The sequence below is a fragment of the Brassica napus genome, chromosome C8, assembly GCF_020379485.1.
Source record: "Brassica napus cultivar Da-Ae chromosome C8, Da-Ae, whole genome shotgun sequence".
Classification (NCBI taxonomy): Eukaryota; Viridiplantae; Streptophyta; class Magnoliopsida; order Brassicales; family Brassicaceae; genus Brassica; species Brassica napus.
The window spans coordinates 25,766,323-25,827,270 of NC_063451.1; the positions used below are offsets into that span (position 1 = coordinate 25,766,323).

General features: G+C 37.2%; 9 protein-coding genes and 1 long non-coding RNA gene across 19 annotated transcripts; 5 read left to right on the top strand and 5 right to left on the bottom strand.

The window, feature by feature from the left end:
- Positions 1–1,410: 1,410 nt before the first annotated feature.
- Positions 1,411–2,223, top strand: LOC106408346 (glutathione S-transferase T3-like). The gene has a single exon (XM_048766870.1). It carries the CDS (start codon positions 1,411–1,413, stop codon positions 2,221–2,223), a length of 813 nt encoding a protein of 270 aa, XP_048622827.1.
- A 2,339-nt stretch (positions 2,224–4,562) lies between these two features.
- Positions 4,563–6,529, bottom strand: LOC106407419 (importin beta-like SAD2 homolog). Of its 3 annotated transcripts, none has more exons than XM_013895375.3 (5): positions 5,865–6,529; positions 5,636–5,782; positions 5,432–5,543; positions 5,164–5,344; positions 4,563–4,775 (listed from the first exon to the last, which is right to left on the bottom strand). In XM_013895375.3, the coding sequence occupies exons 1-5, from the start codon at positions 5,950–5,952 to the stop codon at positions 4,710–4,712; spliced, it is 594 nt and encodes a 197-aa protein (XP_013750829.1). In that variant the 5' UTR covers positions 5,953–6,529; the 3' UTR covers positions 4,563–4,709. The 3 variants fall into 3 exon arrangements, 2 of the variants coding, with proteins under 2 accessions (XP_013750829.1, XP_013750827.1); XM_013895373.3 differs by having other exon boundaries at positions 5,432–5,555; XR_001281750.3 differs by lacking the exon at positions 4,563–4,775 and having other exon boundaries at positions 4,946–5,344; positions 5,432–5,533.
- Positions 6,530–9,761: 3,232 nt separating this feature from the next.
- On the top strand, positions 9,762–13,086 carry LOC106453123 (receptor-like protein kinase 7). Its single transcript, XM_013895372.3, has 2 exons — positions 9,762–12,433; positions 12,522–13,086. Exons 1-2 carry the CDS (start codon positions 9,886–9,888, stop codon positions 12,872–12,874), a joined length of 2,901 nt encoding a protein of 966 aa, XP_013750826.2. The 5' UTR covers positions 9,762–9,885; the 3' UTR covers positions 12,875–13,086.
- Positions 13,087–21,829: 8,743 nt separating this feature from the next.
- On the bottom strand, positions 21,830–25,380 carry LOC106407229. The gene is made up of 2 exons (XM_013848062.3): positions 24,348–25,380; positions 21,830–24,149 (listed from the first exon to the last, which is right to left on the bottom strand). Exons 1-2 carry the CDS (start codon positions 24,980–24,982, stop codon positions 23,441–23,443), a joined length of 1,344 nt encoding a protein of 447 aa, XP_013703516.1. The 5' UTR covers positions 24,983–25,380; the 3' UTR covers positions 21,830–23,440.
- Positions 25,381–29,028: 3,648 nt separating this feature from the next.
- Positions 29,029–31,118, top strand: LOC106407575 (ergosterol biosynthetic protein 28-like). The gene is made up of 3 exons (XM_048766308.1): positions 29,029–29,223; positions 30,630–30,836; positions 30,947–31,118. The coding sequence occupies exons 1-3, from the start codon at positions 29,109–29,111 to the stop codon at positions 31,012–31,014; spliced, it is 390 nt and encodes a 129-aa protein (XP_048622265.1). The 5' UTR covers positions 29,029–29,108; the 3' UTR covers positions 31,015–31,118.
- Positions 31,119–32,624: 1,506 nt separating this feature from the next.
- On the bottom strand, positions 32,625–35,040 carry LOC106407307 (lipid droplet phospholipase 1-like). 3 transcript variants are annotated; one of them, XM_013848148.3, is made up of 10 exons: positions 34,610–35,038; positions 34,473–34,540; positions 34,210–34,280; positions 33,919–34,134; positions 33,669–33,832; positions 33,522–33,577; positions 33,388–33,440; positions 33,181–33,310; positions 33,016–33,113; positions 32,625–32,932 (listed from the first exon to the last, which is right to left on the bottom strand). In XM_013848148.3, the coding sequence occupies exons 1-10, from the start codon at positions 34,831–34,833 to the stop codon at positions 32,861–32,863; spliced, it is 1,152 nt and encodes a 383-aa protein (XP_013703602.2). In that variant the 5' UTR covers positions 34,834–35,038; the 3' UTR covers positions 32,625–32,860. The 3 variants fall into 3 exon arrangements, with proteins under 3 accessions (XP_013703602.2, XP_048622266.1, XP_013703603.2); XM_013848149.3 differs by having other exon boundaries at positions 32,877–32,932; positions 33,012–33,113; positions 34,610–35,040; XM_048766309.1 differs by having other exon boundaries at positions 33,388–33,577; positions 34,610–35,040.
- A 14,201-nt stretch (positions 35,041–49,241) lies between these two features.
- Positions 49,242–50,659, bottom strand: LOC125591687. The gene is made up of 3 exons (XR_007327788.1): positions 50,510–50,659; positions 50,196–50,415; positions 49,242–49,773 (listed from the first exon to the last, which is right to left on the bottom strand). It is a non-coding gene; the product is annotated as an uncharacterized LOC125591687 (long non-coding RNA).
- LOC106453118 (branched-chain-amino-acid aminotransferase 1, mitochondrial-like) lies at positions 49,338–52,156 on the top strand. 2 transcript variants are annotated; one of them, XM_013895368.3, is made up of 10 exons: positions 49,338–49,564; positions 49,681–49,763; positions 50,227–50,401; positions 50,483–50,659; positions 50,960–51,091; positions 51,171–51,269; positions 51,374–51,490; positions 51,575–51,670; positions 51,778–51,890; positions 51,975–52,156. In XM_013895368.3, exons 1-10 carry the CDS (start codon positions 49,511–49,513, stop codon positions 52,087–52,089), a joined length of 1,161 nt encoding a protein of 386 aa, XP_013750822.2. In that variant the 5' UTR covers positions 49,338–49,510; the 3' UTR covers positions 52,090–52,156. The 2 variants fall into 2 exon arrangements, with proteins under 2 accessions (XP_013750822.2, XP_022563331.2); XM_022707610.2 differs by having other exon boundaries at positions 49,681–49,754.
- A 2,208-nt stretch (positions 52,157–54,364) lies between these two features.
- LOC106453117 (branched-chain-amino-acid aminotransferase 2, chloroplastic) lies at positions 54,365–56,516 on the top strand. The gene is made up of 10 exons (XM_048766312.1): positions 54,365–54,590; positions 54,684–54,757; positions 54,855–55,026; positions 55,108–55,284; positions 55,384–55,515; positions 55,596–55,694; positions 55,769–55,885; positions 55,942–56,037; positions 56,110–56,222; positions 56,316–56,516. Exons 1-10 carry the CDS (start codon positions 54,525–54,527, stop codon positions 56,428–56,430), a joined length of 1,161 nt encoding a protein of 386 aa, XP_048622269.1. The 5' UTR covers positions 54,365–54,524; the 3' UTR covers positions 56,431–56,516.
- LOC106453116 (CSC1-like protein At1g10090) lies at positions 56,492–60,656 on the bottom strand. Of its 5 annotated transcripts, none has more exons than XM_013895363.3 (10): positions 60,500–60,656; positions 59,504–60,033; positions 59,165–59,228; positions 58,872–59,081; positions 58,452–58,640; positions 58,075–58,373; positions 57,729–58,005; positions 57,384–57,659; positions 57,078–57,311; positions 56,492–56,995 (listed from the first exon to the last, which is right to left on the bottom strand). In XM_013895363.3, the coding sequence occupies exons 2-10, from the start codon at positions 59,929–59,931 to the stop codon at positions 56,687–56,689; spliced, it is 2,286 nt and encodes a 761-aa protein (XP_013750817.2). In that variant the 5' UTR covers positions 59,932–60,033; positions 60,500–60,656; the 3' UTR covers positions 56,492–56,686. The 5 variants fall into 5 exon arrangements, with proteins under 5 accessions (XP_013750817.2, XP_013750820.2, XP_013750818.2 ...); XM_013895366.3 differs by having other exon boundaries at positions 59,504–59,964; positions 60,500–60,642; XM_013895364.3 differs by having other exon boundaries at positions 60,454–60,550.
- Positions 60,657–60,948: the final 292 nt, after the last annotated feature.

Genomic DNA, 60,948 nt, shown 5'->3' on the forward strand with positions numbered 1-60,948 from the left:
GAACCCGCGAACAGTGCAAGAAACAAGTGAAGGTCGGTCCTTATATCACAACCTTAGGGACCCGGTTTTTAAAAATTAGTGGGACCCACCCAATATTTTATTATTTTTTGCTAAGGACCCTATTGCTAAGACCCCCATTAATGATGGTCTAAGAGCAAGTCCATTGGTTAGAGACCTTAGAGCATCCGCATCGCGGTTAATTTGGGCCGTCTCTTTATTTTTTTTTGATTAAAAAAATATAAAAAAGGAAGAAAGGGAGGAGACGAGTGCTACGTTGGCTCGTGAAGAAACGTCTGTTGGTGGACGCGTGTCAACAAGGGAGTAGGTGGAAGTTCGGTTTCGCGTTAAACGCGTTTGAAACTTGACTCTCTCTCTCTCTCTCTCTCTCGATCGAATCCTCTCGGCTTGGCGATTTCTATGGCAAATCTGTCTCTCTCTCTCTCTCAAATCCTCGCGACTCGTTCTGATCGGTTGTTATGTGTTGGTTCTCGTCGAATCTGGGGCACGATGGGTCTCCTCGACGGCGAAGGAGCTTTCCCGCGGTGGCTCGGCTCTAATCGAAAGGTAGTGATAGGAGATCATATTGTTTTTGATCATGCATGTGATCGATTATTGTTTAACTTGTTCTGATCGGCTTATTTACTTTATATTTTATTTGTTCGGTTCGAATTGGCGAGTTATGTGGCGACGGAGCTCTCCTCGACAAGGCCGTCTCTGTCCTCGTCAGCGACAGAGCTCTCCTCGACGGCACCGTCTCTGTCCTCGACGGTGATGAAGCTGTCTCTCGGTGGTGACATAGCTCTCTCACTTTTCTTCTCCTCGAATCAAAGGTCAAGTTTCTGTTGTTCCTCAAAGTCTTAAATATTTTAAATTTTCATGGATCAAATTGAATTTATTAGTAAGACTGATTCAATATAGATGGATTGATCTAACTTGATTTGTTAAAAGTTACTGATGAAATCGTTTTTAATAAGTTCTGAGTAGTACTTTGCTTGTTTGTGTTCCTCAAAGTCATTGATGAAGTTTTTACGTCTTCTTTGTGTGTTTGTGTCAGAGTGCGTGGCTCGAAGGTACAAGAAGAAGGAACCGCGAACTAGAGGAGTGCAAAGCAGAGCAATACAGGTAAATGTCTACTCCTTTCGAATTTATTGAGTGCTTTAATGTTGAGTTAGGTAGTTAATGGTTGGGTTAGTAATAAATAGGTGTAATGGCTAGGTTGATGGTTAGATAGAAAACGTGATGAAGTGTGATGAATGTGTTTGGTTGATGTCAAGTCCATTTAATAGTTTCTTCCCTTTAAAATAGCGTTCTTTGCTTTCTCTCTTCTGGCATCAACATTGCTTCTTCTTGTCTTCCTTCTATCTGTTGTACTCTCTTCTTTTTTCCTTTCTTTCTGTGACATTCTTGGGGATGGATTCCAATCCATACCGGCATGGTAGTAACTTTGTTGATCTCCTTACGAGTCAACAAAGCGTCTTTAGTTTAGTTGAAGAAACTGTCCCTGAAGACACTCCTGCTGAGCGTAAGGAACGCCGGATGTGGACGCCTATAGAAGATATGGTGCTCATCAGCTCCTGGCTCAACACAAGCAAGGATCCAGTAGTGGGAAATGAGCAACGGTCTGGGGCATTCTGGAATAGGATCGCCGCTTACTTTGCGGCAAGTCCCAATGTTGCAGCCACTGAACACCGAGAATCAACTCATTGCAAGCAGCGTTGGCACAAGATCAATGATCAAGTCAACAAGTTCTGTGGGGCTTTCGAAGCAGCAACCAGAGAGAAGACAAGTGGGAAAAATGAGAATGATGTTCTCAACAGAGCTCATGAAATCTTCTTCACCAACCACCGAAAAAAATTTATTCTTAAGCACGCTTGGAAGGAGCTTCGGAATGATCAAAAATGCTGTGCCACTGCTACATCTAAAAACGAAGGAAGCGGTAAAAGGAGGAAGTTAGACGAGGGTTCACAGTCTGAGACTTCACACGCTGTTGAGGAGGAGCGCCCCTCGGGTGTTAAGGCAGCAAAAGGGAAGAACAAGAATGTCAAGTGGGAGGAAAGGCTGTCACAGTTTCAGACTATGTGGGAAATAAAACAAAAAGACTTGGTCTCCAAGGACAGGCTATCAAGAAATCGGATACTTGACCGTTTACTTGCAAAGCAAGAGCCCTTAGATGAGGTCGAAAATGCTGTTGTGAAAAAGCTCCTAGCTGAGTTGTTGAACTAGTTTAAGTATGAGTTTAAGAGTTTGTGTTGAACTAGCTTAGTTGAACTAGTTTAAGTATGGGTTTAAGTCTTTGTTCACGTTGATTTTATCTTGTTGTTGTTCCTCTGTTGTATGTTGGTAATGTGATAATATAAAAACGTGTTGTTCCTCTGTTGTATGTTGGTAACGTGATAATATAAAAACGTGTTGTTGTTTCACTTGTTGTTGTTGTTTCACGTGAATTTATGATGTTCTTTCTTTCTTGGCAGATTAGAGCATGGAGTCACGGAGGGTGAGTGAAGAGAAGACAAGAGAGATAGTGAGTCACGGACACACATAGTGAGTCACGGACACACATGTGAAGACAAGAGAGTTCGTAGAGAGTTGTATCACATTTTGTCTTGTATTATTTTGTAGCATAACTCATGTCACGGACACAAGTTTTCAAAGGGTGTATAAATGAAACTTTATAAACACAAGTTCTCAAGTTATTTCAAACTTCCATATCAAGTCCACTTATCTCTCTCAAGTTATTTCAAACTTCTTCTATCTCTTTTATAAACACTTAATCACTTTCTTCCTTCACAAGTTCTTCTAAATCTCTCACTTTATAAACACTTCAACACTTAATCAATTTCTTCCTTCACGTTAAACTCTTAATCACTCTCTATATAAACTCTTTTTAATCACATTAATGGCTTCTTCTTCTTCTCACAACACTTTCGATGACGCTTTTGATGATACATTTGATGATACATTTGATGAGCTATTTGATCAACATTTTGATCAAGCATTTGAGGATTTTACCATTCAAGAAAATCAAGAAGAACGAAGAAAAAAAAGAAAAAAACGAGCTTATATTGAAAGACATCGTGAAGAAGGGCATAATCGTTTATGGAACGATTATTTCAGTCAAACTCCAACGTATCCTCCTTTATTATTCCGGCGACGTTTTAGAATGAACAAGCCATTGTTCATGAACATTGTGGATCGACTCTCCAACGAAGTTCAATATTTTCGGGAAACAAAAGATGGTCTCGGAAGGAACAGTCTCTCTCCACTTCAAAAGTGTACCGCCGCCATTCGTGTCTTGGCATATGGTTCTACAGCTGATACCGTCGACGAATACCTCTGGCTCGGTGAAACAACAACTCGGTTATGTGTAGAAAATTTTGTGGAAGGAATAATAAATTTGTTCGGCGAAGAATACCTAAGAAAACCAACACCAGCTGATCTTCAACGTCTACTTGATATTGGAGAGTATCGTGGCTTTCCCGGGATGATAGGAAGCATCGATTGCATGCATTGGGAGTGGAAGAATTGTCCCACCGCTTGGAAAGGGCAATATGCTCGTGGTTCGGGTAAACCAACAATCGTTTTAGAGGCGGTTGCTTCATATGATCTCTGGATATGGCATGCGTTTTTTGGACCTCCAGGTACATTAAATGATATCAATGTTCTTGATCGTTCACCAGTTTTTGATGACATAATAAATGGTCAAGCTCCGAAAGTCACTTTCTCTGTCAACGGACATCAGTATAATATGGCTTACTATCTCACTGATGGTATTTATCCGAAATGGTCAACTTTTATCCAATCTATTCGTATACCACAAGGGCCGCAAGCAGTTTTATTTGCTCAGCATCAAGAAGCTGCCCGAAAAGATGCAGAGCGGGCTTTTGGAGTCTTGCAAGCTCGCTTTGGCATTGTTAAAAATCCAGCGAGGAGTTGGGATAAAGTCAAAATTGGGAAGATTATGAGAGCATGTATCATACTCCATAATATGATCGTCGAAAACGAAAGAGACGGTTACACTCAATTTGATGTTCGAGGGTTCCAACAAGGAGAAGACCAAGGAAGTTCACATGTTGATCTCACGTATTCTACAGATATCCCTTCAAATATCGCAAATATGATGGGTGTTCGAACAAGAATTCGTGATACACAAAAGCATCAACAACTGAAAGATGATTTGGTTGAACACATATGGCGTAGATTTGGAGGTGGTGAATACAACAATTGATCTCTGATGCTTATTTCAAATAATTCTCGTTCATTTTAATAATCTTTGTTTTCATGTTTTTAATTTAAAATCTATGTTTAATATGTTGTCTTTTATTTACTAATAAATATAAGTTTTTAAATAAATATTCAATATTATTTAATTTTCGAGAACTCCAAAGCAAGAGACTTGCAATGCAGACATTAAAATCTCAAGGTTCTTGACAAAGTTTCTTTAACACCTTTATGTCTTAAATATTATTAATTTTATCTCAAAAGACCCTTAATAGGGTTATGGGATAAAAATGCTCTTAATGGGTTCTAATGAATAAATTAGTAGTTAATTTTGTGATTTGAAAAGTTTAGAATATTTGTTACTCTAATTAATTTTCTGATCTTCCAATGGGAAAACCTCATTGAGGTTCTTAAATTTTTTTTTTTTAGCTGATAAGAAGAAGGAAGAAGAAAGAGGTCCACGAGAGAGAGAGGGGACATGAAGCTCTCTTCTATACATCAAAGCTGGTTTGGTCTGAAAAATTAATGTTGGCGTACTGCCCTGCAGCCCACGCAGCCTACACAGAAGATAGAATATGTTTCAAAATAAGCTTGACAAGTTACGACATCCATGTGATGAAACCAATATCTCACAGCCACCTAGAAAGGTAAGGATGACAAAAAATAGTTAACAACATCTAAACAGGCATATCCTACCCCCCAAAAGGCATCCATCAAGAAACATAAGAGGATAGTGATTCAGTCACAGTGATCACGAAGTAGTAGTAGAGAAATTCAAGCATTTAGAGACAAAGATGAATCAATTGACAAGGTATGATTTTCATAACAGAAACGAATGAGAAGGGGGACTAAACAAATGCATAAATAAAAATGAATAGAGGTATTATTTTCTTAACAGAAACGAATGAGAAGGGGGTCTGAACAACCAAAAGCAGTAACTAAAACCTTGGCTCTAAGATGACCAGCTGGGCTGCTGAATTCAGGAAAAACATGTTGCACTAGCATATTCTCCAGCTCGGATTTGTAGGGTTCAGTTTGCCTAAGTTTATCACAAAGTGTCCCAAAAGCAAGCAGAGCAACATCCTTTTGGCGATAGGGCTTCTGTTCTAGAGGTGCTTCACCATATCTAAACCACAGAAACAAAGTAATTATATCATGTCGCAATTGTATAATTAGATCCTTCTCTATATTTGTAGTTACAGCTTGAGGGTACCTATTAAATATGCCCACGATGAACTGTATGAATTTGGGGAAGTTGCCTTTTCCACGCTTTCTGACCAGCTCAGTCACAAAGTCCATAGATGCAGTCTTGGAACTGTACAGATCTTCAATTATATCTTTAGAGCAAGTAATGTTACTATTTAAAAACATGTTTTATGATCATCAAAATTAGACAACGAAGACTTCAAAGACATACCATAACCCTTCCTCACATACTCATGCGGGTCTTCATCCCAAAGTACTTGGTCATCATTATTGAAGCACATTAGAGGGAAAATGATCTCAAATAGTAGAACATCTAAGGTGGGGCTGCAGTAAGGTGTACATGCTATTCTTCGGGTTACTGCATAGAGACACAACAAGTCAATAAGAAACAGATAAAGCCTTTATCAGTTTTCAATAGAAACTGCAACTAGAAATTTTACCCAAGCCTCTATCTGTGGCTGTGATTACGGTTGTGAGAAGAGGTATATATAGATCATCTTCTCCAATTGAATGAGAGATCGAGATCATCTCCACAAAGTCGCGCTTTCTCTCTCTCTCTCTCTTTCTCTCTCTCTGCTCTGTTCTTCAATCTTCAACGGGAGGAGATCAAAGATGGAGTACGAACAGGACCAGCCTTACATTGATCACGACGAGGAGATTACACAGGAGGACGCATGGACCGTTATATCAGCCTACTTCGTAGAGAAAGGTCTAGTTCGTCAGCAGATCGATTCGTTCGATATCGTCGACGAGTCGTCTGATATCGAGATCCAACCTGAGTCCCAGCACAATCCTAGCCACCAATCTGATTTCGCCGAGGTTCTCTAGCTGCTACGGATTTGGAGAAGGAGAGCAAGACGAAAGATTTCTCAGACAGAAAAGAAAAGCATCGAGGACGAGGGAGAAAAGAGAGAAAAGAGAGACGACCAATACCAACATGACACACGTATGGAGTTTTTTAGCAGTTCCAAAACCTCTTTGCTAAGAAGCGGTTCTATAGTTTTATCTCTTTTTATGTTTTTTTTTTTTTTAATTTTTTTTTTAAGAACCCTTTACTAAAGCTTCTCCACAAAGGTGGTCTAAGAATCTCCAATAAACATGGCCTCAAGCCAACTCTTAAAGTCGGATCTTTGAGTAATTCTTAAGAAGACAAATGGGCTTTCGTGTGTATTGGCTTAGCATACGTTTTTGGTTATTTAAGCTCATCGGCAAAGCCCAGTATAGTGTTCAAATGTTATTGGGCCTCAGTTGCATACTAACGTAAAGCTAATAATACAAACAGTCAGGATAAGAAGATGATGCTACTTCAGAGTGCGATAAGGTTAAATGTTGGCACCCTCTTGGTATTTACTTTAGTGCAGGGGTGGCTCTTGCGGATATTAAGCACCTATAGGAATGCTAGCAAATCCAATATTTTTGAGATGCAATGATACTTTCGAATTATCAGTAATTATTTTATGGTGTTGTCAAATCTGCAAAATAATTGAATTTTTTCCTCGAATTTTTTTGTTTGTTTTTGACACATCAATTTAAAAACAGACACCGTTAATCCATTCACAAGTTCATAACTAAAATTTGAGGTGGATAGAATTGTAAAATTAAATAATATAATTTATTATTGATTTATTGTGTTTTTTAATGGCTCATAAAAAATTATACTACACTTAAATTGATCTCAAATATAAATATATTCTATCTAAATTTTATGATATGTATATAAATTAACTAATTTTTATAGCAATAAAATTATAGAAAATATCTTTTAGTTTGGACTTTATAAACTTTATGGATTTCACTTCAGATTTTAGCAGTGCCTAATAGCTAGTTCGCAAGATAAAAAAAGCTTCTCTATCTCTTCTTCGTTTTCTCCTCAAAATCTTTCACGAAAAAGAAGAAGAGATGAAGCTTTTGTCTGTCGCCGTTCTTCTTCGGTGACTGGTGACTCCGGTATATCTTGGTCGGTTTGACAAGTATATCCGGCCTCTGTTTCTGGCGGCTCGCGTTCACCTTGACAGAGCTGTCCGGCTTTGTTTCCGCGTTGCGCTCTTCTCGATGGCGACGGCGGCTTCTCACCGGGATTCCCGGTTATCGTTGATTGACGCTTCCGTTTGTTACTCGATCAACCGTCTCTCTTCTCACATCTCTGTTTGATGTTGGGTGGATTGTAGATGACTGAATTATCTTTGAAGTGTCGATCTGGTGTGCGGCTAGGATATTTGGGAAGATAGCTCTGAGTGAGGTTTTCTTCATCATCCGTTTGATAGATTTCCGGTGGTTTACCGGAATCAGTTGAAAGACTTCCCCGTCGGTGGAGATTGGTGGTGGGTTCTCCGTAAAGCAACACGTGTCTTCGGCAGTTCGAGTTTTGACGCGTGAATCGTCTCCGGTGAATGGAAAGCTCCGGCTTGAATCTCACGGCGGTGGTTTGGAGGAGGTGTTTGCTGTTCTTGACGCGTGTCGATTCTATTTTTTCTTCTCAATACACGTGGATAAGAAAATGGCGGTGCTGGAACCACTTTCTTACTTGGGTGGTTTAGTTGTTGGACCATGTATAGGTCTAGGGTTGTTATGTTGCCTTGTCTACGGGCCTTTCGTTTTCCCAAAAACTTGTTTTGGGCTGTTGTAACTTTTTTGGTCTTGTAATAAAATACCAGACGGAAAAGAAAAAAAAAGCTAGTTCACAAGATACCCTTTTTGTTTTCTTAGTTATTTTCAGTAAAAAAATATTACAACACTTTCGGTGTAATGCCAAAACCACAAAAGAAGTGAAAAACATATAAACAGTTATTACACGTGTGGCGACGTCAAAATCTCTTGGATCTGGGGATTATCTTTTGATATAAAGAAGTACAAAAAACGTGGTGTTACCGACTCACCAGTGAAAGGCTTCTCATTCAAAGTCAACTAGGGCGGCTTTCACACCTCCCTCCCTTCTAGACGGATAACAAAATTTAGCATCTCCGTTTCGTTAATTAACTAATTAGAGATAAGAGTATCTAGCTGCACTACATATATGAGTTTAATAGTACGAAAAATATTTATATACCTAAACTGCTGTCGATTTTTTTACCTGAGAACCATTTTATTTTATATATGTTTTTGGTGGTAGAGAAAAGCAAATAGAAAGATGAAAACCTTGAAAATTAGGTTATAGTAATGTAAAATCAAAATAGAAAGATAAATATCCAGTTTATGTCATATTTACATTGCATTTCTTCAAATAAGAATTGGGTTGTTGTAAGCATTCGCTATAAACCATTTGCTTCTCCTCTTGTCACCTTCCGATTACATGAGTGGAGAGTTTTTCTTAAAGTAACTTGCTAGCTTTAGCTAAAAAAAATAAAGTAATTACCTTATTGTATGAAAAAAGAAAATAGCATTATTTCAAGATTTTAAAACAAAAAAAAAAGTATTTGAAGGCTTTTATATTACAAAAAGAGCTAAGTGAAAGTCCAACCTGTATTTGTTGATAAGTACATTTTCTCGTCATGTGCATGCACTTGTTGAAAAATAAAAGTAAAATCTTTTCTAAAAAAGGATTTTGTCTTTTCTTTGGCTTTAATTATAGAAGAAATTATTTCCTCTAAAAGTGTTTTGTTCTTTTTGTTTAACTCTTCTCTTTTCCCATGAAGCTTCGAACGCTTTTTGACGAGTCAAATGTGAAAACGCATGAATATTCGAAGAAAATTCGTTGATCTCGATCAAACCCAAAACAAATCGACAAACCAAAGTATTGGGGCCCACTGGCCCATTGACGAAGTTGTCTCCATACAATACGTATAAGAGAATGTTGAAAGTAATTTTTTTTTTATAACCGAATGTACCACCCTATCGAAATGGTCCAAATTAAAAACCAAAACGACTAATTAAAGATCTAGCATACACTGATCACCATATAAATTACCGTGAATGGTTTTCGGTCTCGCATACTGAGATCCCACATATGAATTTTTCAATCGCCGGGATTTAAATCCGTGTAACAGAACTCACAACCGTAAATTTTTTACCACCAGAACTAAAAGCCCCGGTTGTAATATTCTTTTTAGTTAAGTTTTCTTTACGTTAACATATTGTAGATTAGTTTTGTTCAGCTGACGTTACTACTATATCAAAATTGGACTCCATGGTCTTTAAACTATACCATAATAATGTTTCCATGGTCAATACTCTATTAAGTAGAATGTGGTTCTATTCCAATGGACATGGTTTCAGTTTTGTAAATGCATTTCTGTAATAAAAGAAGAGTGACGCCATTGTCTATGTGTATTAAAAGAAAAGAAAAATGATTTTAAAATAAACTAGGTGAAGCCAAAATTTGAATATTTAATGGTTACCACTAGTAGATAAGAACTTTGCTTCAAAGCAGCAAAGCAAAGTTTTTTTTTTCGCGCCCGCCAATATCAAAACCTCTCTCTCCGCGGTCCGATGTGATAAAACACCGCCGCACCAAAACTCACCGACATGTCTCCGGCGACTAGGAATATAGTCTTCTTCTCCTTCCTCGTCTTCTCTCTGTTCTCCATCGTTTCCTCCGACGAGCTCCAAATCCTACTCAACATCAAATCCTCCCTCCTAACCTCAAACCCGGGCGTTTTAGATTCATGGAAGCTGAACTCCAATCACTGCGGCTTCACCGGAGTAACCTGCGACTCCACAAACTCCGTTACAGAGATCGACCTCTCTCGTCAAGGCTTATCCGGAACCTTCCCGTTCCATTCCCTCTGCGATCTCAAGAGTCTTCGAAAACTCTCTCTCGGATTCAACTCGCTCTCGGGAACCATCCCAACCGATATGAACAACTGCACGAATCTCACCTACTTAGATCTCGGCAACAACCTCTTCTCGGGATCCTTCCCTGACTTCTCCTCTCTAAGTCAGTTACAGTATCTGTACCTAAACAACAGCGCGTTCTCGGGAGTTTTCCCGTGGAAATCGTTACGAAACGCAACGAAGCTCGTCGTTTTGAGCCTCGGTGATAATCCGTTTAATACGACGCCGTTTCCGGAAGAGGTTGTTACGCTGAGGAGTCTCTCGTGGCTCTACTTGTCAAACTGCAGCATCACGGGGAACATCCCTCCATCGATCGGGGACTTGACGGAGCTTCGGAATCTGGAGATCTCCGATAGCGGCCTCACCGGAGAGATTCCGCCGGAGATAGTGAAACTCACCAAACTCCGGCAGATCGAGGTTTACAACAATAGCTTGACCGGGAAGCTTCCTCCCGGATTCGGAAGCTTGACGAATCTGACGCTCTTGGATGCTTCCACGAACTATCTAGAAGGCGATTTATCGGAGTTAAGAACTCTGATCAACCTCGTTTCTCTACAGCTCTTCGAAAACAGATTCTCCGGGGAGATTCCGGTTGAGCTCGGCGAATTTAAAGATCTGGTCAATCTTTCTCTGTACAAGAACAACTTAACCGGCTCTCTCCCTCCGAAACTCGGTTCTCTATCTGATTTTGATTTCATCGATGCGTCGGAGAATCATCTAACCGGACCGATCCCTCCTGACATGTGCAAGAGAGGGACGATGAAAGCTCTTCTCCTCCTTCAAAACAATCTCACAGGCTCCATACCTAAATCCTACGGGAACTGTTCGACTCTTGAGAGTTTCAGAGTTAACCATAACTCCCTCGAGGGAGCAGTTCCCGCAGGACTTTGGGGCTTACCGAAGGTTGAGATCATCGACTTAGCCAACAACAACTTCGAAGGTTCAATCACCGCCGATATAAAGAACGCGAAAACGCTCGGAGCGTTGTATCTTGGGTTCAACAAGTTCTCTGATGAGCTGCCTGAGGAGATTGGTCAGACTGAAGCTCTGACTAAAATCGAGCTTAACGATAATCGGTTTTCCGGGAGGATTCCGAGCTCCATCGGGAAGCTCAAGGGGCTTAGCAGTTTGAAGATGCAGAGCAATGGCTTCTCCGGTATGTTACCGGACTCTATAGGGTCGTGTTCAATGCTCAGCGAGCTGGACATGGCTCAAAATGAGTTATCAGGAGAGATCCCGCACACGCTGGGATCACTCCCGACGCTCAACGCTTTGAATCTTTCGGACAACAAGCTCTCTGGGAAAATTCCAGAGAGCTTGTCGTCTCTGAAGCTTAGCCTTCTTGATCTTTCGAACAACGGATTATCAGGTCGTGTCCCTCTGAGTTTGTCGTCGTATATTGGTAGCTTCGACGGCAATCCTGGACTCTGCAGCACAACGATCAAGTCCTTTAACCGGTGCACGAGTTCTTCGGGATCGCATCGAGACACTCGCGTATTCGTGCTGTGTATAGTTTTCGGTTTACTGATCTTGATTGCGTCTCTAGTGCTTTTCTTGTACTTCAAGAAAACCGAGAAGAAGGATAAACAAACCCTGAGACGTGAATCTTGGAGCATAAAGTCATTCCGAAGGATGAGTTTCACTGAAGATGATATCGTCGGTTCGATCAAAGAAGAGAACTTGATCGGTAGAGGAGGTTCCGGCGATGTGTACAGAGTTGTACTCGGTGATGGTAAAGAGCTAGCTGTCAAATACATTCGCCGTAGTAGTACAGACACGTTTACTCAGAAGAACTTCAGCAGCACGATGCCGATCCTCAAGGAAAACGAAAGAAGATCGAAGGAGTTTGAAAGAGAGGTGCAAACACTAAGCTCGATACGGCACTTAAACGTGGTGAAACTCTATTGTAGCATCACTAGCGATGACTCGAGCTTGCTGGTGTATGAGTACTTGCCTAAGGGGAGCTTATGGGACATCCTTCACTCGTGTGAGAAGTCGAATCTCGGTTGGGAAACTAGGTATGATATTGCTCTTGGTGCAGCGAAAGGACTCGAGTACTTGCATCATGGATACGAGAGACCGGTGATTCACCGTGATGTTAAGTCAAGTAACATATTACTAGATGAGTCCTTCAAGCCTAGGATTGCTGATTTTGGTCTTGCCAAGATTCTTCAAGACAAAAATGGTGGTCTAGATTCGACTCATGTAGTTGCGGGAACATATGGTTACATGGCTCCAGGTAAAGAGATTTATTAACTTCTTGTTTATCAGTTTGTTATGGTCTTATTACATTACATTTTTTAGCATCAAATCCCTTCTTGTTGCAGAGTATGGATACTCGTCGAAAGTGAATGAGAAATGCGATGTGTATAGCTTTGGAGTTGTGTTAATTGAACTAGTCACGGGGAGAAAACCGATAGAGGCGGAGTTTGGAGAGAGCAAAGACATACTGAATTGGGTTAGTAACAATCTGAATAGCAAAGAGAGTGTTATGGAAATTGTGGACAAGAACATAGGAGAAATGTATAGAGAAGATGCAGTCAAGATGCTGAGGGTTGCAATCCTCTGCACGGCAAGACAACCTGGACGAAGGCCGACGATGAGGAGTGTGGTGCAGATGATTGAGGACGCGGAACCGTGTAGATTGATGGGCATTGTGATTAGCAAAGAGGTAATGTGAGGATCAAAGAAATAAGTTGATGAAGGACCAAGTCTCACTCACTCTTTTGGGTCACTATGAAACTTAGAAGGTTTAGATGGAGAATGTGATTCTAGTCCTGGTTATGAAAATCTTAGGTAACGTTATGATCTCGGATGTAAACTATTTCTTGTAATGATAGAGATTTTTGTATGATGTTTTGGACTTAGTTAATGAAGGTCAACAAACAACTACAATTACTTGGCAAAGAGAAATGCATATTCAAACTGATAAAAGTAACGACTGCCAGACACTATGACTTCTCAAAACGAAACCAAATCCAAATTGAGTTACTTGTCGTGATGATGAAATTGTAAATTATTATCGTATAGAATAATCAAAGAATAAATTTCTTAAAGTCTCAGTACTTATAGCTGCCGAATTTGACCAACAAAAAAAAAAAGGAATGAACGAATAAATCTATCCCCTTCACTATAAGACAATAATGCATTTGAATTTTCTTATTAGATGGAAGATATAACGTATTCTAAAAACAAGTGTTCACACATGCATTTACATAGAACAACCTTGATGCAGACAAACATGATAATTGCATTAGCTACAATATTTTGATACGTAACTAATTCATCATACCAAACACACAGCCACAAAACTAATCTTACTTAAGGCGTCACAACTCACAACAATCATTAACAATAACGATAAAGAGAGATTCTAGAAGCTAGACAGTATTACAGAGACCAGAGTTCTGGTAACATACAAATAATAGCTTCTGCTGCAAAGTACATCCGATTACCTTAGTGTACACAAAGCTAACCAAAGAAAGAATTGCCCTACAAATATACACAGTTTTTGAATCTTTCTCTATCTCAATTCTCAAAAATGTAATTCTCCAGTAACCATGATTTTGTCAACGGAAAAGATTTTGGAATGACCACATTATGAATCTTGCAAAGATATCAGACTCAAGGAACTCAATGTGAGCAGCTCGACCAATGAACGAGTTACGACCATACAAGGTCGTGTCAAAATTGACGTCGCAGCGCATGAACATTCTCTGGTGGTGAGGACCTTCTGGGGATTATGGCCCACGTATTTGGTCCATACAGTTATCAAGCATCTCCAGGAAAGCCACACCTCTTTTTGAGTTGTCAAGAGAAGCTGGTTGGCACGACTCAATCCTAGTCGAGTGCAGTGCCGTGCGAAGGTTTTCGGAGGTCCGAGGCGAGTTCAAAAATACATTTTACATGATATCTTTTTAATAATATATATATATATATATATAACACTCAAAAGTTTTGAATTATTATATAAATGTTTTCTAAATTTTCATTCACCAAAATTTTATAATCTAAAATTTTTAAATCATGAACAAAAAGTATGAATTTGTAATAGAAATACAAAGATACAAATTTTTGATTGAAATGTTGGTAGCTGTCAAAAAGGTAAATCTTAGCATTTAAATTAACTATAGTAAACTATATATTGAAAATATTATAAATTTTTATCAAATTCTCAATGTGGATCAAAATATTTGCAGTTTTTTAGAAGTATAATCTTTATAGTTTTATTTAAAATATAGCAAAAATGATCACAAACCTAGTTACTTTAAACATAAGTCCAATTCAAAATCAAATAAAAATAAAAATCTAACTAAAAGAATATGTTAACTATCATGTAAAATTATTTTTTTCGTAATTAGAAGCCCTGAAATTTCTACAAAATTTGGGGGTCCTAGGCAAATGCCTTTTTCGAAAACTCCAGTGATATGTGTAACATAACCATCCTGAACAAAAAGATATTGTAACTAGTTTCAACTGGAGTTATTCTTGGGTTCACCCCCTAGGGTGAACCTTTAGGTTCACCAACCAATAGAAAATTATTATTTTAAATCTAGTATCTTTTAATTAAGGAAACCAAATAACTTGGCAAATTATATTATTTTTTCAAAATAAAATTTAAAAATAAATAAAAATAATATATAAAAAACGAATTCAAAAAAAAAAAAATGTTGTCAACAAAACACTAAACCCTAAACTCTAATACTAAACCCTAAACTCAAATCCTAAACCCTAAATCCTTGGGTAAACCCTAAATCCTTGGGTAAACCCCTAAACCCTTGGAAAAACACTAAACATGTTGTCAACAAAACACTAAACCCTAAACTCTAATCCTAAACCCTAAACCCTTGGGAAAACCTTAAACCCTTGGGTAAACCCTAAACCCTTGGGTAAACCCTAAACCCTTAGGTAAACCCTAAACCCTTGGAAAAACACTAAACATTTGGATAAATTCTAAATTATAAATCTTAAACACTAAACTCTAAATCTTAAAAATAAATATTTTTTTTAAATAATCTTTTTTAAGAACTATTGTTATTTTTATTTATTTAATTTTTTATTTTTTTATTTTAAAAGCATAATATAATTTGGCAAGTTATTTTGTTTCCTTAATTAAAAGATACTAGATCTAAAATGACAACTTTCTATTGGTTGGTGAACCTAAAGGTTCACCCTAGGGGGTGAACCCAAGAAAAAGTCTTTCAACTGACCCGCCATTTTACTCGGCCTAAATTGAGTTAGCAGCCGGGTTTTGTTTTGCTAGTTTATAAGGCCCATGCAGGAGTATACTGCATATTCTTAATTTAAGCAAAAGGCCCAAAACGACGCAGCAACTAGTTTAGCTTTTTTTGGCGAAAGGTTTACGACTAGAACCTGAAAACATAACAGAATTAGAATCATGTTGTAAAAGAACGGGGAATTGTCTGTGTATTATTAATGAACAATAGAGGTTCTTTTTATATGGATTACAAAGTATAAGTAAAAAAGAAATTATCCAAAGCCTAATCCAGAGAAAAGGAAAAACATCCTAAGTCTAAGTCGGCCAAAGGATAGGCCGACTCTCTCTCCTCGGACGTCCGTCTCTCTCTCCTCCATTGGCCACGGATTGGGCCTTGTCTTGGTCATTGGTTATGGACCATCCACTTAATGATTTATAACACTCCCCCTTGTATGCCATAACCAATATGGGTTTGTATCATGCACGACGTTGCCTCATTAAAACCTCTCTAAGAAAACCAAAAACCCAAGGTGGGAAAAAATAGAAACCGTAGATAGGAAAAAGAGTACAACACATGACACTCCCCCTGATGAAGGCATCACTGAAGATCCTTCAACTGGTGCATTCCTATCTGATGAACCAGCTTCATGAACGTTGAGGTTGGCAGAGATTTAGTGAAAAGATCGGCCGAATTGTCACTGGACCGAACTTGAACCACTTGAACTTCTTTAGCCTTCTGCAGGTCGTGGGTGAAGAAGAACTTAGGCAAGATGTGTTTCGTTCTATCTCCCTTAACGTATCCATCTTTGAGCTGAGCTATGCAAGCTGCATTGTCCTCATAGATGATCGTTGGCTCTTCCTTTTCCTTTCCCACGGCGAGACCACTCTCTTTAAGAATATGGCCGGTCATGTTCCTCAACCACACAAGCTCTCGGCTTGCTTCATACATGGCTATGATCTCGGCATGATTAGATGATGTTGCCACTAAGGTTTGTTTTGTGGACCGCCAACTTACTGCAGCCCCACCGTGTATAAACACATAACCTGTCTGAGATCTAGCATTGTGTGGGTCAGATAAGTACCCAGCATCTGCATACCCGGCCAAGCTATCTCCTGGTCGGCTCATATAGAACAATCCGAGGTCGGTTGTTCCTTGCAGATATCTGAACAAATGTTTTATTCCGTTTCAGTGCCTAAGTGTCGGACATGAACTGAATCTAGACAGTAAACTCACGACAAAACTGATGTCCGGTCTAGTATGACTAGCCAAGTACATTAAGGCTCCAATGGCACTTAGGTAAGGCATTTCCGGCCCGAGCATTTCCTCGTCCGGCTTCTTTGGTCCGAATGGATCCTTCTCAAGGTCTAAGGACCTCACGACCATAGGACTCGACAAGGAATGAGCCTTGTCCATATTAAACTGCTTGAGTATCTTTTCTGTATATGTCTTTTGATGCACAAGGATTCCATTATCCACATACTCAAATTGCAGTCCCAAACAGAACTTAGTTTTTCCTAAGTCTTTCATTTTGAATTCTTTCTTTAGACATTCGACCGTTTGGGAAATCTCTCCAGGGGTTCCAATTACATTCAGGTCGTCCACATAGACAGACATAATCACTTAGCCCTTGCTGTCAAATCTCTTTATAAAAATACATCGACTTATTGGATCGTTCTTATAACCCTCTTTCATTAGGTACAATGATAATCTGTTGTACCACATTCGACCTGATTGTTTCAAACCGTACAAGGCTTTATTCAGCTTAATGAAATGCTGTTCTCGAGAACCTTTCTTATCTTTGAGCTCAATACCCTCTGGAACTCTCATATGAATTTCATTATCCAGTGGACCGTACAGATACACTGTTACTACATCCATTAGGCGCAGATCAAGTTTCTCTTTCACGGCCAGACTGATCAAATATCGTAATGTAGTTGCGTCCACCACAGGGGAATAAGTTTCCTCATAATCTATTTCTGGTCTCTGTGAGAATCCTTGTGCTACAAGTCGTGCTTTGTATCTCACTACTTCTCTTTTCTCATTTCTCTTTCTCACAAAGACCCATTTGTATCCCACTGGTTTGACATCTCTAGGTGTCACGGTTATAGGGCCAAAAACGCCTCTTTTCTTTAATGATTCTAACTCCACGTTTATAGATTTTTTCCATTTGATCCAATCTGATCTTTGCATGCATTCATATATGGACGTGGGTTCTAGATCCTCATCCTTTTCCATGATCTCAAGTGCAACTTTATAAGCAAATATATCATCGACGTGGATATCATTTCTGTTCCATTTCGTTCCAGACATTATATAGTTTATAGAGATCTCTTGATTGTCCGGCCCTTGTGTCCCATGAAGTTCGGCGTCCCGAACCCCATCATTTGGAACGGTCGGATCAGTTGGCATGGCCGGCTCACTTGGGTCGACCGTTCTGGTCGGCTCGGCCGGTCCATCAATGTTTTGGACGGTTTCCTTGGTGCTCTCGGATCCAGCACCTCTCTTGGACTTCCGAGGCTGTTTATCTTTGGAACCAATAGGTCTACCACGTTTGAGACGTTGTTTAGACTCTGTAGCTACTTGACCTTGTCCCTTCTGGACATCTATTCGTATTGGTGCATTACAAGCCGGGATATATGATTTTGTCACTCGATTTGGGTCAGCAAATGAATCTGGCAGTTGATTAGCTAGCTTTTGAAGATGTATAATCTTTTGGATTTCCATATCACATTCTTTAGTCTGAGGATCTTGCCAAGATATTAATGGTCGAGACCATTCGATTTCTTTGTTCGACCGGCCGTTATCTCCCCCTAAGGTTGGATATGTGGACTCATCAAACTGTGAGTCTGCGTATCTGGCCTTAAACAAATCACCGGTTGTTGGCTCAAGATACTTTATAATGCTTGGGGAGTCATATCCTACGTATATTTTCATCCTCCTTTGTGGTCCCATTTTAGTTCTCTGTGGTGGAGCAATTGGAACGTAAACGGCACATCCAAATGTTTTGATGTGGGACACGTCTGGTTCATGACCTGTGAGTAACTGGGATGGTGAATATCTATGCTCACTAGATGGCCTGATGCGAATTAATTCTGCTGCATGTAATACTGCATGTCCCCACGCTGATACCGGGAGTTGAGACCGCATTAGTAATGGCCGGGCTATCAGCTGGATACGTTTAATGAAGGATTCGGCCAAGCCGTTCTGTGTATGTACATGTGCCACGGAGTGTTCTACACTTACCCCATGGACATACAATAGTCATTAAACGTCTGGGACGTAAACTCACCAGCATTATCTAGACGTATAGTCTTTAAAGAAAAGTCTAGAAAGTGTCCTCTCAGTCTTATTATCTAAGCAAGCAGGCGTGCAAATGCCAGGTTCCGTGTGGATAGTAGACAGACATGCGACCATCTGGTCGATGCATCAATCAGGACCATGAAATATCTAAACGTCCCACTAGGTGGGTGTATTGGTCCACATATGTCTCCTTGAATCCTTTCCAGAAAGTTTATGATCTCTTTATTAACTTTGGCTGGTGATGGCCTGGTTATGAGTTTCCCTTGTGCACATGCTGCACATGTGAGATTGTATGGGACAACTCCTTTGAACATGTGCCCTTGTGAATTTATCATCAACTTTCGCATCATGTTAGTACCGGGATGACCAAGCCGGTTATGCCATAAGGTGAAATTGTCGCAGGCATTAGCCTCGATCATACTGACCTTTGCATAGTATAGGCCAGTAGACATTGCAGGTAAGGTTTCTAGGATCCTTTTATAGCCTTTGGTGATCGAAATTATGTTAAGGAATTCTTTATTTCCTTCTTCCCATGTTTCAAGATGGAAACCATTCAATCTTATGTCTTTGAAACTCAATAAGCTTCTTTTAGAGCTTGGGGAATACAAGGCATTTTTGATCTCTAGATGAGTGCCCTTAGGCATCAATACATATGTCTGGCCGTGACCTTCAATCAGGCCGGCTACACCTGCAATGGTGTGTACGTTTGCACTTTGCATTGTGAGAGTTATGAAATATCTTTTGTCTCTAAGTATTGTGTGACTTGTGCCACTATCCACCACGAGTATGCTCATCTCATCATTCATTTCTATAAGTAATAAGATTTCATTTCTCAGAGACTTTTATAAAACTTTAAAGTTTTCTTATTATAAGTTTAAACACCAAAAATAAAATAAAAAACACCAAAACAAACAATCATAAAGTAATAAAACAAGTCGTATCAAAAACTTTTAGTCTTTGAGACAATCAGAAGTCTCAAAATCCATCAGGTCGTCATTAGCAACATTGGATTCTTTATCAGCCTCATATCCGAAATCATGAACCATGTGAGCCTCCGGGTTCTTGTCCTTAAGACTTTCTTGGTAGAGCTCACATAAGTGCTTAGGAGTTCTACAATTCTTGGCCCAATGGTTGCTCATCCCACATCTGTGACAAACGGATTTGGTCGAGTAAGACGGTTTGGATATACCGCCTCGACCTCGGCCATAACCGCCTCGGCCACGGCCAGGATTGGAACCACGACCACGGTTATTGTGGTTTCCTTTCCGGCCGACCAAGTATCTATCTCGGCCGTTCGAGTAATTGTCACGATCACGGTTCCTGTATCCACCACGGCCTTTGCCATGTGATCTCTTATCATTCTGGATGTAGTTGCACTCGTTGGGATTTTTCTTTTCAACTTCATTGGCCTCTGGTAATGGGGCTGATCCAGCAGGTCTAGCTTCACTGTTCTTCATCAGGAGCTCATTGTTTGCCTCGGCCAGTAGCAGGCACGAGATCAGATCAGTGTATGTGGCGAAGCCTTTCATTCGGTACTGCTGCTCCAGTATTATGTTTGAGGAATGAAATGTAGAGAATGTTTTCTCAAGTAACTCTTCTTCGGTTACTACTTCACCACAAAGTCTCAGCATCGAGACCGTCTTAAACAAGACTGAATTGTACTCATCCACTGACTTATAATCCATGAATCTTAGATTCTTCCAGTCATTTCTAGCCTTTGGGAGTAACACCGTTTTCTGGTGATCATATCTATGCTGTAAAGCATCCCAAAGCTCTAGTGGATTTTCCATCGTAATGTACTGATCTTTTAGACCTTCAATGAGGTGATGGCGTATAATACTTATAGCCGTGTACCGATTCTTATCGGTCTCATTGTTGCCCTTGATGATAGTTTCACCAAGTCCTTTTGACCTTAAGCTGATCTTTGTATCTAGCGCCCACTGCAAGTAGTTATCTCCGGAGAGATTAAGGGCTGCATAGTCTCTATTTGAGATTTTCGACATCTGAATCACATCATCATTTCAATTTAGGTTCACAATGTGATCATGTGGCCGCATGGTATATTAACAAGCTCGGCCACAAACTTGTCTTACGCATTTATGAAAACAATCAATCTAATCGACCATGGTGCGAACAATCAAGCCACACGGCCATGTAGTTAATCAATAGGATCGGACATGTAAATCTAATTAACCATGGTGCGAACAATCCTAATATATGATTCTACATGTACCAGAGAGATTAAGGCCACACGGCCATATGTATTTTCAATGCAATCAGATTCGAATTCGTATGTTTCTACATGCTGGTCGATTTTAAACAATATGAATGCAATTCAATTCAGATTTGGATGTAATGCAAACAACCTTAGCAATTTGATTTATGAATTTAGGGTTTCAATTTTAAACAATAAGGCTGTCGGTTTTAATTAAGGTTTCAAGGCCTTTAGGATTCAAGTTCTAGATTAGATTACTTCAATCAATCTAACAATCCTAAATCTCAGATCATCAAACATTCAATCAATTAAAATCAGATTCAGTCCTTTAGGGTTTAGGGTTTCGATTCCAAAATTAGGGTTTCTCAAATTCAAATTAGGAACAATCAATTAAGTTCTAAGGAATCGATTTCTATATTACTAGTTATAAGATTGTCGATTTTAGATTATAGGTTTTAGGGTTTTGATCAAGGACAAAGTTTCCATAATAATGGATTAGGGTTTTGATCAATCTAGGTTCTCAGATTACGGTATACCTTTGTTTCGTAGAGGTTTAGAACCGGACCACCTTTAGAGAGATAGAGAGAACGATCGGATGCTTGTAGGTTCCAATCGGGTCGCGGATGGGTGCAGGCGCGAGCTGAGGCGTCTCGGATGCGAGCTGCAGGGAGATCGGGTCGTCTCGGGTGCGATCGCGTCTCGGGTGTGTTCGTGAGCTGGACGAGTTTGTCTGAGCTGGGACGTGAGCTGAGAACGTCAAGGATTCGAGATGGATCGACTGAGTTCTTGGATGAACTAAGAACGTGTCTAGGGTTTTAGATATGGTCGCCGGTTTAGGCTTTTAGGTTTCGATTTTGTCTCAGGGTTCTGGAGGCTATCGTGCTGATAACGTGTTGTAAAAGAATGGAGAATTGTCTGTGTATTATTAATGAACAATAGATGTTCCTTTTATATGGATTACAAAGTATAAGTAAAAAGGAAATTATCCAAAACCTAATCCAACAGGAAATATGAAAAGATCTAAAACAGAGAAAAGGAAAAACATCATAAGTCTAAGTCGGCCAAAGGATAGGCCGACTCTCTCTCCTCGGACGTCCGTTTCTCTCTCCTCCATTGGTCACGGATTGGGCCTTGTCTTGGTCATTGGTTATGGACCATCCACTTAATGATTTATAACAAATCCACATAATTGTGACCAACGATTGAAACAGCACAACTCAGCTATAAAAGACAGTAAGTACTACAGGTCATCTAATCGCATTGCCTACGCTTTGTCTCAGTTCTCTCTATTATCCACAATCGGTGTAAGTGTCCATCGTCTTAAAAAAAAAAACTAAATCTGAAAACAGATAACGAAAGTGATAGTGTAAGAAGAAGATGGATTCAGCTTCCCTAATTCCAAATTTGAAAGGATAAGGACAATTTTCTAGTTTCATTGTTTTATTTATTTATTTATTTATTGGAAACGTCGGTGGAATTTCTTGAAAACACACACAAATTGTGTCATCCATTAGAGTTGGGTGGGTCTCACAGGTTGCTATCACTTCCGATGTATTAGGGAGTTTGGGCCCTGGTTTGAGCGATAGAGGACCGATCAATGCAGGGTTGGTCCTTCCTAGTTTACTAGCCTTCTTTTTTCTTATCAACTGTTTACTAGCCTTCTTTTATTAAATTCAATTGCATTTATGTGCTTGCTATCTCTCTCTCTCATCTTTCTTTAACGGAAGGGAGGACACATATAGGCAGACACTTCCAAAAGGTGGAAGTATTGGCTTTTAGGACGCACTCAAACTTCCATTAAAACTCCATCCAATAAGAAAGAGGAATGTGAAAAGAAAAGAAGTCATTTTCTTGGTTCTGTAGTCGTCGATCACCTGATAACTGCGCCATCATAACCGCCACGTAACTAACTCAGTCTTATCCGTTAAACTTACTTGATTTGCAGTTACCTAGCCTATCGATTGTTGTTATTATCGTCCCTCACATATAGGATAGAATTACTATGCTATATGTTCCGACATAAAGCATTCATAATATCTCATGCTACAATATTAGATACATTAATTTATTTTTTGTGGTTCGTATAGTCAAACAAGTTAAAGTTCAGTTGCATCACACCTTTGCAATGGTCCACGTTCATCTTCTCAACAACTTACCAACACTGTGACTAATTAATTTCATTTCTAACCAAACTAAGTTTATTATCAGAGTCTACCATGAACATCCAACAGATAAAGCAAACTTTCTGAATTTGATTTACTAAATTTATACACTTGCATAATCAGATCAAAGTCAGATGAAGAGTGACAAAAGAAACTCACTCTTCACCTCACTCGCACAAAAAAAAAAAAAAAAAAACAATACGAAGCCACACAAAGTCCAAAATGCAAACTCACTATGTACAACCTAATTTGTTAGTGCCTTACTGAAGATCTTTTTTCCAAAAAGAAAAAAAAAACTTGAAGGCCATTTTGTGACTAAACATTTTGTAAACAAAAAAAAGAGAAAATCTTCAGCCAAGTGACTCACTATGGTGGGAAAGCTCTTTCCTCATCCGTTGATTAAACAACCTGCAAGCATCCATACTAAGATCAACAGCTGCAGAAAGAGCCACGTAAGCAGCTGCATCCTCCATACAGCTAACGTGCTGCACACTAACCTCTACACACGGCTTACTACATTTCCCTTCACCTTCCACACTCGCTGCCATCACAAACCCTTTCTGTACGCTCCCTCCTCTCGGACTATTCGCCGGCGACGCTCCACCGCTTCCGCCGCCACGACTCCTCGTTCGGCCCACACCACTACCTGTTGGCGATGATCCCAATTCGATCGAGAACTTCCCACCTCTGTGAGAACTAATACTCGACTCCGCAAGCACGATCCCTGCACCGCTTGACCCGTCTAGGATGAGTTCAAATCTATAACCGAGCCCATCGGTGGCTCCGCCGCGTTCCCGCCATGCCTCAAGTCGTCCCCAGGGTTTCCATGTACCGTCTCCGGGACGGAGGATGAGCCAAGACCCGGGGTTAGACCGGCTCACACGGTCGGTTCCAGGAGATGCAACGAACGGTGTGACGATTGAGGCCATAGCTACTGGAGAGCCTGACAAGTCGTGGACCGTTATGGACCATCCCTTTCGCTCTTTATTGGGACGTTCTCTCTCGCTCCCGAACGAGTTTAGCCAGCTCCGGGGAACACTCGTCTCCGTCGGCAATGATCTGATCAATAAACAAACATATAATAATTATTTAGTAAAAAATTTAAAAGAGTAAAGTTTTAATAGATCCGTCGGAAGATTAAAGCGCATGTTGATTTGATTCCTCGGAAAATAATAATAAAATTAGAAATTTTCAAAAAGTGACAACTCAAATTTCTGACAAATGTGGTAAGAATGTTTGGTTTGTCGGAAAACTGACCTTGATCTGATAGTACGATCTCCGGTCGTGTTCCGACAACTGAATTTGCAAGTGAAAACGGGTTGTGGGATACTGCCTTGAATCTGAACCACTTGAGGACTACACTCAGGCTCGCCGTCGAACTGGAAAACGAATCTAGGATCAGGCTCCGCCTTCACATTCAGGTGAAACTGAGCCGCCGACGACGCTTTCCCGGCTCCGGCTCCTTTTCCGACAGCTATCCATCCGTCGTGGAACACGCACGGCTTCGATTGGGTCCCAGCAAGATCCAACGGCACTGAGACTTCCGCCAGAAGACCGCCGGAGTTTACACCGCACGCAGCGCCGGCGCTTCCCGTGTAGATGAAGATCTTGAGAGATGGTTTCGAAGCGAAGATGGATCTGGAAGCTAGGCGTTTGATATCTGAGCTGCTGAGGTGGAACGTGGCGGCTAGGGTTTGGATCTCCGGGAACTGAGTGGTCTCCAGTGGAATGTAGGGGATAGCGGCGGTTTGCGGTGGGAAGTTTTTGAGTTTGATTTTGCAGAAACATGGAGATGAGGAGGGATGCACGGCGGAGCTTGACGACTTCGCCGCTAAAGGAAGTTTCAGAGCTAGATTACTGATCGTGAGACGGATGAAAGGACAAGGATCCATTGCTCTTTAGGGGTTTAGGGAATGGAGCTGTTTGGAGTAGACAACATGGAAACTAGGAGTGGTGACTTGGGAATTAAGCTAAAGCAAACGAAGTTGACGAACAAAAGGCAGCGTTTTAATGGTCGCCGTTGGATTTTCTGGACCTAACCATTAGTGAACTCGTCTTCTTTGCTCTGTGTCTGGTTTTTAAGTGTGACAAGTAAGCAGAAATTGCATTTTATTTTCCATTTTTGCATTTCCTCATTTGTTTCCTTATATTTTTCTGGAATTGTCCAATGACGTCTTATTCTGTCCGTATATAAAGATTAGGCCCAAACTATTTAATGAGCTATTTAATACGCATTATACTGATGTAGCCAGAGGTTCTACTTAAAAGGAAAAAAAAGGAAGAAAATTTTCAGTAGCCTATAGCATCTTGCATCAAATAAAATCCACAAATGTGATATATTAACGTATTAGATAATACAATTACAATTATATTATTTACCATCTCCTATAGTATGATTACTGTGTTGCATATTTTTCTTATATCTATAAGTTGATTCTAGAAGTTCAGAATCTATTTTTGTCTAAACTCATACCATGGAATATGAGTTTTATCTTAAACATCACTCAATTTATAGATTTTATCTTGGATTTTTTTCAGTTTAAATAACAAAGTTGTTATATTAATTACATTTGTTATCATCATTGACTATTTTATCTTGGATTTTTTCAGTTTAAATAACAAAGTTATATTAATGTACATTTGTTATAATCATTGACTATTATGCAAGGCAAAATGAGACTATTTTTCTTATAATTTTTGGACAGAGATTTAATATTTAAGCTATTTTCGATGTAGCATCAAATATTTGACAAGTAGCCGACATATAGGCCAAAATGCTTGAAAATCAAAACAATGGTGTAGATTGGCTAACTATACTATAAAGTGACGTCTGTGTTTGCAAAAGTTTATTTTTAAGTAGTTAACCATTTCTTTTGAGTTTTAAATATGTACGAATGAAAGGGTAAGTCCAAAATATAGAGTTAGTTGAGGGGTATAAAGAGAAAAGATGTTGGAGCACAGCTGGGAACAAGTTGGCAAGAACTGCCAGCTCGGATTAGATGTTGACTACGCTATCCGCTCCTTCTTGAGTCTTGACTTTCTCTCTCTCTACCTGATCAGTAAGTGACCAACCACACACAACATAGGGCTCCACTTTGCGTGGTTACCTTTACTGGCTTACGTGTAAGTTCGCGGCTCTTTGTGCCGTGGTCGGAGGAATCTTTCCGCCTCTATGCGGAGCTCACGTTTTTTTTGTGACAGTCTTGGTTTTCTTTTTTTTTGACGAATTATTTCTGTTCTTGATAGTGATTATATGGTTGTTTTGTTGTTATGGACCGCAATAATGAACGATCAAGTCATGTTTATTTCGTAATAATTCGTTAAATCTCTATTCATTCAAGTCTAGTTCCAGTGATGCACAGTTGATACAAAAGAAATAAACGTGAGGAGGACTTTACCATCTTTAATGTCTCAAGTCTAAAAATGTTTATTTTCAAATAAAAGAAGAAGAAAAAGAACAAAATACAGCTATCATCCACGATCCTCGTTCAGCTTAACCTACGCTACTTAGACGATTTAAACTAATATACCCAATAGTTAACTGAATCTAATTTGTCGTGAACGTGCACGCATATCTCTCGCCCAATCCCAAAATAATTATACTTTATTCTACAACCCCAAAAAACTGTGAGCTATAGCATGAACGAGTTTACTTTTGGAGTTGAGTAAAAGGTGACTGACTGTTTGATGTGATTTTTAAAGGACGGTTTCCTTGGAAGTTTAATCACGTTGGAAGTTTAAGTGTTTAACCAAGAACACGTCATTTTGGTTTAAAATTAAGAAGGCTTTTCATGTGTGTTCTCAAATGACTATACGATAATATTTAGAGATACATACGGATGTGGAAACCAATGTATGCAATATCAAATTACAAGTACTCCAACAGAATACATACAGTTAAATCTCAACACACATGTAGAAGGACATGTCAGTGAGAGCTTATGGGAGAGGTTAAATTTCAACACACATCTAGAACAGTTAAATTTTAGCTAATCTCCAAGACTCCAAATGAAACATGAACAATGTGAAGTCTCTAGACTGAACATAACTCGAGAGTTGCATGCATGAGATATGTAGTTCTCAGTTCTCACGTCGTGAACATATATAGAGGATGCAACTTCAATTGAGTAAAAACTTAACCCACTGAATCTTTGAAGTCGTGGTTGCTATTTTATTTATATTACGTTCTTAACACGATCTTGCAATGGTGTTATGTTTCTAGTTAGAATATAGTATGTCATACGATATTTACCAAAAAGTTAAAAATATAATAACAGACACGAACCCACAGAGGAAGGGTAGGCGTTAAGGTATCCATTCGGATTCGGTTCGGGTCTATTCGAGTTTCGGGGTCAAAGATTTCAGCTCCATTCGGATATTTCTAAAATTCGGTTCAGGTTCGGTTCGGATCTTTGCGGGTTCGGTTAAAATTTATTATATATTTTAAATTTCTCAAAATCTATAAACAAAATAACATATTACATATAAATTTGAATAACATATGTCAAAATACTTAAACTTAACATATAAATTAGCTTGGTTTGAATATTTGAATAGAGAATCGATATATATTTTAAGTATTCTTAGTGTTTTGAGTATACTTTAGTTATTTAGACATTTATTTTTGACTATTTGTATATATTTTCAAATATTTTGGATAACTTAAAAGTATCTTATATATCTTGGAATCCAAGAATATTACGTTTTCCCACCGAAACCGAGAAATTGCTTTTTCCCACCGAAATCGAGAAATTGCTTTTTCCCGCCAAAACCGAGAAATTGCGTTTTCCCGCCAAAACCGAAAAATTGCGTTTTTCCGCCAAAACCGAGAAATTGCGTTTTCCCGCAAAAACCAAGAAATTGCGTTTTTCCGCCAAAACTGAGAAATTACGTTTTCCCACCGAAACCGAGAAATTGCTTTTTCCCGCCAAAACCGAGAAATTGCGTTTTCCCGCCAAAACCGAAAAATTGTATTTTCCGCCAAAACCGAGAAATTGCGTTTTCCCGCCAAAATCGAGAAATTGCATTTTCCCGCCAAAACCGAGAAATTGTGTGTTTCCCACTGAAACCGAGAAATTGCGTTTTCCCGCCCAAACCGAGAAATTACGCTTTCCCACAGAAACCGAGAAATTGCATTTTCCCGCCAAAAATCGAGAAATTGTGTTTTCCCGCCAAAACCGAAAAATTGTGTTTTCCCGCCAAAATCGAGAAATTGCGTTTTCCCGCTAAAACCGAGAAATGGTATTTCCCGCCAAAACCGAGAAATTGCGTTTTCCCGCCAAATTAATGAAATACATTTTTCCGTCAAAATTGTGAAATTATGTTTTCCGTCAAAATCGTGAATTTTTTATTTTAACGATAAAGCTATTGTTTTGGGTTAAATTGTAAAGTTATGTTTTCTTTTGTTAAACTCATAAAAACATGTTTTAGGAAGCCCATGGACACCCATTGTCCATTTGGTCTTCGCCCAATTGAACCATGTACCAATTGGTCTTTTGTCCAGTTGGACCATTTATTAATTGGGCACGTCCATAGCCCGCCCAAAATGAATTGGACTGGGCTAGCCCATAGTCAGCCCGCCCAGTTGACACCTCTATCTTGGATGTTTTTAAATATATATTAAATCTAAAAATAATTAATATATTTAGGTATATAAGTCTATTTCAGATACATTCAAATACCCCTAATACCCATACCCATAATACTTCGGTTCGGATCGGGTTCGGTTTCGGTTATCTAAACACCAAAATTTTGAACCCATTTGAATATTTTATTAATGTCGGTTCGGGTTCGGTACTACTTTTTCGGATCGGATTCGGTTCGGTTCGGTTCTTCGGTTTCGGGTTTTTTGCCCAGCCCTACCACAAAGTTTAAATATTTTTTGATAAAACATTTAAAATTTTAATAAAATCACTGATGACAACATCGCAAAAGGAATTAAAAAAAAAAGGAGCGCATCTGAAGATCAAAGCACAAAGTAACGAAGCTAGCCATAGGAAGGAAGAGAAAAAGAAGAAGATGAAGGCGTTAGGGTATTGGCTAATGGTGGTTGGGTCACTGAGATTAGCTTCGGTTTGGTTTGGTTTCTTCAACATTTGGGCTCTTCGTCTCGCCGTCTTCTCTCAGACCACCAGTTCTGTTCTTCTCCTCCCTCCTTTTTTTTTTTTAATATCCATTTTTTCAATTGTTCTATTAATTGGTGCTTAAAATTTCGTTACTTTCGTTGTTAATGTCACAAATAGAATCTATAGACACTTGAGAGTTTTGTTGTATCCAATTGACTTCCTTAGTCTCTGAGATCCTCCTAGTCATACATTGGTCACTGGTGAGTGGTGGCTAATGGAGAGTGCATGTACTGTGATTTGTGTAAATGATAATGCCACGTTCAGAAGAACTTTTCCGTGACTTCATTTATGGATCCAATTTGGGGGCTTCCTGGATTTGATATTTGATTTTTTGCTAGTACATTGAATCTGTAAGGTCAATGGTTTTGTGAACTCAGCTTGAAAGTGTAGGAAAGCTTGGTTCTTTGAACATATCCATGCTCTTTCTAGTTGCTTATTTTTTTGGTTCTTAATGTTCCTTTAATTGCAAAGTTGAGCTAGTTGGTATTTTTTTTTTCTTGATCATTATGGCTTTTTTTTTTGTTTATCTCTCCAAGATTAGTCTTTCTTGCAATTTGAGATTATTAATTTACAAATTATCTTTTGTTTGTGTCCCCGAGTAGTTGTTTAAACTTTCGGTAAGCCATGATGATGTGAATGTTTGGGCATTTTAAAACTCTTTTATCGCTCGTAATAACAAGTCACATGACTAGCTATTGTGCATCATCTCCCTAAGTTCAACCTAGGCAGTTACTTTCATTGAGGACAATGTTTGTTTCTGGTCTGACATTTTTCTCAGTGGATCCCTGTTCATTGAATCAACATACATGATATGTAGGAGAAAGAGACTAGCTAGTACCATAAGAACAGCAGACCGAAGCAACATATCTAAGAAAGATATGCAATCTTAATAACTCTTATACAATTCGTTGGTGAAAGAACTTATTGTAGGAAGTGGACCCCTATTCCCTAGTAATCAGGAAGGGGGAAAGTATTTGGATCTAAAATTGGTTGGTTTTGATTGCAGTTTACAGAGTCCAAATGCATAACCTTTTTCTTGTTGATATGCAATTTTTCTTACAATACTGTTGAAGTAAGTCAGTGACCAGGTTAAGTGTATTAGATGATGTAGATGTATTAGAACAGAAGCAACTTGATGTTTTTCTTTTTCCAATTGTAACTTGTGGTGTCCCCGATGTCTAGTTCATTGATTATGATAACAAAAAGGTAGTAGCAACTTTGCATCATATGAACAATTTGTGAATAGGAAACAAAAAAAGATATATCCAGGAATGACAAATATCACATAGTTGAAATTGAAGTCTCTAGCTTTTAGGTTTCTGCAAGTGATGGCTCCTTTTGGTTTACACTTTACAATAATAGTACCGTCTTCACTACTCAGGATGTTCTTTCTTCTGTTTTAACTGTTTTGCAGTGAGTGAAGTTCATGGACGTACATTCGGAGTATGGACACTATTGACCTGCACTCTCTGCTTTCTTTGTGCATTCAACCCCGAAAACAAACCGCTATACTTGGCTACCTTTCTCTCATTTATCTACGCCTTAGGCCATTTTCTGACTGAATACCTCTTCTACCATACCATGACCATCGCGAATCTCTCAACAGTAGCCTTCTTTGCAGGTATGGGTTGGGAGCAGTCACCATACGTTTAAATCACTCTTGTATTCAATCAGTTCACGTAGGCTGCGTTGCCATTCATTGTGTGAATGATCTTTTATTGTTTTTAACAGGCACATCGATTGCGTGGATGCTCTGGGAGTGGAGATCCCTTGACCAACCGCACTCCAAACTTGCTTGATCTTCTTTTTAAGCTGTTGATTCATATTTCATCTATAATCTTTGAAGGAGTCTTTAAGATGACTTGTGGCAAGTTGAACTATGAGAATAAAATTTATGGATCTATACTGTTAAAACAGAAGTAGTCTTAAAAAATCTACCATAAAAAAGTTGTTGGACCTATTTAGGATTGCTATTTATTAGTTTTTGGTCCTACAATAATTAATCTAACAATACAATATCAATCAAATACACTACATTTTCTCTTAGAGAATATAACTAACCAAACCAAATTTAAGTAACTAGATTCATCATATCTTTTCAAATTAATACAAAATCTTTGTCAATGCAGTACTATTATATCCAGCGTACATATGTTCTGTTACATTTTCTTAGTTATTACATTTTATCTATTAGATATAATATGTTTATGCAAAAAAAAAACTAGATTAGACAGACATGTGTTAGATAAAGTTTTTTTTTGGAAAATAATTGTTGGTTCACTTAATCAGAATTAAGTATAACTAGGTTTTGTAGGTTGTTCCATTAAAATTGAAAATTTATTTATTTGATACAAAATAATGAAATATATCGGTTATCCAATTTCATTTTCATCAATGTAAAATTATATTTTTAAACTAAAATAATTTATATTTTATAAAAAAAATAAAATGGGAAATAAAATGGTATAATATATAAGATATTGAAACTATATATATAATAATCCTTTTATTTAAAATATTAATACAAAGTAGATAATATCATATCAACACCAAAATATAGTTAATTAATAATAAAAGAAAATAGACAATTTATAATATATTATTTTTATTATTGATTATCTAAATAAGTAAATAAAACTAAAATAGAAGAAAATAAAAAAAAATTATAGTAGATTTTTTTTATTGATAATCTAAATAAGTAAATAACAACTATTAAAAATTAACTTCTAAATATAAAGAAAAAGAAAATAGATTAATTTACAATATAGCATCAATAATATAAGTAAAATAATATTGAATTATAAAAATAAATTTTACTTTTTTTCTATCAAAATTTTCTTTATTTTCTTTAAATGATATAATAAAAGTTATATCAAAATTAAAAAATCACAAATCAAATAGTTTTTCAAATATTTGTACTATTAAAAATATTAAAAAGTATATCAAACTGAATAATTTTCTTAAAAATATCATAAATTTTTATAAGGGTTTGTATCAGGTAATCCAGTGTCAGATCTCATGTTAAGGAAGGGTTTATACATTTTTATCAGAGTTTATCTGATTTTTAAATATCGGATTTTAACTAAGTTCGAACCAGATTATATAGGGTTGACCTATCATTTACCGGTTCAACCGTGGGTCTGGATTGAGTACGAAAACACTGTTAAAACTATTTAACCCTATTTATACTATGAAATTAACCCAAAAATATGCCGGGTAAATCATATATCTCACCAACTCAACATATATATTACTCTTGCACATAAAATATAAAAATGACGTTATAAAATAAAAATATACATACAAAACCTCAAATACACTGACTGATCAATTATATAATTTTAAACAAAAAATATTTTGTTCTTCGATATAATACGACTTTGTAACTTAATAATGTACATCAAAATCATAACATTAACTTATATCAACATTTTATTAACCGAAAAAACCCGCACAGGTCAAAATCTAATTTGTTTTATAACTCAACCACTTCATAGGTTGAAGTATTGTTCCTTTCTAGGATCTTTTATAGTTTAAGTTGCATTGTAAGATCAGTGGTTACAGAATGGGAATACAAAATTTATTACTCTTTTACAGAAAGGTATATTTCCCCTTGTGAGGGATCTGCTGCAATCTTCAGATAAACTATGGCTCAAAATTGTCAATCATGTGTTGTATAACATCTGCTCCAGCTGAATTGATCAACTTCGTTTTCACCTGTAATGTTTTTTTTAATCCAGATTTGAGTATGAACCACCTGTAATGATCATATGATAATAATGATGATAATGAACACTTGCCTGAATGGTATTGTGAGCGAGAAATCTCTGCACGGTTCCTCTGAAACTAACATCAACTCGTTCCCAGCTCATTTTTGTTAGCTCTCTTATCATTTCCTCTGCAATAGATTTTTTTTATTATGATGTTTAAAAGTCAAGATAAGAAGCCTGAGGATGAGAACCAACCTTCCATATCAAAATTCTTGGACCCGTTTGAATCGGTCACTGATCGAACTTCCTCATGGTTACTTGAGGTACTTGGTCCTTCAACGTTTACAATGTGAGGATACTTCTCGTTGAATGGACCGCGTTGAAGCTGAGAAGATCAGATGTAAGACAACTGATTCAGCATAACACAAGTATGATATTAAACACTGAAAGGTTATTTATTACCTTAGGAAGCTCGCTGCGTCGCCTGATAGACGATGTGCTCCAGCCTACTAGGTCTATCAACAAAATGGAGGTTAAGGTTCCAAATGAATTGCAATAAAGTAGTGAAAATAAGAGGCCTGAGGAAGAAAGGATACGGTCAAAAGTTGTGTTTGCATAAGCAATACGCCGCTTGAAGCATCTCAGAGCAGAACTGTTCGCAAAGGCAGATGAGATGTGATGAATAATATTATTGGAGAATGGTTTCAACCATAAGATAACAAAGTTGGTGGAGGTAAACTCACATGAACTTAAGGTTTCTACGGTCGCTAACCATACGGAGGAGTAAGGGAGGCTTTCCATCATCATCACCATCAGCTAGAAAAAGATGTTTCCCCGTTTTACCAAGACACCATGACATACGCGTAGCTAACTTCTCCAATGTGTGAGATCCAGAAAACAATGGAACCTAATGCGAACCAAATTGTAAGTTTCCATGATTCATAACTCAACATCAAAGTCTACTTCATAGTATCTACTCTGCTCTAAACTCACCTGCTTATGTCCTCTTGAACCAAGGTGCGGCGTTGCAGAAGTTATAAAACACACAGGCTCCAATCCAGCGATTCTCTCTTTTGGTTCCTCACTGTTTTGCGGGGATTCTTGCTCATAAAGACAGGCAACGGCATACCTAGCAATCAAGCCACCTAAAGAATGTCCTACAAAGGAAATCTTCTGGAGACTTGGGTGACGTTTGATCACCGTCCTAACCTAAACGAAAGAGAAAACACAAATCTTACTTCCGCTGCAAGACTCAAGCAGAGATAACAAGTCCTATAATCCTACCTCTTCTGCTAATCTTTGACCCATAACATCAACTCCATCAAATGTCTGTGTAGAATGGTTGCGTCTACTGCCTGCAAAAAGGTTCCAAATCATCACAAACCATTCTCCGCAAATCTAATACTCATTATGGTAACAAGATCTAGAGTTGGATCTTCAGTAAAGATCTGAGAGAAACAAGAACTGAAACTCTAAGAATCTAAAGTATGGTTCTTTCTTCCTTCAAAGATCATTTCCATCAATCATGGAGGGAGAAAAGGACTCACAGTGAACGATGAGATCCTGAGGATACTTCTTCAGCATCTGCTTAGCAGCAAATCTCCAGTTCTGAGCACTGCACACACAAAACATTATCAAGAACAGCTTGAAATCGAATATAATCAAACACACAACAACAAAGAACCTTCCGATGAGACCGTTGACCATGACGACTAGATGAGTAGGCTCAGCGCGTTCCCCAGGGAACTCAACACTCAAATCAACGTTACCACTCTCGTCAGATTCAGCTCTGAGACAGCCCATCCAATACTTCTTCTCCTTCTTCTTCTTCTTCTTCGTCAGATCACTTCCACCATGCCCATCTTCTTTTACAATCCTAGGAATCTTGCTATCTTCTTCCACCTCCATGAATAGTAAACGAAAAAGATGGAAACTTTCGATGCGGGTTTGCTAAAGGACGACACTTTAGGATAATTCGAGGTCTAATAAACGTGGGTTTTATACTTTAGACATGTTTGGAGAAGATGTTTCAGTCGTTAGGACGGTCTCCGCAGGAGAGCTGTCATCGTTGAAACGCCATTGACATTTTCTATTCTTACACATACCATTTTTTTTCTAGAAGTACAACACATGTAATAACATAAGAAAATTTGCAAAAAGGACCTTTAACTATCAGTGTTTCACAAATTATACTATTTACTTACTAAAGTTGATATAGATGGTAATTGAAAGAAACTTGAAAACTTATATGTAAATATGGAAAGATATTAGTTTGTTAAGTTTTCTTCTATGTATTAATGTTACAAGTTCATTATTGTGTATACCTTGATTATTTAAAACGCAAAGTGGTACGTTAAGAAAAAATTATATGCACATTCTTGCACGTTCACTAGAGTTTTATAGACATGAATCATGATCATTACTTTAAACGCAGGTAATATAAAGGAAAAGATAGAATCCGCAAATAATGAAGTACAAATACGAAGTAGGCTTGTAGTTGTATTGGACCGAGATTTTTATATGAAACTTATGCAGCCATGGCCCATCTCTTTGAATGGACCGAATCACACACAACACCAACAAGTAGGCAACAAGATATAAACTTTCAAGAAAAAAAAAAACTCTCTCTGTTTGGATGTCATGAGTACTGTTCTGTTTGGATGTATTGTCGCCTCGACTACTTGAGAGATCACCACTTCTGTGAGCCTGAGATGATTAGTATTCTTTTTACACCTTCTTTACATACAATTTGATAGTTCTGATATTTTGCATGAATCAAAATCCCATAGGATAAAATATTAGATTTCAACCAACTGTCACTCTTATCAAATATTTAAGTCTGTTACCGCAGAGGAATCTAGCCTGGATTGAAAAAAATATATATCTATATGGATTTTGCGACTTATTATAGTAATTTAAGTTGTTTTGTTAGTATTATATTTGAAATATCAATTGGTAAGATTTTATAACTAACATGAAATGATTCTCCTACTCTTAGGCTACGAATGAGGAGGGCATGAGAGATGAAGATCATATGGGTCGCAGGAAAACTGCATTTTAATTTTCATTCACTATTTTTTAGTTTTAAAATTTGTTTTGCAGGAGATCTGCGTGCAGATCAGATTTTTTTTGTCTTTTTTTGAAAAAGTACAGATCTCCTACATGCAGTTTTGTCTATTACCATTTGGTGGTGGTTCACTCATTTTTTTTCTTTTGACCAATAAATGATTTTATTACAAAGTAATAATATATTTAATATTTTTATATAAAAAAGCACATTTTCATTCTATTTAACTTACAACTTTTACAATACAAAAAGTTTTAACCGTCTACTTTTTTTGTTAGATCATTTATCTAAATTATTTATATGATGTGTGCGTTTATTAATTGTGTAAATGTAAAATATTGTACTTAAATATATATATATATATATATATATATATATATATATATATATATATTAATGGAAGATAGACACATTTGGTCACTTACTAATATTTTCATATTTTAATTTTAAAAATACAGTTTCACAATTTTAATGCAATATTTATTGTTATTTATGTATTGTATTTATATATTATGTATTTTATTGTAATTTTTATTATTTAAATATATATACTCTATTTTTAAATTGCTTTTCTCTATTATAAACTGTAATCAGATGTTAAAATTGTAACATGATTCGATATCTAAATCATGTATTTTAAATTCAAGTTAAAAATTGCAGTTCTTTAAAAATCATAAAAATTTCATATCTTTCTAATATATGTCTAAATAAATTAGTTTTTCGTCATATTTTATATCATTTAATTTTTCTATTTTCATATCATTTTAGATTCTAACAATGATATAAAATTGTATCAAAATAATTTATAGTTATACTTATATATATAGTTACTTAATTTAAAATTTAAAATCTGGTTAGATTCGTTTGATCATTGACCCGACTATTATAAATGTAATAAGTTGTTTGATCTGCATTTGATCTGCTTTGATCTGCAGTTGATCTGCATGATCTGCGCTTGAACTGCTTTTACCATTCGAACACTTAGAGAAACAAAAAGCAATCTATACAAAAAACAGCTAAAAACTGTATAAGAGATATGTATATGTTTTCAATTGCTCACACAATCATTTAAAAAAATTCACACGTTAACGTTATCTAAATAATCAGATTCTTTCATCTTCAAATTACACATCATTTTCAGAAATCTCACCAAACTTTGCTAGTTTGGATTTTAGTATGCTTAAGTAAAACACTAAGTATAGATAACTTGTGTTGTGGATATATTATCAAATTTAGAATACATTTGACGGTAGTTTTATTAAAAAAATACCAAATTATATAATTAACATAGTTTTAAATTAATTTAAACTGTAATTTCCAGAATATAACCAAAGTGGGAAAAGACATTCCGAAAGTGTGCCATCTAGTGAGCTGAGAAACTCTCTCTGGCGCTCTTATCGAGACAGTCTGAGTAAACCCGGTTTCACCACCCACGGTTTGCAGCTACCCGGTTTGCTTCCCCTTTTGGCAATGTTTTCGTATCACATTTCCCTTTGATTTTTTCACCAACTTGGTTTCTTTCACCTTTTGGGAAACTTTTCAAAATTTGCAATACCACTGGTTGTAATTCTTCCTCACCGTTTCGCCGGCAATGGCCGGCAAGGCATCTGCCTGGTGGGTCCTAAACACCAGCCTTGGCTTCCTACACCCCCTCCCCCCCCCACAAGATGATCTAACCTTCCTTCAGGACTGTTAGAGAAGGCTTAGAGTCGACTGTCACTCCTATAAATACTTTGCACCTACTTCATACTCTGCTTCACCTCGCTTCTAAGTTCCAACATCTATACTTTGGCAACCTGATAGTCACCTCAAAACCTACTATTGTGCACCGTACGAAAGACAACATCAACACTTCCCACAGGCCTGTCTCTGTCTCCCTTTGCATCCCTAGTTTGCAATGGCTAGACGCTTTACGGCTGAGGAAAAGGGTTAAACCATCACAGGAAACCCAACAGCTCCCCAGAGAATCAGAATACGTGCTCCGGACTTCGATCCATCAGAACTCATCAAAGACAACTTACTCACACTGGTCGGACGTCTCATTAACCCTAGGGAACAAAAGATGAGTTCGGTCTTACCTTATTTGGCTAAGAAATGGGACGTCGATCCATCATCCGGCTCTGACCTAGGAAGAGACTGCTTTCAGTTTCGTTTTGAGGCGGAGGAAGACATTCAGGAGGTCTTGCGTAACAGACCCTATCAATTTGGACGATGGATGCTCATCGTCCAACGATGGGAACCAATCATCTCACCAACTTTCCCATCTCAGATACCGTTCTGGATAAATATCAGAGGCATCCCTTTGCATTACTGGCATGAGAAAGTGGTCAGAAACATTGGTCTGGATGGTCCTCAGCACGCGTCAGGGTTATTGTGGATGGCCTGAAACCTTTGGCAATGGAACCCACTCTGGATTTTGATACTGGCGAAGAAAGTATAATCACTCTGGAGTATGAGAGATTGGGAAACCACTGCACCTACTACTTTCGTCTCTCCCACCTACAATCCCAGTGCCCTGAGAAACCAAGTGATGCCGCAAACACTCATACTGATAATGGTGTAGCTCCTATGCAACGAACGGAATCTCTAACCGCCAGGCGCTCCCCCCTGCGGGAGTCTAGGGAGCACATTATGCCGCAGAATCGACCGTTTCAACAAAGATACGACCGTCATGGGAGACCATTCGGTGAGAGAATCTCAGCAGCTGCACCTCGCCCAACGGGACCGAGGAATAAGTTAGCCCCCCCCAGCTCAACCTGCTATTCAGACTGCAACAAATGAGATCTCTGCGCCCCCAAATGAGCAGAGAGAACATGCTTACTACTCCCCACCATACTCAAGGCGCCGTCTGCATCAAAATGGAGGAGAGCATCAACAGGAGGATAGACACAACCGTCGTAACTCCCCGAGACTTCAGTGGAAAGCCAAATCCACACTAGCGGATCAGGAAGCAACCTCGCAACGAAGGAGTAGCCACTCACCCAGGCCCTCTTTAGGACGTAATTTAGACAGGACGGACTTCCCACCACTCAATGAAGGCATAGCAAATGCAACTACAGTCGGAGCAACAAACAGCCGATCATCTCACCCCCAATGGAGAACAAAACTATCAGTTCCAGATCATGAAGCAACAGCTCAACGATCACAAAAGGGCGCCTCCAGACAACATTCAGAACATGTCCTGGTCGCGAATAATGTCTTGACGCCCCCGAACATTCCATCTAGAGAAAAGGTGATGGAAGAGCTGAGAGAAGTTACTCTACAGTATCTGAACGTCGACGACCCAACAGAGAGGGCAACTAGACAACAACGAGTGCTGCAAAGCGAACTGGACGGTACAGTGGAAGAAACCGCAGCGAATATTATCCAAGCTTCAACCAACGCGGCTCTCGCATCCCCAGCACCTACTAACCACCAGGATACGGCCCCTTTTTCTCAGACAACAAGTCCCAGTAATGGGGGTGTAAACCCAGTGAGAAGAAGAGGCAGGCGGGCTAGGTCGGGAGTGTCTCGTACCCATGTTAGGCTCAGTCCAAAAGTCTATGCTGGTATGGGATCCAAAAAAAGAAATCTGAACCAGCTACAAACCTCGCCGGGAACTTCCAAAGCCCAAGCGCCAAAACCCGCAAGGAAGCAGAGAAGAACTACCGCCTCCACAGCTCCGCCAATTACACTGATCCCGCCAGTAGCGAAACCGCAGATGGATTTTCATCTGCGAAATCGCGATCTTCCTTAGCAATGCTAAGCTGGAATTGTCGTGAACTGGGGAACCCCACGACAGTTCAGCGGATCAAGGAGCTTAATCAACAAGCTTCCCTTGATATAATCTTCCTCATGGAAACAAAGAATCCGGATGCCTTCGTACTGCAAGAGCTTGACTTCCTTGGGGCAGAGCATAGACATTTGGTTCCCCCGGAGAGGCCGAATAGTGGCGGACTTGCCCTCTTTTGGAAACAAGACATAGATATACAGATTCTCTCTTCATCCCAGAATGTAATAGATACTATCATTAATCATAAAGGGTCATCTTTCTTTGCAACCTTTGTCTATGGAGATCCTGAAACACAACACCGGTTTATGGTATGGGACCTCCTTATATCACTCTCCTTATCACGAAACTCTGCATGGATATTAGCCAGAGATTTTAACGAGATCATAGACAACAGCGAGAAATCTGGCGGACCGGAGAGAGCAGAAGGCTCGTTTGGAGCCTTTCGGAATATGCTTTCCAATTGCGACCTATTCGACCTCAAACACACGGGCATCTCTTTATCGTGGAGAGGGCGTCGACGAACTCACCTTGTATTCTGTCGGCTCGACAGGGTCCTAGTTAACCCAGCATGGTCAGTTTGTTTTCCTACGGGCAGATGCCATTACCTGAATTTTGATACGTCAGACCACAGACCAGTGATCACGGTCTTTGACTCAGCAAAGCGACGCAAGAACCGGCTATTCAGGTATGACCGCAGATTGAAAGATAACGCTGAGGTTAGAAATCTAATTGCTGAAGTCTGGAATGCTGATCCCAACCTATCCATGGACGCGAAGCTTTCGCGATGCCGCAAAGCTATCGCAACGTGGTCCAGAGAACAGTCTTTCAACAGAAAAGAAGCTATAAATCAGTTAAAGCTGAGCCTAGAAACGGCCATGATCGACCCCCAGGGAGATGATTCCATGATCACATCTCATAACGCCAAGCTTCACATTGCATACAGAGATGAAGAAGAATTTTGGCGGCAACGCAGGAGAATTATGTGGCTCTCTGCAGGGGATAAAAATTCGGGGTTCTTCCATGCGATGGCCAAGGGACGCAGAGCACGCAACAGGATGTCAGTCATAGAGGATTCTGAGGGAAAGGCTTTCTTCAAAGAGGATCAAATTGCAGACCAGATTTCTTCTTATTTCAATGCCATGTTCACTTCAGAAAACCATGGCGGGCCCTCAGACTTGACGAAGGACATTGTGCACTCAGCACTCAAACCGAGCCTCTCAGGTGAAGTGAATCAGAGCCTCGGTACAACTCCAGAGGCTGACGAGATCAAACACGCCCTCTTCTTAATCCATCCGGACAAGGCTCCGGGACCGGATGGATTCTCCGCAAGCTTTTTCCATTCAAATTGGAACACAATCGGACAGTCACTGATTATGGAGGTGCAGGCTTTCTTCAGGACAGGGGTTATGCCACCAACAACAAATGTCACCTATATTAGACTGATACCGAAGATCACAGGTGTGAAGAGTGTAGCTGACTACCGGCCAATAGCGCTGTGTAACGTCACATACAAAGTCATCACCAAGATTATTTCACTCCGTATCAAAGCTACCCTTCAAGGAATCATCTCGGAAACGCAATCAGCCGGTCGAGCTATCTCCGACAATGTACTCATTACTCATGAGATCCTCCATACTCTTAAAAACTCCGAGGCTGTGGTGAATTGCTCTATGGCGGTCAAGACTGATATGAGTAAAGCTTATGATCGGTTAGAGTGGAATTTCATCGAGACGGTGCTACTAAGATTCGGGTTTGCGTCTCATCTGGTCGCCTTAATCATGCAATGGGTTACATCAGTGACATACTCCTTCCTAGTTAACGAGTCTGTTCATGGAAGAGTGATACCGTCAAGAGGCATTCAACAAGGCGACCCGCTATCTCCGTATCTCTTCATTCTTTGTGGAGAGGTCCTTTCCGGTTTGTGCAAACGAGCTCAAAGAAGCGGTCATCTAGCCGGCCTCAGAGTTGCTATACCAGCCCCCGACTGAATCATCTCTTGTTTACGGATGATACCATGTTCTTCCTCAATACATATGAAGAGAGCTGCTCGGCACTGATGCATATCCTTGAACAATACAAGATGGCATCGGGCCAATTGATCAATGCTACGAAATCCTCCATCACCTTCTCAGCCAAGACCCCGCAGGTAATACGGAAACGTGTTAAAATACACCTCGGGATTGAAAAGGAAGGAGGAACGGGCAAGTATTTGGGTCTCCCGGAACACTTCGGTCGGCGAAAAAGGGACCTTTTTACCGGAATTGTCGACCGTATCAGAAGCAAAGCGGCTTCTTGGGCTACACGTCGCCTATCAAGCACTGGCAAACTGGTTATGTTGAATTCTGTACTTACAGCGGTTCCTTCTTTCTCTATGACGTGCTTCCTCCTTCCTATGAGCTTATGCGATCGAATCCAATCCGCTCTAACGAGATTTTGGTGGGATTCGTCACCGGAGGAGAAAAAAATGTGCTGGGTGGCTTGGGAGAAGCTTATCAAGCCTAAAGCTCACGGAGGGTTAGGTATTAGAGATATTCAGGCCTTCAACAAGGCACTGCTGGCCAAACAAGCTTGGCGGATCATCACAAAACCCGACTGCCTGCTGTCCCGCATACTAAGAGGCAAATACTGTACCAAGGCTTATTTCCTCCAGGTTTCTGAAACAAAGACAATGTCGCACGGATGGAGGAGCATCATTGCGGGTAGAGATCTATTGGTTACCCGACTGGGTAAGGTCATAGGGAATGGGGAAGGAACACGGGTCTGGAAGGACCCTTGGCTAAGACTTGATCACCCTACTGTCCCGTTTGGACCAGTAAAAGAAAGCGACCAAGATTTGTTTGTATCTGATCTCATCTGCAGAGGAAGTGGAGAATGGAATATCAACCAAATAACAAGCATTATGACACATCTTCTTCCTAAGATCCTCTGTATCAGACCAAGTATTACGGGAGCACCTGATTCTTATGTGTGGCTAGCTTCAAAGACAGGAGTATACTCGGTTAAGTCTGGGTACTTCGTAGCAGCCTCTATGATCCAGGTTGAGGACAACGAAGCCACTGAAGCTCAACGAACTACGGAGCAAGCGTTAAACAAAGGCATCTGGACCTGCAAGACCTCCCCAAAGCTTCATCTATTCTTATGGAAGATATTCCATGGAGCCCTGCCGCTGGGAGAAAATCTAGCAAAACGGGGAATGCTTACCAACATTTCTTGTAGACGCTGTGGTGAACTAGAGACGGCGGATCACATCTTCCTCCACTGTGCGTTCACACGTCGAATCTGGTCAGCAAGTATCTGGAGAAACGAGTTCATACTGACAGATACATCTACTCTTGCAACAATTTTTCTGGAGTCAGCGAACTACATCAACCTTCCGCCATTAGGAATCAAAGAAACGATCTTCCCATGGATTTGCAGGGCAATTTGGACAGCAAGGAACTACCTTATCTTCGAGAACATGAATTTTGAACCTACTGATATTCTCTCCAAAGCCATTGCTAACGCCCGGGAATGGAATGCAGCGCAACTACCAGGCCTTGATCCTCCTATCGCACGGAATCCTCGATTACCACCGACACTCACGATCACCACTGAACCGGCCTGCTTCACTGACGCAGCCTGGCACTCGTCCACGAACAGAGCAGGGTGTGGCTGGTATATCCTAACACCTGAGAAGACTATCACTCTACAAGGCACCCGTATGTTTGAACACATCTCATCACCTCTGATGGCTGAAGCACTCGCCATCCGGTCAGCCCTCCTCCACGCCCTCGACGCTGGAATCACTTTAATCTGCATCAAGTCAGACTGTCAGGCACTCATCAATGCCCTCTCCTCGAAGTATCACTCGGCGGATATCTACGGAATCATTCGGGACATCGAGGCTCTATCTTATCGTTTTTCTCGCATTTCTTTTAGTTTCATTCCGCGATCACAAAACTCTATGGCTGATACTTTAGCCAAATCTGCTATGTACTCTGCTTTCCCCAACTAGTTTTGGTTGGAGGTCTAATTAATTAATTCTCGTGTTCAAAAAAAAAAAAAAACCAAAGCGGGAATAAAAGTCTAATGTTAGACCTCCAAACTAAATATCAAGATATTCAAGAGAAATCTCCAAGTCATCCACATGCAGTGGATCGAAAAATATCATGTGTTAGTTGAGTCAGTGTTACTAATAAAAGCAATCACGAATGATCCACACCACCTATAATCTCATACTTGCCATCTACCATCCTTAATATTGTTGGCAATGTAGATATTCGAATCAGGATTCTCACAGCCACCCATACATATACTTTAGACAAAACTGTATGAAAATTGACGAGACATGACTACAAATGGGATGGCTACAAAAGCATATAGCTTTACCTAAATTAGAAACGAGAAGGGTCCATTTAATGAAGAACTATGTAAGGAAATAAAGTTGGTATTTCTTTTCAAAAAAAAAGAAGAAGTTGGTATGCATTTAGTTCACTGCTAGATTAAGATATGCGCCTTGCGCGGGATAAACATTATATATAAAAATTATTTTATGTATTATATGTTTTTACATATTATGAAATAATAAATATATATTGAATAATTAAAAGTCAGTAATTATTACATATATAATTAAATTGGTGCGAACATATAAATCAATTTTATTAATCCAGACAATTTTTTTAAATATTTTGTGTGTAATTAAATCCCTTATATATTAAAGTAGAAACATTGTAATAAATGCGTTCACACTAAAATGGACACATATAATGTGTAGAAACATTGTAATAAATGCGTTCACACTAAAATGGACACGTGTCACATGTAGAGAGTTTCTCAACCAAACTCTACATAAATATGTTCACACTATGTAATTTACGTTTTTTTAATATAAAACTCATATGCATGGTTCTTGTTTACGTTATTTTTATTGTTTACGAATAGAACTAGACAAATTATTCATAAATTTTGATTCGATTTGTTATCTGTTTTGATTCGAACCGAAAATCCGGATATCTGTTACTCTACGAAGCAAATCAAATATTAAAATGCAATATCCGTAAAAAAAAAAGCAAATCACAAATATCAATATTTATAGGAAAGAATATCCAATTTGATCTGTTATATGCATATATATATATTTATTTATTTATTTAAAGAATTATATATAAGTTATACATTATAGTTTATAAAAAATTTACAATATTTTTGTTTTTTTCATTTTAAGAATTTTATTTTTCATGTATTATTTTGAAACAAAAATGTCATTTAATATTAATTAACAATATCTTTATACATTTATCAACCATCTTTATATACTTTTACATACAAATACATGTGCACATTGACGTGAGCACCTTATAACTAAGTATTTACCACAGCTAAAATATCTAATTTTTGGAAGTTAAAATATTCTTTTTTTTAATGCTTCTTTCACTATCAACGAAATTGTAGTAAAAGGATTTGTCTTAATATTTTTTTTTCTTTTTTTTTAACTATTATCCATTTAGAAACTATAATATGAAGCCATTGGTTCGACATCACGATTATCTAAGGTTCATAACATGAAAACAAACAAATAATAGTAATTTTTTTATTATCACAGGAAAAAAAAACATAAAACATTTTAACCGAACAAACCAAATAAATATTGATTTAAAATGATAGTTATATTTTAGGAGATTAAAAACAAAAACAACAACCTAATACCGAACCGATATCCAGATTAAACAGATTAAAGTCTTCTTATTAAAAACTAACAAAACTAATAATCACATTCCGCGCAGGGCGCGGGTTATTACCTATTTTAAATGATATTAACATACAGAGTATATTTTAAATATTAATATCTATTAAATGATGCTTTCTACTCATATGTTTTTTTGATCACGTGCATCTTTAATAGCAAAAACTTTAAATTACTGATAACAAAATTTTCATTGTGAGATTAATAATTTTAGTAATTTATAATTTAAAAAAAATTATCAATGTTAGTTCAAAACTTTTATAAAAAAAAATTATTCAAAGTAAATTTTGAAATTAAAATATTTATTTATTCAATATGGTTTATAGTTTAATTTAGAATGATATATATACATATATATTTTAAATCTTAATGATTAATTAAATTAGACTTTTATTTATATGATTTTGTAATCATTTGTATTTTGTCATAACAAAAATTTTAAACAATGGATCGCAAAATTTGAATGTGAGACTTTTAACAGTTCTAGTAATTTAAAGTCGTTTTTTAAAATTCAAAATATAATATATACAGAAAAATCTAAAATTTTATAATATGGTTATTGTGATTTTTTTAAATTATTTTAATAGTTTAAAATTAAACAAATTTGATAAACGATACATTATTTTTTTATCAGATCTTTATTATTCAAAATCATTAATTGTCATATATACTTTAGCCACATTAGACAATTTTGTAATCTTTATTTAAGGAAATAATAGATAACATTAATAATGAATTTATGCTTAGTTTAATAAAAAGTTTATTATATAATTAGATGGACCAACATATTTCTCTAATTATTATAAGAATTATTATAGTGATGACACATGGCTACAAAAAGAAGTTGTAATATTTCACAAATAATATAGAGGAGATTGATATTTTACGTGACGTGATAGAGTCAATACACAACCGCAACCGCACTTTTTAAGTTACTCAATCACTAATGGTCAACAAGTTGAATACCATCTAGAAGAAAGCACGTGAATGTCATATGGATTAATTACCATTCTAAGCAATATAAACTTGCACATATTGTTTATATATACTAGGATAAGTCATGCGCGTGAGTTTATTTGTATATATTATCGATAGTTTTTTTATATATGTGATCATTTTATTTATATATATTTAATATTTTTTGTTGTTATTATATAATTTCTTTCCGAAGGATCGGATCAATTTTTATTAAAAATAATGGAATAAACTATAATTCATACATCATGGGTTGATCGGATTGGACATTAAACAAATTATGATAAAAAACCTTATTTTTTCCATCGAACACATTCTTAAAAAAAATGAACAGTATTGTTTTCACAGTTGAATTATTTTGAATTTTAGCTTCCATATGGTTTTGAAAGCTTTCGAATCAACCATCAAATGGATACATGTCATTTTAATGTTTTTAGTCGAATACTTAAGGAAAACTTACATTTTTGTAATTTAAAGTCGTTTTAAAAAATTCAAAATATAACATCAAAGAAAAAATCTAACATATAAGAAAAATCTAACATATAAGGTGTCCTCATTTTTGTATTTTAAAGTCATTTTTTAAAAAAAAAAATAACATATAAGGTTTCCTCATTTTTGTAATTTAAAGTCATTTTAAAAAATTCAAAATATAACATATAAGAAAAAATCTAATTTTTTATTATATGGTTAATGTGATTGTTTATTTTTTTTAATAATATAAAATTAAACAAAATTAATAAGGATGCAAAAAATTGTTATCAAATCTTTATTATTCATAATCATTAATTGCCATATATATGTAAATCATATTAGGTAATTTCGTAGCTTTTGTTTAGGGAACGAATACACACTTCTTATATTTTAGGTTAATATAATGTTCTCTAGTGGACATTAAACAAATTATGACATAAAAACCTTATTTTTTTCCTCGAACACAATTTTGAAAAAGTGAATAGTATTGTTTTCACAGTTGAATTATTTTGACTTTTAACTTACATATGGTTTTGAAAGCTTTCAAATCAACCATCGAACTCATACATGTCATTTTAATTTTTTTAGTCGTATATTTAAGGAAAACTTACATTTTTGTAATTTAAAGTTGTTTTAAAAAAATTCAAAATATAACATATAAAAAAAAATCTAACATATAAGGTGTCCTCATTTTTGTATTTTAAAGTCGTTTTTAAAAAAAAATAACATATAAGGTTTCCTCATTTCTGTAATTTAAAGCCATTTTAAAAAATTCAAAATATAACATATAAGAAAAAATCTAATTTTTTAGTATATGGTTAATGTGATTGTTTATTTTTTTTAATAATATAAAATTAAACAAAAATGAAAAATGATGCAAAAATTGTTATCAAATCTTTATTATTCATAATCATTAATTGTCATATATATGTAAATCATATTAGGTAATTCTGTAGCTTTTATTTAAGGAAAGAATACACACTTCTTATATTTTAGGTTAATATAATGTTCTCTAGTGGACATTAAACAAATTATGACATAAAAATCTTATTTTTTTCCAGCGAACATATTCTTGAAAAAAATGAACAGTATTGTTTTCACAGTTGAATTATTTTGACTTTTATCTTCCATATGGTTTTGAAAGCTTTCAAATCAACCATCGAATTGATACATGTCATTTTAATGTTTTTAGTCGTATACTTAAGGAAAACTTACATTTTTGTAATTTAAAGTCGTTTTAAAAAAATTCAAAATATAACATATAAGAAAATTCTAACATATAAAAAAAATATAACATATAAGGTGTCCTCATTTTTGTATTTTAAAGTCGTTTAAAAAAATATATAACATATAAAGGTTTCCTCATTTTTGTAATTTAAAGTCATTTTAAAAAATTCAAAATATAACGTATAAAAAAAATCTAATTTTTTTATTATATGGTTAATGTGATTGTTTAAGTTTTTTTAATAATATAAATTTAAACAAAAATGAAGAAGGATGCAAAAATTGTTATCAAATCTTTATTATTCATAATCATTAATTTCCGTATATATGTAAATCATATTAGGTAATTTCGTAGCTTTTATTTAAGGAAAGAATACACACTTCATATATTTTTAGGTTAATATAATGTTCTGTAGTGTTATATAATTATGGAATAATGTGACACTATTATATTAAACTATACTTTATATTAGATGCTCTAGAATTCTTTGAAATGTAATTTAGAAGGCATTTAGAGTGCCATCTAGAACTTTGGGATTTTTTTAATTAATACAAAATTAAGGTTCTAATTTTTCAAATGCTTCTCAATTAATATATAGGGGATGTGAGCAGAAAATTGTAAGAAAAAAAGAAAGAAATGAATCCAACGTTTATAAACTTCTTTAAATACTTTAATAGCATGAGAAGACCCAAGTAAATAATTGCTTATCAATTTGTGAGTAAACTGTCTTTACATAGTTTTCGTGGTAGTATGTCTTTATCAAAACTTTTCTACCTCTGTCCTAATTTAAATGAGGATTTAGAAGTTTTCACGCATATATAGTAGACTAACACAAAATCAATTCTAACCTTGTGTATTTATTTTTTTTGCTCTATTTCATCACTACGGCAAATTCAAGGCAAAGGGTAAAAAATGTCATTCTTTATTATTTTTTACTTAGATTTCTATAAACGACAAGTAAAACAAAATAAAATATAAATTCTAAAACCTCATTTAAAAAAAAACGGAAGAAGTATTATTTTAATACCAAAAGAAGTAATTAATCATAGAAACATAGCTGTAATCATTTTACCAAAAAAACATAGCTGTAATTAAAACTTTTCTATTATTATTTTTAATACCGAAAGAAGTAATTAATCATAGAAACATAGCTGTAATCATTTTACCATAAAAAACATAGCTGTAAATGCTTCTATTTTCCTCTCCTCTCTCTCGCTCTCTCTCTCTCTATATATCAACCCTCTCTTTCTCCCTCTGCTCTTCAGTCTCCTACCTGTCAAAATTGGTGACAACATCCCATCCAAGAGTTTCAGTTTGGTGCACACACATAAAGCTCGTACAACATTTTTCATGGCTCTTCGCTGCTTACTTAAATCTCCAACAACTTCCTCTTATATTTCTAAGGTTTGTACTTTTCTCCCAATAAATCTTTTTACTCTTCAATTCAAAAAAAGACATCTGCTTCGTCTGAGGCTTACGCTCCTGTGTGGTTGTCTGGTATGTATTCATTAATATTACAGATCTGTGGATTTCGTATGCATGGGACCAAGGCAGTAGCTTCTGTTGTAGAAGAACATGTCTCAGCGATGCTGAGGTCAGAACGGTAATATTACCTACAATACTAACGTTAATTTGTCCTTTCTTTTGTCATTACCACCACATAAAATTTACAAGAAAACGTTAAAATGGGATTTAAGAAAAGAAAGTACGTAAGAAAAAAAAAACAGTTGGTAAAAGTGTACTTCTAGTTATAGTATTAAATATTGTGCGACGTCAAGCTACCCGGTCATCAATGTAATGGGTTCAACTTCCACCCATTCTCCTTCAATGAGGGTAACAAAAGTATAGCAACAATGAAAGTTAAATTAAATATAACTGCATATATGCATGTATAAGAAAATGTTTTATTGTGAAATCTTAAATGTGAAATGAAAATGACTATTACTTTCGATCGAATTTAATTTACGTTTATCAGTGATCTTTAATCCACACATATTATAAGAGTCCACTTGTATACTAATTAAATAAAAATGACCTTTAATAGGCAAAAGTTTCTTATGCTGCAGTGAGGATGGAGAGTATGCTGATGTAGACTGGGACAACCTCGGATTCAGTCTTGTACCAACAGATTACATGTTCGCCACAAGAAGTTGTAAAGAAGGAAACTTCGAACAAGGTTGCCTTAGCCGTTACGGCAACATGGAGCTCAACCCCGCTGCTGGAATTCTCAACTATGGCCAGGCAAAGCTTCAAATCTTTATCCAAAAAAACACACACAAAATATTCATATAATAAATGATTTTTTTCTGGTGGATTTTGCAGGGACTAATAGAGGGGATGAAGGCGTACCGAGGAGAAGACGGTAGGGTTCTAATGTTTCGTCCAGAGCTAAACGCGATGCGTATGAAGAATGGAGCTGAGAGAATGTGTATGCATTCTCCTTCTGTCCAGCAGTTTATGGAAGGTGCCAAGCAGACCGTTCTCGCAAACAAACGTTGGGTAAAACTTCTCGTCATATTGTTTGCTCCTCGATACGAGCGCCGGTTTAAGTGGGGATAAGCGGTGGTCCAATCCTGTGTTCCTCCATATTATAATAGTCAACCCGAATTATATATATATATATTATTTTTAATACAAAATATAATGGAAAGGAACAAAAAAAATATGTTTTACATTTCACCACAAGTTTTATAAAAAAATCATCCATAATATATTAAAAATCTTAAATAAATTAATGTCAACGTAAAAAAAAAATCTTTGATTTAGTTCTCTTGAAAGACTCAGGCTTTTTTTCACTAGGTTCCTCCTCCGGGAAAAGGCTCGTTGTATCTCAGACCGTTGTTGTTTGGAAGCGGAGCAAGCTTGGGTGTGTCTGCAGCATCAGAGTACACTTTTGTTGTGTTTGGCTCTCCTGTTCAAAACTATTTTAAGGTCAGTGCTTTTAAAACGTTACCTTGATCTTGGTCTTGATCTTTCTTTTTTTTAATCTTGAATTTGATTGCTTGTATAGGAAGGCACAGCAGCCTTGAACCTCTACGTTGAGGAGGTGGTTCCACGCGCGTATATTGGAGGAACTGGTGCCGTTAAGTCCATTTCGAATTACGGTCCAGTAAGTTAAAACACTCAAGTCCACTCTATTTTGGATATGGTTTGGAGTACTAAAGTGTTCTGTTTATAAGTGAGTGTTGTTTTGGTAATGAACTGTAAACAAAGGTGCTTGACGCGATGAGAAGAGCGAAAGCGAGAGGGTTTTCGGATGTATTGTATCTTGATGCAGAAACAAAGAAGAACATAGAAGAAGTTTCTGCTGCTAATATATTCCTTGTAAAGGTAAAAAAGGAAACTCTTTTTTATGAAGGAAGTTGAATGCTTCTTTTGTTAATGTAAAAACTGAAGTTTCTTGAGTCGTTTCAGGGGAATACAATAGTAACTCCAGCTACAAATGGGACTATTCTCAGAGGGATCATACGAGAGAGCGTTATCGAAATTGCCCTTGATCTTGGTTATAAGGTAAGGTTACTTGAATCCCAAGAAAGAGAGTGTCTTCTGCTCTGTTATACTCTGTTTCTACATTTTCAAACTCTTTTGCAATTCTTGAAAAGTGTGTAATGTAACAGGTGGAAGAACGAGTAGTTCCGGTAGAAGAAATAAAGGAAGCAGAAGAAGTTTTCTGCACCGGAACTGCCGCTGGAATTGCTTCTGTTGGAAGCATCACGTTTCAGAACACAAGGTCTACTCTTCTTCTTCACATACATGGATATAATACATATTTATATTCTTAGGATTATTAACTTATCTGTTTAAAAATCTGCAGGACTGAGTACAAAGTGGGAGATGGGCTAGTTACACAACAACTTCGATCTATTCTTGTCGGAATACAAACTGGTTCTATCCAAGACACTAAGCACTGGATTTTGGAAATTGACTAATTTGAGAGAAAAAGATCATTATGTTGCACTCTTTGTTGTATAATTTAAAAGATAAAACTTATTAAAACTTCAACAATATTGTTTACATTGTTTGCATCCATTCATTGTCTACAGAGTGGTATGTGATCATTCTCCTTAGTTAGGCTTTACCTTTGAAGACATTTTATGTTGCCCAAAATCCTGTAATTGAAATGCCAAAAGAAGCCCAAAATGTCCAAATTATGAGATTAAGATTTACAAACCCTACTCATAGAGTTTTTTTCAAGGAAGTCCACCAAAACCCTAGGGAACTTTGTCAAGGTCTGATCTAGTTTTCCTTTTTAGGAGAAATTGTATCACTTAAGTAGTCTTATTTTTCACAAATTAGCTTCTATTGGTCTGTGAGTGAGCATGAATTAAGAATTTATCTAGGACTTGTTAGCTCTGCAATACTTTTAAATTTTAATCATTAGTTAATTTTTTTTATTATCATTAGTTAATTTGCTTGCGAATGTTTCTCTTTGCTAAAGCCTGTGTTGTGAATTTGTGATTAGGATCTACTATGCAAATAGTTAGGAATGTTGGCAGTTTACAAAGTCTAGTTTTGCTAGATCTGAGCTTCCATGGTCTGTGATTCTAGCACATGTTCATAGATGATACACCATTAGGTTTGGTTGTTAGATTTTGAACTGAAGAAGGAAAAAAAAAATTATTACAAGGAAAAACAAAGGGGTGAGACAGTTAGACAAAGATATTTTTGATAGGACGTTATGGAAAGGGACATGTTTAGTAAGCACATGATGAAAAACGTTGTTATCAAATCAGAAAGCTCTTTCACTAACGTGATAATGAAGGAAGACGTTGAAAAGACGATGATGTGAGACATTTAACGAAAGTTTTAACTTATCACTGACAGCCTCTGCATCCGATGTGGCTATTACTTGTCGAGTTTATCCCCACCATCCCTGGAACTCCCATAAAGGATTTTGTAATATAATATTTTTTTTTGAAAATAATCAATAGTTTCTGAAAATAAAATTTTCTAGAGTATACACGCTTATTAAGAATTTAATAAATATTTATAATTTAATTTATTTTTTACTTTATTATACACTTTCCAATAACTTTCTACTAATGAAATTTAATCAATTCAAATATTCTCAATTAATGTTCTTCAAAAGTATAAAAAAGTACCTTAACAATATAGAAAATCTATTTTTGTGGAACAAGAAAAAAATCTAAAACATCTTACTTTCGGGAACGGAGGTAGTATATTATTATATGGAGGGACATCGATAATTCCCAGACAAGTAGACAACGCACACTTGATGATGAGAACTTGGACTATCTTTATTTGAAAGTGCGCCATCCCTAAACTATAATGTGTATTATAACATTATTTTATCATTGGTCAAAATTTCTCGAAAAATACACTAGCACCCCTTATCATTTCTGTGATCAGTGATCTTTATTGAAAATATTTTGTTAAGAACAAAAAATACCAAATTGAAAGACATTCATCTTTTTAACGTGTATCATACGTTACTAAGTTGTGTTAGAGTTTATGTATTATCTGTTCAGCAAACACATGATGGACAAATGCTAAAATAATATACTAATTTATTTAAAGATCCACAAATCTATGTAATTCTATGCATAAAGGGCATAATGTTTAGAGCATCAACAACGCGGAGTTTTAAAACTGCTTCTTAAAAAAAAATTTAAAATCATGCGGGTCTCACCATTATTTTTAGGGCCGCCTCTTCTACCTCTTCCGTAAGAAGCGAGTTTGAGAGGATTTTGTCACTTTTCGCGGACTCCACTGATACATGGCAGCCTGCGATTGTTTTTTTTTTAATTTTTTTTTAAATCAGATAAAATAAAAAAAGGTAAAAAAATACAAAAAAAAACCCATGCCCTTTACCGTTAACGATGCTCTTAGGACGTCAAAAATGGAAAAAAAGCTGATATTATACCAACTAAAAATAATTTACAAATTCAAAAATAGGATATTTCCAAAAGTTTCGTTAATTGTTTGGTAATTACACCCCCCTCATTCAAACAAAACAAGAACAAAGATCCGTTTATTTCGATTAGTTATAGTTCCAGAGAGAGACGTCTAGATCTGGTCAGGTAGATAGACACAAGTGACGAAGCAAAGAAAACAATAATAATAACGCAGAAAAACAAGATAAGAACTCTTACCAATTTCCACTCTGAGAAAGGAAAGGAAAAATATAATAAAATTCAACGATTTGCCAAGATAAAAGCAAGACACTTCACATAAGCTTGGCAATCACTTACGTGTTGGATACTTAATTTGACACACTGTGTTCTTGGTGTTCTCTTCACCTTTTCTTTTTGCTATCTTTCAACAATTTTCTCGTTTTTCTTGTTTTTATTTAATCAATAAGAAGATCATCATCTTCCACAACCAGAAACAAAGGCTCTCCAAGATGATCAAAGCAATCTCATGTCTACGCAAAAGGCTGGTTCTACCTCTTCATACACATATTCGTACGGTATAAACTAATGAATTCTTGAGACAAAACTCAAATCTCATATACAAACATGTCTGAAAATGTTTTTTTTTTCTTTGGTTTTCTGATGAACAGCTACAAACTTTCTCTAAGTACAACGCACAAGCTGCCTTAGCCTTGCGAGAGGAGCGTAAGAAACCCCTTTATCAGTAAGTTTAGATCCAACTCACATTAATATTGCCTTAACCAATACAATTTTTACATTTAAAAGCTCTGTTTTCACAATCACTGTTTCGTATTATATAGAGATGAGGAGTATGCGGATGTGGACTGGGACAATCTCGGGTTTGGTCTAACTCCAGCTGATTACATGTACGTCATGAAATGCTCAAAAGACGGCAAATTCTCTGAAGGTGAACTTAGTCGCTTTGGCAATATTCAGCTAAGTCCCTCCGCTGGTGTCTTAAACTATGGACAGGCAAAGCCTCTTATAACCCAAATGTTTCTTAATTTTTATCTCTAGATTTTCTAACAAAATGGGGTTATTATTTATTAACAGGCGATATATGAAGGTACAAAAGCATATAGAAAAGAAAACGGAAAGCTTCTTCTGTTTCGCCCTGATCACAACGCTGTCCGAATGCAGCTTGGTGCTGAAAGGATGCTCATGCCTTCTCCTTCCGTTGATCAGTTTGTTGATGCTGTTAAACACACCGCTTTTGCAAATAAACGTTGGGTATAAAACTCTTTCTTGTAACACACGTTATATATATATATCCTCTGAGGAGGTTTCCTTTGGGATTATTATCTGAGTGAGTTTTTGTGAGGTGGTCAGGTTCCACCTTCAGGGAAAGGTTCTTTGTACATTAGGCCTCTGTTGATGGGAAGTGGTCCTATTCTTGGTTTAGGACCTGCACCTGAATATACATTCATTGTCTATGCATCTCCTGTTGGTAACTACTTCAAGGTATCCTCTCTTTCCTTCCTCTTTGGCTTTATTTTTCTGAGTGACAATAGAAGAAAAATATTTTCTCTACTTGTATATAGGAAGGTATTGCTGCTTTAAACCTCTATGTGGAGGAAGAGTATGTCCGTGCAGCTCCCGGTGGAGCTGGAGGAGTCAAGAGCATCACAAACTATGCACCAGTAAGTACTGAAACTCCACTTAGTTTCAAAGATGGAGAGAGGCAACAAGTTATTTATAAACCAATGTGTTGTAGGTTTTGAAAGCACTGAGTAGAGCCAAGAGCCGTGGGTTTTCAGACGTTCTTTATCTTGATTCTGTAAAGAAGAAGTATCTTGAGGAAGCTTCTTCTTGTAACGTCTTTGTTGTAAAGGTAACATACATACTTTTGGTGTTTTTTTCTGCTGTGTCTTAATAACACTAGTTCAGGGTCGGACAATCTCAACTCCTGCAACCAATGGGACAATCCTCGAGGGGATTACTCGGAAAAGTGTTATGGAGATTGCAAGTGATCAAGGTTATGAGGTAAAACAAATCAAAGGTTGTTTTAGAGATTAAAAAAGAAAACTAAGTTTCTCACACTTGGGATGTGATCAGGTAGTAGAGAAGGCAGTTCATGTGGATGAAGTAATGGATGCAGATGAAGTTTTTTGCACTGGAACAGCTGTTGGAGTTGCTCCAGTGGGCACTATAACATATCAAGACAAAAGGTAAAAAAACCTCACAATGACTTCTACAAGTTTTACTCCAAACTTAAAACAAAGATTTGGCCTGATGTATTTATATCTTTCTGAAACATTCAGAGTAGAGTATGAAACCGGGGATGAATCTGTCTGCCAGAAACTGCGTTCGGTTCTTGTCGGTATTCAGACAGGATCGATTGAAGATACCAAAGGATGGGTCACATGTATCAACTGATAAACCAATTATCAACCACATTACTCTGCATTGTATACACGACACTTGTGTAAAACATATATGATATAGAAAAGCTCTTTTGATCATTTCTCTTTTGTATAATATTATTCTTCGTCTTTTCGCAAAAAAAAGTATGAAAAAAATGAATCCTACTTGTACACAAGTAACCAAGCATTGTTTCATTCCCACCTGCAGTAACTATAAAAATTCACATTTCAATTTAGCAGAGCAGAACTGTACAATCCTTCAAAGTATCTTATGTTCGTTTATATATCTCAGCAAATCCTGGAGAATAACGATTTGGAGAGCCACCGGGACAAGACTTCACCTCAAGATCATGACTAGATTTACTTCTCTGAAACGCTTTTATCATTTCTGCTTCGAGATTCTCCGGCTTCAGCTGCTCGGAAGCTGGTAACTCCTGATCCGAGCAAGGAGGACTGCAACCAGCTTTGCTAGATTCTTGAGAACACAATGGTATCTGAGAGTAAGCAGCTTTCAAGTTGTTATGTAACTCTTCCATCTTTCCTGTGATCTCATCTGCTCTGTCCATAGCGATAAGAATCTGAAAAGAAACAAACTCACCCGTCAAGATCCCACGAGGATATGAAAAAAAAAAAAAAGAGTAACTTCTTATATATACATACCTCGGCTGGATATTTCTGAAATATAGGAGCAAACCTCTGCCGGCAATACTCACTAAACAGAAGGGTGAGAAGAATCAAAGGAACGGTGAAACCTGAAGCAACCGTTGATAGCTTTAAACCGAAGAATCCTAAAGCTATAACTTGAGACAAGATCAGCGAAAAGATTGTAGTGTTGTGGAAGATAGGCCAGTACTGTCCCCCGCTTTCATACTTTGTAATATAGACGTTGATTATCTGCAAATAAACAAAATAAAAACATTTGAATTCTCTTGTCCATGTACAAAGAGAAAAGAGTTGCAAGTGTACCTGATTCTTATATATAAGATAGGCTAGAAAGAAGTAGATGAGCAGGAACGGTAGTATCAAAGGCGCTATGACAGAGTTGGTGAAACCGAGGAGACCGAACAAGAGCAGCCGGGGGATTTCAATATGGTAAGGGAACCTAAGTGTTTCATAAGATGCATCTTTGTTCTTGACAATAACTCTCGATATAAGGTTCCATATAAGACCCACAGGTTGTATGATCTCACATGCCAAACCAGCCCAACCAGACGTGAAACAGTAAGTCATGAAGAAGCCAGCCTGCATACACAGTCAAATGATTAGCCATATTCAAGAACAAAGCCACAAGAAGAGCGTGAGAGTGATTACCTGTGTTGGAACTGCTTTAGCAAGTTGTGCAGGCAAGTCCTTGACACTAGAGAAGATGCTCAACTGCCTGATCACAGAGCCTGATAGGATATTGACGAAGAACACATTCCAGATGGTGAAGTAGACAACTCTGATACATGCACTTCTCTTTCTCAGACTCCTGGAGATACATCCCTCCAAGGTTGAGAAGTACATCATCAATGGTGGAACGGTATAAAAGAATAGAACCAGTATCACACTTGGTAAGTACCCTGTGATCACCCGGTTCATAATATCCCTGCCATAAAGGATTTGATTAAATCAAAAATGATAATAAAATAAAAAAAAAAATCAATTATACACTCACCTTTTCAAGAGGGGTCTTAGAAAGGGAAAGTTCTTGGATAGTGTCTTTAGTTGAGTCAACCCCTGAATGCCAGCAACAGGAAGAAGAAACACAAACATGAAGGCAACGGCACCAACAAGGGTTGCTATCTTCCGCATCCAAAGTTGGCGATAAGGTACTTTCAGGTTTTTCCAGTAGACATCATGAGGCTCTGGAGCCAAGTCTGCCACCCATAGCATAGGATTTGATGTTTGAAGAACCTCCGAAGCAACAAGAGCATCATAACGAGTCTTGAAAAACACAAAAGCAACGGGACGTTCCTGCAAAAATGAGCAGAAAAATTGTAAGCCTCCCCATACAGAGTTCACCTATCAAAGGTCAAAAGAGTAGTTTCTTACTTCCTCGGTCGTAGTCAGAGTCAACTCACCAAGCTCCAGTTTTTGAACACCGCCTGCCTCGTCAGAGAGGATTTTAAAAGAGTTTGTGGGCCCAGGTCCTGTACAAAAGTTGCATGACTTCAAACTAGGATTACAGCTTACATCAGGAGAAACATGTTTTATTGCCTGACGCATCTTCTCGGCATCATTCTGAGATAGAGAATTGATGATCAATATATTAGTAAAATCTAAAATGAACTCTGTTCTTCTCCAAAATAAATCACTGCCAACAGAGAACTAACAAGAAACTGATGTAATATCAAAAAAAAAAACCTCAATCTCATAAGCTACTCTAAATCTCTTGAATAAGCATATTCGTGGCGTCCAAGAAAACAAAACAAAAAGATAATAAAGCCAACAGAATAACACAAAAGGCATTACCAGCAGTCTCTGAATGATGCCATCACGGTAGACCATCAGGTGCGACAAATAGCTTCGTGCATAGTAATTTGTGAAGTATTCTCTCACAGTTTCGTTGTAAGATTGGTCAGGAGACTGAGGAACAGCACGCATAAGTACTGTAAAATGACTTGGCTTTGAGGAAGATGCAGCGATATATGCCAGCCTCTTTTTGGCTATGGTCTTATACTCCTAAAACACGTATTATAACAGAAGTGAGAGAGAGAGAGAACAAAACGATATGATGTACATGAACCAGGGAATGGGATCCTTACAAAGTAAAGAAGAGCACATGCCGCAGAGGATATGATGTACAGTGATAGACAATGTACCCAAAGCCTGGAAATAAATAAGAAAAGATTAAACTAGAATCAGCACTTTGCTTTCTTTTGTAAAGCACTTTACTTGCCCTGAGACGGTTTATTAAAGATTTCAGCTAAAATTTATTTTTGATAATTTTGGAGATCTAAAAGAAATTTTTGGGAGCTGTTTTTTTTTTTCTATATAATTTTTCCAAAATTTTTGTGAGATTTAAAGCCAATGTTTCGTTAGGCTTTGACCATGACGGGCTCTGATAATATATGACAATACTAGTGGAGTTAAGGCAGCATTACCATCTTGAGCGTGGATTAAGGTTTTCAATAGTGAATATCGACAACGGCTCGAGATGAGCTTCCTTGTGCTCCATCATCGGTCCGTAATAGTTCACAGGCAGAACAAATGAAATGCAAACAACCGCAACGACTGAGAAGATACGAATGCTGCAAATGACCATCCTGATGAAGACCACAGCGTCGAGACCAGCAGCAGCCAACATCTCGTCCTCGGTAGTTTCCCAAGCCTTGACGAGCCAACTCGGAGAGGGAGCAAACCTCTCGTACCAACGAGGATCGTTGCGTTTAACTCTTCCACCGGAAAGCATCCGGCCAAAGTAGACGCAATAGTTGGAGGGCTGTTTCCTTAGGATGGAGTAAAGCGAGACGAGGACTACGCATATCCCGACGTTAATCCCAGCAGAGGTTAAGAGCGCTGAAACATCCATCTCTCACTTTGTTGTTCAGACTCTTGTCTTAAACTAAATAATGAAGGCAGAGAAGAACATAATCAGCTGCTCAGTAACAGCTTTTAAAGTCGTCTAAAAGATCTGTAAAGAAAAGGGAAAAAAGTTTGCAAGAATAAGAAAAAAAGACTTTCCAAATCCTAAGAGTTAACGCAAGTGGTAACGTTTGAACATTGAGATCTGGCAAGTATTAGTTGGCATTAAATGAATCTAAGCTATGATTTAAAGGCTGATCACAAGTAACCAATGACAAAGGATGAAACAAAATAGCATAAGAGTTCTAAAACGAAATAAAAATATCTAATTTAACTTCTTAAACCAATCGTCCTCTATAACTATTAACTAACCACCACAATTTCATATAACCAGAAAAAACAGGGGAATCCAATTACGTTATATGATTCCACAACAATCGAAACAAGAACGTGCACGGAACCAAAGCCCAGATTTTTTATGAGAGATTCGATCACAATTCGCAGAGGTTAATCGAAATTGAGAATCTACCCAGAAGAAGGAACGAAAACGATAATTCGAGCAAACGATGGCTTACACGGAAGAAGAAGATGAACACTTTTTGCTTTGACTTGAGAGAATCAGAAACCTTAATAATTATTCGCAAGATTCACGATGTGCACCTTATACCCCATTTCCGCGGAGAATTCGCGTTCAAGTTCATATGCCATTATAATCTACCAAAAAAAAAAATAATAATAAAAGAATTCAAATATTTAAAACTTTTCCCCTTTTTTGTTTAGAAAGAATAATAAAAAAACTTATTAAACAAAAAAAAAAGTCAGATAATTATTAGGTGAGGATTTGTCATTTACGGAAAAAAAAAATCATAAACCCAACCAAAAAAGTCAGATAAACTTTCATACATGCTAATAAAATCTACAATATTCAAATAACAACTTCCTTTTTTACAATTAAAAAAAACAACTTTTCCTTTTCTTTGTCACAAAAAAAAAACTTATTAAACAAAAAGAAAGATAATTATTA

Bases quoted from the DNA above. Each gene is read 5' to 3' on its own strand.
- LOC106408346 (XM_048766870.1), top strand. From the start codon at position 1,411: ATGGATTCCAATCCATACCGGCATGGTAGTAACTTTGTTGATCTCCTT.
- LOC106407419 (XM_013895373.3), bottom strand. From the start codon at position 5,952: ATGATCTCGATCTCTCATTCAATTGGAGAAGATGATCTATATATACCT. The intron at 5,556-5,635 runs GTATGTCTTTGA...CTTGCTCTAAAG, and splicing joins GTATGTGAGGAAGGGTTATG to ATATAATTGAAGATCTGTAC. The intron at 5,345-5,431 runs GTACCCTCAAGC...TCTGTGGTTTAG, and splicing joins ATCGTGGGCATATTTAATAG to ATATGGTGAAGCACCTCTAG.
- LOC106453123 (XM_013895372.3), top strand. From the start codon at position 9,886: ATGTCTCCGGCGACTAGGAATATAGTCTTCTTCTCCTTCCTCGTCTTC. The intron at 12,434-12,521 runs GTAAAGAGATTT...TTCTTGTTGCAG, and splicing joins ATATGGTTACATGGCTCCAG to AGTATGGATACTCGTCGAAA.
- LOC106407229 (XM_013848062.3), bottom strand. From the start codon at position 24,982: ATGGATCCTTGTCCTTTCATCCGTCTCACGATCAGTAATCTAGCTCTG. The intron at 24,150-24,347 runs GTCAGTTTTCCG...TTTATTGATCAG, and splicing joins GATCGTACTATCAGATCAAG to ATCATTGCCGACGGAGACGA.
- LOC106407575 (XM_048766308.1), top strand. From the start codon at position 29,109: ATGAAGGCGTTAGGGTATTGGCTAATGGTGGTTGGGTCACTGAGATTA. The intron at 29,224-30,629 runs GTTCTGTTCTTC...ACTGTTTTGCAG, and splicing joins CGTCTTCTCTCAGACCACCA to TGAGTGAAGTTCATGGACGT. The intron at 30,837-30,946 runs GTATGGGTTGGG...TGTTTTTAACAG, and splicing joins AACAGTAGCCTTCTTTGCAG to GCACATCGATTGCGTGGATG.
- LOC106407307 (XM_048766309.1), bottom strand. From the start codon at position 34,833: ATGGAGGTGGAAGAAGATAGCAAGATTCCTAGGATTGTAAAAGAAGAT. The intron at 34,135-34,209 runs GTAGGATTATAG...TCTTTCGTTTAG, and splicing joins GTCAAAGATTAGCAGAAGAG to GTTAGGACGGTGATCAAACG. The intron at 32,933-33,015 runs GCAAGTGTTCAT...AAAACATTACAG, and splicing joins TCGCTCACAATACCATTCAG to GTGAAAACGAAGTTGATCAA.
- LOC106453118 (XM_013895368.3), top strand. From the start codon at position 49,511: ATGGCTCTTCGCTGCTTACTTAAATCTCCAACAACTTCCTCTTATATT. The intron at 50,402-50,482 runs GCAAAGCTTCAA...TGGATTTTGCAG, and splicing joins GAATTCTCAACTATGGCCAG to GGACTAATAGAGGGGATGAA. The intron at 51,270-51,373 runs GTAAGTTAAAAC...CTGTAAACAAAG, and splicing joins CCATTTCGAATTACGGTCCA to GTGCTTGACGCGATGAGAAG.
- LOC106453117 (XM_048766312.1), top strand. From the start codon at position 54,525: ATGATCAAAGCAATCTCATGTCTACGCAAAAGGCTGGTTCTACCTCTT. The intron at 55,695-55,768 runs GTAAGTACTGAA...AATGTGTTGTAG, and splicing joins GCATCACAAACTATGCACCA to GTTTTGAAAGCACTGAGTAG. The intron at 56,038-56,109 runs GTAAAACAAATC...GGATGTGATCAG, and splicing joins CAAGTGATCAAGGTTATGAG to GTAGTAGAGAAGGCAGTTCA.
- LOC106453116 (XM_013895363.3), bottom strand. From the start codon at position 59,931: ATGGATGTTTCAGCGCTCTTAACCTCTGCTGGGATTAACGTCGGGATA. The intron at 58,641-58,871 runs GTAATGCCTTTT...TCTCTATCTCAG, and splicing joins GCATCATTCAGAGACTGCTG to AATGATGCCGAGAAGATGCG. The intron at 58,006-58,074 runs GTGAGTGTATAA...CCTTTATGGCAG, and splicing joins CTAAGACCCCTCTTGAAAAG to GGATATTATGAACCGGGTGA.